The sequence below is a fragment of the Lemur catta genome, chromosome 3 (assembly GCF_020740605.2).
Source record: "Lemur catta isolate mLemCat1 chromosome 3, mLemCat1.pri, whole genome shotgun sequence".
In the NCBI taxonomy this organism is placed as follows: Eukaryota; Metazoa; Chordata; class Mammalia; order Primates; family Lemuridae; genus Lemur; species Lemur catta.
In genome coordinates this window covers 2,598,492-2,669,918 of record NC_059130.1, presented here as the reverse complement: position 1 = coordinate 2,669,918, position 71,427 = coordinate 2,598,492, and the positions used below count along the sequence as shown (strand labels likewise).

The 71,427-nt window shown below is 46.5% G+C and overlaps 1 protein-coding gene and 1 long non-coding RNA gene across 2 annotated transcripts; one reads left to right on the top strand and one right to left on the bottom strand.

Moving 5' to 3' along the window:
• Nucleotides 1-18,137: 18,137 nt before the first annotated feature.
• On the top strand, nt 18,138-57,427 carry LOC123634925. The gene is made up of 3 exons (XR_006734012.1): nt 18,138-19,610; nt 20,451-20,521; nt 56,115-57,427. It is a non-coding gene; the product is annotated as an uncharacterized LOC123634925 (long non-coding RNA).
• LRRC52 (leucine rich repeat containing 52) lies at nt 29,836-51,504 on the bottom strand. Its single transcript, XM_045546603.1, has 2 exons — nt 50,576-51,504; nt 29,836-30,424 (listed from the first exon to the last, which is right to left on the bottom strand). The coding sequence occupies exons 1-2, from the start codon at nt 51,195-51,197 to the stop codon at nt 30,099-30,101; spliced, it is 948 nt and encodes a 315-aa protein (XP_045402559.1). The 5' UTR covers nt 51,198-51,504; the 3' UTR covers nt 29,836-30,098.
• Nucleotides 57,428-71,427: the final 14,000 nt, after the last annotated feature.

Sequence of the window (71,427 nt, the reverse complement as noted above, 5' to 3'; positions counted from 1 at the left end):
TGCAGGATAAAAACTTCGGGATAATTAGTGAACAAATCGGTCACCCGTAAGGCACACAACCAGAGAAAATCAGGCTTCATTAGTTTCCTCATGATGTGAAACTCCTGGTTAATAATTACAGTTGTCTTAATTGAACCTCAGTTGGTAGTTTTCTGCCTATCAACTGAGCAGGAAGTAGATTTCAATTTCATGTCTGTGATAGTCTACTAATTAGTGTATGAAATGCTTTTATTTACAAAAGCCGGCTTGCATATCTTTAAACCAGAGCTATCAAATAGAAGTGTAGTGCTACCCATATGTGTAATTTAAAATTTTCTAGTAGTCTCATTTAAAAAATAAAAACAGATAAGATTAATTTTAATACTTTATTTAACCTAATGTATCCAAAATAGTATCATGTCACCATGTAATCAATGTAAAAATCATTAATGAGATATTTTACATTTTGATTTTTATATGAAGTCTTAGAAATGCAATGTGTATTAATATGTTACATGTACAGTGCGTATCAGTTTGAACTAGCCAAATTTCAAGTACTCAATAGCCATAGGTAGATAGTGGCTGTTGAACTGAACAGCACAACTTTAAATTGTTACAGTATCTATAGTTAGGCAGAGGATTTTAGAGGGGAGAGGGAAATGGAGTGGGAAGGAAAAAGAAAAAAGAAGAAAAAAAGAGCCCTTGCTGGATAAAGAGAATCAGCAGCACCAAATCTCCCAGAGCAGGCATCCCTCCGTTCACTGTTTATTGTTTTTAGAGACAAGGTCTTGCTCTTTTGCCCAGGCTGGAGTGCAGTGGCAGAATCCTAACTCACTGCAGTCTCTAACTCCTGTGCCTCAGCCTCCCAAGTAGCTGGGACTATAGGCATCTGCTACCACACCTGGCTGTTTTTGTCTCACTATGTTGCATGGGCTGGTCTGGAACTCCCAGCCTCAAGCGATCCTGCCCCTTCAGCCTCCCAAAGTGCTGGGGTTACAGGAGTGAGCCACCATGATGGGCTCTGTTTGCTGTTTAACACATTGGCTGCCATGCGAGTTGTATTTAACTCACTCTAGTTTTGACCCTGGGGCCACGTGAAGCATATATGAAATCTTGTTGATGTTCTTATTATTACAATTAATACTGACAATTTAATTCTAAAAGTGTGGGTTGAATGAATAGAAGTCAGTAAATCTCGTTTCTCTATTTATGTTTACCTTTAAATTACACTCAGAAGTTTTTATTCTGTTTTCATAACAAAACACTGTGGCCCCAAGGAAAAGTTTCTATTTTTTTTTTGTGTGTGGCAGTCAGTGTGTTAAACTTGAAACCTAAAGCACTGGATTCCTTTATTTAACAGCCCAGAAGGAGATCGTGATCAAAACAATCTTGGGTACTCAATGTCCGCCCTAAACAAATTTGAGAAGTGAGAAAAGGTGGTTTTGATTTGGTGGAATGAGAATGGACCTTGGGGACGGGACAGATAGAAGTTAGTTCAGAACAGCTCTGCTGTGTCGGAGCTGTGAGCTTACGCAGATCTGCAGCCCTGTTGACTGCACTGTAATAACGGGGACACAAGAGCTAGTCTGGCAGGGCGTTAGTGGGGACTAGGTGAGATTTCTCAGTGGATGTAGCTCGTTGAGTCAGTGTGTGGCGCGTGGGAGGCGCTCACGGTACCCGTGTGTCATCTTCCTCGTCATCTGTTTTCCTCATCAGGACACTTCACCCCCCCCCCCCCCCCCCCCACAGCCTTTCTCTCTCCCAGCTCTGCTCTGATTTCCTGCTACACATTCCCCGGTCTCTGCTGCAGCCCCGGCTCACAGGCACGCTTTGATGGTGACTGTATTATGAAAATAAAAAACCTACTGTTGAAGCACCAGTAATAATGGTAATAACAATTCAGTTCCTGTCCACTCCGAATCCACATGAAATGTTCCATCAAATCACTCCAAGCGTGGTGAAAAGACCAGCAGCACTTTTACTTTTGGCCGATGAGTGGCAGCATTGTCTAAGTCACGGTCTCTGAGCCGCTGGTCTGTCCGAGTTAGTTTCCTTCTTGGTGCTTTGCATTAAATAATGATCGGTGGTTCATTCTCTCGAGCTGAAGGAGAACTTTCCGTCAGAAAGTCCAGCGTGCCGGGCCGCAGTGTCAGCCCCCAGCACGCTGGAGGACACCCAGGGCGCAGCACTGCCATTCACTGGGACACCTGGGGAGACCGCCCAGGCCCAGAATCAAGGTGCTTCTTCAGAGGTCACCCACTGGGGGTGGGTAGGTTCCTGCCAGGGGCTTCGGAAAGTGATGACAGGAAACACTTTCCAGCAGGAGACCCCCACAGGTCAAGACGAGAGGGACAAGAGGGTAGAGAGAGGGATCCGAGGAGGCCGGATGACAACTGCAACAGCCCCTATAAGCAGAGACAGGCATCAAAGACGGGTCTTCTGTGGGTTCACTGTAGGAACTGGGAAGTGGCTTTCTTACTCTCACCCCCCAAGTCCCCAGCAACACCTGTCATCTTTGAATTAGAAGGATGTGTTCTGAAAAAAAATGCTCTGGTGTTTAAAATATTTTGTCACCTGGAATTCTACCCACCACCCCCTAACACCCAATACAATGATTGTTGGTATTCTGAATGATAATCTTTAGGAACCACCCTCACTCAACTATTTGAATGGAAGAGAATCTAACTATATTTGCAAACTTAAAGTTCTTTCAGGCTTTCCTTTAAATGTCCTGATTTTCATCAGGTGGGTCTGTTTGACTTGTTTGGCGTGGATCAAGGGATTAACCAGAGAACGTTAAGAGAATGCAGAAAAACACCAAGGACAGAATAAAAACTGCCCATTAGCTTTAGAAGATATATATCTTGAAGAATAGGATAGAAAACTATTGGTTATTGTTCCAGAGGCATAGAATTCTTATTATTTTTTTGAGACAAAGTCTCACTCTGTCTCCGGGGGTAGAGTGCAGTGGCCTCCTCATCATAGCTCACTGCAACCTCAAACTCCTGGGCTCAAGTGATCCTCCCGCCTCGGCCTCCCAGAGTGCTAGGATTACAGGCGTGAGCCCAGAGGCATGGATTTAAACCAGAAAAACTTTTGAATTGAAGTCAAGCTGAATGAATTCTGTAACTAACCATGCTAACAACAACAACAAAAAGAGCAGGAAAACTGTAGGATTATCTTGGTTTGTTTGATTTTTATGTACTGAAAATTTTAAGTATCTTAAATGCTTTGTTTTAAGTGCCTTGTGCTATGTATTGTGCTAGATGGAGGGTGGGGGAAGGGAGGGGAGCAATGAATAAGGCACGGTCCTTGCCTGTAAGTCCTTACAATTTGCTGGAGAAGAGAGATGAATAAATCAATAATTCCAATATGGCAAGTGCCACAGTAGGGGGATGCACTTTTTTATAATAATAGAGAGAAAGGCTTCTAACTGCCCACTGGCAGCCAAGAAATCTTCACAGGGACCTGACACAAGCTGAGTCTTAAAGGCAAATAGGAGTTATCCAAAGCGGGCGTGGGAAGTTGGAATAAGGATATTCCAGGCGGGGGAAAGAAATGTGCAGAGACATTTCTATCAGATTGCTTGGTTTTTGGGGGGAACAGCCAGGACACCAGTTTGCAGCTGACACAGAGTGTGTGAGCACATCGAGGCATGGGGCGAGGTGGGGAATGAGTCTGAACAGGGAAGCAGGAGTGAAAATGATGGGCCTTTTATGCCACGCCGGCAGTTTGGAATTGTATCTTATAGGATCTGATGACAGGTGCGTGTGGGGGTGAGGGAGTGGGAGAAATGTGGCTTCTGACTTGCATGGTAGGGTGAATGCTGGGAACACAGAGGGGCAGAGTTGTGCAGGTGAGAAGGACGATGAGTTTACTTTGGGACCTCGAGGGATCCTGCCCTGGTGGCAACTGACTTCAGAGAACTGGCCATCAAGAGAGACCTAGATTGCCAGTCCCAGATTTTGATTAGTAATAATTACCATTTACTGAGGACTTGCTAGGTGCCAGACTCTGCATTAATCCTCATGTTAGATCCGCTGAACAACTCCATAACCACACCTTACAGGTGAGAGTGATCTGGGCCCATGACTTGTCCAAAGTCACATGGCCGGCAAATGGGAGAGCTGAGGTGTGAACCCTGGCTGACGGCAGAGCCTGCTCTCTTAACCACCGCCTTCTACAGGAGCCTTCTGCACGGCAGGTGTACTTGAAGCAACAAGTATAAAGGAGACTCTCAGGGACAGGATGTAGAATGAGGAGAGTACATGAGTGAGGCCAGAGCTCTGGGGAATGAAGCCAGAACAGGAGCTCGTGGAGACTAGGAAAGAGCTGACACAGAGCAAGGAGGAAAACAAGGAAAGGGTACTTTCCAGAAACCCAAGAGGAGAATTTCCAGGAGGGAAAGGGTCACCAATGGCAAATACCACAAAGAGGTAAGGAAAGAAAAGGACCGAACGGTATCTTTGGCCTTCCCAAGATACCTCTATGTCTTTCTGGCACCAGCCCCACATTTCTAGCACCTGGCCAAACCTAAGTAAGCATTCGGGCATTCCACAGGCACCTTCACCTTCTAAGTTCCTTTTCTGTTGACAATGCTACTTTCTTCTCAGACAGACATCCACAATACACACTTCAGGATGATGTTTTTCCCCCTTGGAGACAGGATCTTGCTCTGATGCCCAGGCTAGAGTGCAGTGCCACGATCATAGCTCACTGCAACCTCAAACTCCTGGCTCAAGAGATCCTCCTGCCTCAGCCTCCCGTGTAGCTGGGACTACAGGTATGGGGCCACCATGCATGGCTAATTAAACATTTTTTTCATAGAGACAAGGCTCACTATGTTGCCCAGGCTGGTCTTGAACTCCTGGCCTCAAGTGATCCTCCTGCCTCGGCCATCCCAAAGTGCAGGGATTATAGGTGTGAGCCACCACGGTCGGCCCAGGATGATCTTTGATGTTGTTATTCTACACGACCACCAGTGAGCAAGTCCTGTTGACCCTAATTTGACAACCTTTTTGTCATCCACCTTCTTCTTCATGCCGTCTCTGATGCCACAGTTCTTTGCTTTTTACCTGCACCACCATGGTAGTTCTGTCCTGGTTTGTCTTCTTGCCTCTGGATGCATTATCCCCTAATCTACCTTGCCCAGTTGATCCTTCCGAAGCCTTACCACGCCACTCTCCAGCTCAGAAACTGTTTTCAGTAGCACTTCATTGTTTATGATATAAATTTCAAATTCCAAATTGAAGGCCGTCTGTGAAATAGCTCTAGCTTATTCTTTCCCCTTCCCCTCTATTACATGCCTTACAGCTTATTCTCCAGCCAGAAGGAAACAAATGTTTTGTTTCCTGTGTTTGCATCCTTAGATTCATTGCTTAGAACAACCCTTCCACTTGGATGCACTTTCCTTTCATCTTTCAGGTTCAAATCCTCCCTATCCTTCAAAGGTCATCTCAAATACTATATTCTCTGTGAAGTTTTTCTTGACCCCTTCCATCAGAAATAATTTCAGCCTTTCTGAACTCACATGACTTTGGCACTTTATCTATACCCCTCTTAGGGGGCAATTAATGCTTTCTACGTTTTTTAGGGAGGGTGGTATATATGTCTTGACTTGGTTTTTGAAGGCCAGGTATATTTTTAAAACTATTTTTCTATTCCTTATTTTGCTTGCCACATGGATGTTCTATTAATATATGTAGGTGTTTTGTCGAATATTTATTTATTGAATGAGTGGATGATCTGGCAAAGAGAGTAATTCAATGGATGGCTGATTTCACTGTCAGGATCTGTACAATCTCTGGATATTTCTTTTTAAATTATCTCTTAAGACAAATATGCCCTAGTACCCTGACCTTTCAGCTGGATGGTGAAGACCCATAGCTAAAATTTGAGAAAAGGTAATTTTAAGAAGTGTCAATGTCTGTGATAGAAGGGCTTAGGCAGGTATTTGGTTCCTATAGGAACTGTATTTTCCTCTTTTGGGGAAAAATATGCAATTATCTGCAGCATCTCAACATCCAGTCTTGTTATTCTTGAGATGCTTAATGTAGTCACCCTCTGCAGAGGCAACGTTTAGAATGTCCCTTTGAAGGTGGGTAGATACCAGGGTAAAAGGAAAAGGTGCTTGTCTTGGGGATGGAATCCTGGATCTCTTGGAAATATCTTCATGTTTGGTGACTGTATAATATTTCCAGGTTTTCCCTTGACTCACAGATAGAACCAGATTAGGGAATTAGAAGCCATAGCCAGGACACTGGACCCGGTTTGGTGGTGCCTGTCTGTCCTGCCTGTGCAATTCAATCCAGAGTGGAGTTTCCATGGCGGAGCCTTCTACCCTGCATGGTTCTCTTCGCCCTTCTCTGGCCTTTGAGGGCATTTTCTTCTCTAGCCACATATGGATGAGCTGCTTGTTAAGCAAAATGCAGGAGAACTCAAGGGAGGGATCAATGGAAAATGTCTTATGGTGTTACATTTCTTTGGGTTTCAACGTCAAGTTTAAAATTTATAATTTGAGCATGTGGGCAGTCGGAGTTCTTAGCTTCTCACCTGCTTAGACAGAACTAAATTGCTCCTTGGGAATAAAAAAAGACTGTTGAATTGCTCTCCTCGCCAGATCCTATACCAGGCAGATAATCAGCAACAAATTTAATTTCTCTTGGTCTTCCCTAATGAAGACAGCACATCCTTCCCAGCTGCTTCCCCCGCCCTTGCTTATCCATCTCCCTCCTCTGCTCAGTGGTGGGCTCGCCAGCAGGGGGTTGTGAGCCAAGGTAAATGCCGAGTCTCCATCAAAGGCCAGAGCACCTCCGATCCTGGGGCAGAGGAGGGTGGGAAGTGATACCCACCAACTGCTGCATTTCTCGAGCAGGTGCTGCAGGGACTGTCTGATTTCCCCCCCATCTGGCCCATGGGGAGCCATATCCCAAATGTGAAGCTCAAAGATTAAGAATGTCCTAGCTATGGGTGCCATCCTTCTGTTAGCTTGTGATTTCATCCTTTCTCTCTTTATGTCTCCTTTTGCCCAATCTCTGACTTGTTCACATTGACACCTTCTTACGTGGAATCTAAAGAGATTAATTTGGAATAATTTTCACTGCAAATTAGTGGATCCACACGTGCTTACTATTCCTTTATCTTCTATTTTAGAAGGAATGGTTTTGGTATTTTTGTGTAAGTACTCCTTAATTCTTTGTTCCTTTGGTCCTGAGTCCTATATGCTTTTCCTTTCTAATTTAGCCCCTTTTATTTTAGTCCCTGTCCTCTTTTAACCTGTGTCTGAAGCCTTTGCCTGCTGTTCATTAGAAATTTGGAGGTGGGGGGAGTGTCTTGATTTATAGAATAGAAAATTAGATGAGAGTCCTCCTTAAAAGGGGGGCTCAGGTCAGAAATATCTTTTTTTGTGCTATGGTCAGTAATTTTAGAAATTTTAAATGGAGGCTGGGGTTGAGAATTAGAAATTCAAACTTAGAGTTGATTGTCTACAGAGTCCGCATCCGATTTACTGGGTTCACCAAAATGGGTTCATAGAGTCAGGTGACTCACTAAACAAGCAAAGGTAACCAACCTTTTAGACTTTACCCACAATTGTGAAGAGTGACCAGCTAGGAAAACAAACTATATTATATCTCTAAATAGTTGATTAAACCCTCTAGAATGACACTGAATGATATCTATCTAGTATTCTAACCAATGTATAGAATTAAAGCCAGCAGGATTGGGAATCACATACATAGAGCACTTTATAGCTTGTTATTCCTTACGACAAAGCTTGTTTTTTTTTTTTTGCTTAATAATCATCATATCCTTGTGAAGAAGGTGTTACTGTTACCTTATCTTATAGGTAAAGGAACTGAGGCCAGAAAGTTTAGGTTAATTGCCCCCAAATCACACACAGTGACTGAGACAATCCAGGTCATCTGACTTCAGATCTCAGTCTATTTCCATATACTTAAGACTATAATTTGGTGAGCAGATATGACAAAGACAAAATAATTAACACATTTGCATTCAGAAACTTTCCTTTTCCCCTGCCTTCTAAAAGGAAGTGGGTTTTTTTTGATGAGCGGCTGCTTTTGCTCACTGGACTCTGATGATGAGAAGGGGGAACTGCAGGAGCCACACTGCTCAGGGCGGAGAAGTGCTGAAGGGAGGCAGGAGCATTTCAGAAAAGGCCGCAGGAAGGTGATGGCAGCAAATGCAGGCTGAGATTTCATAGTTTTGGGGCGTTTGGGAGAGCACGAGACATGAAATTGGTAGCACTTCTGTGTTGTATGACAGAAGCTTTATGAGGAAGGGGACGGGGTAAGATGGTCTTTTTTTATTATTTTTAAAAAATTTTTTATTTTTTGAGACAGAGTCTCACTCTGTCGCCCTTAGTAGAGTACAGTGGCATCATCAGAGCTCATTACAGTCTCAGACTCCTGGGTTCAAGCGATCCTCTTGCCCCAGCCTCCCAAGTGGATGGGACTACGGGCTTGTGCCACGATGCCCAGCTAATTTTTCTATTTTTAGTAGAGACGGGGTCTTACCCTTGCTCAGGCTGGTCTTGAACTCCTGAGCTCAAGCAATCCTCCTGCCTCGGCCTCCCAGAGTGCCAGGATTACAGGCGTGAGCCACCGCACCTGGCCCGGGAAAGAGTGTCTTAAGAAATTTTATTTTTATTATGAATGGAATGCTCCCTTGGTGCCTTTGAAAGAAATTGCGGCAAAGATTTCAGTTGCTTTTTCAGATCTCTTTGAAGGCTAATTTGTTCTTTCTTTAGGTTCAATGCCTCTCTGTGGCTGGTCCAGCTTTATGTGTGTTATATGGGCTCATTAACATAAAAGACGTTAGTTCAGATTTTCACTCTCTCGAGTATGGTTAGGTAGGGAAGGAGAGGTCAACACTGTGTTGAGTCCCACTCCACGATGCTGAAGAGGATTCTGAGAACTGGTAGAGGGAAAGTATCTCCCTTATTGCCTTAGCTCTGGTGGTGGGGGCCTCAGGCCTGAGCCAAAGGGTCTCAGGTTTGCATTCAGAGGGACCTCATCTCAGAAGTCCTTCTGTTCTCCTTAAACCCAGGAGATTCTTCTTGGTGCCAATCTGATCCTTCTATAATTGCATAATGACCAGGAATATCCTTTTATTCACAGGAAGAGAAAAAGCACAGCTATAAAGGGAGAAATTTTTTTGCATTTTTTTCCCATTTCGTAGCTTGTGATAAGCATGGTCTTGTGACTCGATTCCACTGGGGTAACAGTCTAGGCAGCAGTGCCAGCCATGGGTCATGAACTGGGTATGGAAATGTGCTGCCTTAGCTGAACCCTGACGTAGCCCCAGGGGAGATGCCACTGAGTCTCAGCCCAGTCGGGGCTGGGAATAGGAGAATCTGAGGGCAAAGGTAAACTCTGGCGTATGACGTGCCTGGACATCTGGGGACAACAGGTCTTTCTTGAGAATTTTTTTTTAATTTTTTAATTTCAGCATATTACAGGGGTACAAATGTTTAGATTACGTATACTGCCTTTGCCCCACCCGAGTCAGAGCTTCAAGCACGTCCATCCCCCAGACGGACGCACTGCACCCATTAGGTGTGTTTTATTTGCAGGCTTCAAGGCTCAGTTCAGGGGTAGGAAGCTGATTACTCATTAATTATATACCAATGTTTGGAATGGACTAATTAAACAGAGCATGAGCCTGTAGTTTGAATAGGAATGGAAACAAATACTTTTCTTTCCTGTCCCTTGAACTACTTCCTACGACAATGTGAAGTAACCGTGCTTGCAAAATGTTGTATTTTGTTCGTTCCAAAATACTGGTCAGTGCTTGATCGATACTGTAATTTAGGGGCATCTTTCCATAGCCGTACCCACTTTGGTTGCCTAGTGACTTGCAACTTCATTTACCCTAACGTGACTACTTTGAAAGGAACTGCTCTAATTTGGATGAATACCTTTGGTATGTGAGTTTTTAAAAAGTCATCCACACTATTTTATAGTTTCATCTTTCAGGTGTTCATTTTTGCGTTAAACATGACGCTTTGGGTTGTAAGCATCAGTTAAAGAGCCAAGTTGGTTTAGTCTACTTGGGCTCCATAACAAAATACCGTATACTGGGTGGCCTATAAACAACAGAAATTTATTTTTCCCGTTTCTGGATACTGGGAAGTCCAAGACAAAGGCAGTGTCAGATTCAGTGTCTGGTGAGGGCCCGTTTTATGGTTCATAGATGGTGCCGTTTCATTGTGTGCTCACGTGGTGGAGGGGGCCGGGTTCTCTCCTGGGCCTCTTTTATAAAAGCACTGATCTGTTCATGAGGGCCACACCCCGTGGTCACCTCCCACAGGTCCTGTCTCCTCACACCACCACCTCGAGGGTTAGGATTTCAACACAGAAATTTTGGGGGACATAAACATTCAGACCACAGCCAAGTCTAACTAAAGTAAAAATCGTAATTTAATGGTTCATGTGACTGAAAAGATCATGAATATGTTAGTAAGGCTTGATTGTATCTTGGGGGCCCATCTCTCTCCGCCTCCCAGCTCTGGCCTCCTGGTTGGCTACAATTTTTGTCTGATCGAGAAGAAAGCTGCCAGCACAGACCTAAAGAGACATGAGTAACTAGAGTGGCTTAAATAGTTCAGAATTAGTCTGAGAAGTCTTATGACTTCTCTGAGCCTTGGTTTTCTTATCCCTATAATGGGATAACAATACCTCATCCACAGAATATTACATGAATATTTGATGAGCTAATGAAAGGCTTGTGCCTTTGTGGTAAAGAACATGGGCTTTGGAGTCACTTCTGGTTCTATCACTTAGTAGGTTAGTATGGGCCGGGCACGGTGGCTCACACCTGGAATCCTGGCACTCTGGGAGACCCAGGTGGGAGGCTCGCTTGAGCTCAGGAGTTTGAGACCAGCCTGAGCAAGAGCGAGACCCTGTCTCTACTAAAAATAGAAAATTAGCCGGATGTTGTGGCATGTACCTGTCGTCCCAGCGACTGGGGAGGTGAGGCAAGAGGATCGCTTGAGCCCAGCAGTTTGAGGTTGCAATGAGGTATGATGATGGCACTATACTCTAGCCAGGGTGACAGAGCGAGACTTTGTCTCAGAAAAAAAAAAAACAAAAAACAAAAAGTTACTGTGTATGAGCATACTTATAATAGTTGATCATAGGTTGTCTGGGACTTAAGATACTAGAGTGTATGTAAAACCTCGAATAGGGTGTCTGGCATAGATTGCCGCTCAATAAATGGTAGCCCTTAATGGAGCAGAATTTTGAAAAGTGACCATTAATGGTTTGAATGAAGAGGCACAGGGCATGGCAGAAAAAGGGCAAGGGCCGTGCGATTCATAAAGGGGGCAGTTTGGGGTGGGGCAGCAAGGTAAGCTTGGGTAGCACCGAGGGGTAGAAATGTGGCTCTTACTCCTTCATCAGAACTGCGATAAAAATGCGAATGCCAAAAGGCAGTCTGGGGACGAGGCTGTCAGCGAACAGGAGGCCAGCACCTCGGGAGGATGGCTCTGGTTCCGTCAGGATGCCGTGCTTTTGGAAGTTTTCTTCAAGTCCCCCTCCAGTCCCCAGCGTAGTGTTCACTGCACTGACTTGAGCTGCCCCTGACGTCAGAGACGGTCTTACCGATACTCTTCATGGTGGCAGATCTTCCTGTTATGAGGTGACTTCTATAATCCAGAGCCAAATCTAACGAATGAGGTGGGGGATAAATGAGCTGAGTAATTCTGATTCAGATTAAAAAGGAAGACTTGAACTAGCGTGATTATGAGCATCGTAACACTTTAAAAAGCAGTTTTATACTTTTATATGTTACATATGGAATATATTAACGCAACAAATTACGAGTACTTGCCAAGTGCCGGGCATGATATTAAATGCTGGGCTTACCAAGATTCATAAGGATTGCTCTTTGGGGAGCCCACAGTCTGGGGGCGAGAGAGACCACATCAGTCACAATGTGTCTGTTCAGGTTCTGTGAGCTGTCACCGGCAGGGGGTAGGGGAGTGGGGCAGGGGGTGGTGTCTGGGAAGGTCCTAAGCTAGAAGTGATTCTTGAGTGGGAAGTTGAAGCATGAGTATGAATTTACAAGAATAAGGAGGGTGTAGAGGTGTGTGTGTGTTTGTGTGTGTGTAATTCGGATAGAGAGAAATGCTGTGCAAAGGCCTGGAGACCTTGGATGTCAGAAGAATGTTCTGAGGGATGAGTAAGATGAAATACTTAAGGGCAATTTCTCCCCATTAGTGAAGGGTAGGAGAGGCATTCAATTTCTGATGTCCAACCAGGATTAGAATTTGAAGAATTCTTTAAGATGCTATCTTTTTTTTTTTTTTTTTAAGAGATGAGATCTTGCTGTTGCCCGGGCTGGAGTGCAGTGATTATTCACAGGCACGATCGTAGCTCCCTGCAGCCTCGAACTCCTGGGCTCAAGAGATCCTTCTGCCTCAGCCTCCTGAGTGGCTGAGACGGCAGGTGTGCGCCACAGCACCTGGCTAAGATGTCCAGTCTTAGAAGTCAGCAAATAAAAGGCAGCTGAGAGAGAGCCATGCTTCCTGCCTGATTACCTGTCCCAGCAGCCCTGTGAGGATTTTACAGATGAGGAACCTGACACTGAGTTAAGTGATTTTTCTAAAGTCTCTGCTAGGAAGAAGCAGAACTGGGCTTTCAGTCAGAGTCTGCCTCACTCCAAAGCCCATGATATGCTGTGAACCTAATTGCATCTTTATCTGATGACTGGGGGCTTTGCCTCACCTCAGGGGTACTGTTCTGCACACGAGACTGTCCCACACAGTTTGGTAGCTGAAGATGCAGCAGCAGGTGCTGGGGTCTGAGGACAAGGACGGGCCACAGGCGTCCAGACCAGGGGTTCTCTGATTTCAGTGCCTAAGGATCCTCTGAGGAGCTTGTAACACTTTGGATTCCCGGGTCCCACCTCAGAGAGTCTGTCTTGTTATGAAGCACCCAGGCCGACTCTGATGCCAGTGGTACTCGGCTCACGCTCTGATTAGTAACACTCCAAATGAATCTCTTGTGTGCACTGGGTTCTCTCTCTCTCTCTCCCTCCCCACTTCCTTTCCTGCTTCCCTCCCGTCTCTCCCTCATTCCTTTCCTCCTTTCCTCTCTTCCTTTGGCTCTTTTTTCTTTCTGGGTGATTTGCTTAGTCTCAGACTGTAGTGTAGGGAAAAGCCAAAATAATTGAGGCTTCTATCAGCTGAGTTCCAAGGACTTGAGGAAATGGCTCACAAGTGCCGTTCACCGTGTGTGTGTGTGTGTGTGTGTGTGTGTGTGTGTGTGCCCGTCTCTCCAACAAGAGTGTGCATTCCTTGTGGGCGGGGCTCGTGTATTCCGTGTGCCTTTCATAGACGCTTCCATGGTTCTGCTCCTGGGATTAAAATGTGCACTGGGTATCTTGTACTTCTGATTACAACTAGGCGTCCTGAAAACTATAATTCAGCAAGGCAGGCAGGCTCAGCCATCTGCCTTAACTCTGTGCTGTCTCGTGGCTTCCCTGTGAGCTTCCCCCGCACGGCCTCTGCCCTTCCTAGCCCTCTGCCCTTCATGCCGTCCTGCAGGGTCATTGCTGGGCACACAGACTCACGCCTAGCGATTCTTTCCAGCTCCAGCTCTTGGCGTTTCTCACAGCCTCTGGTGAAACCTCCCCCCCTGGGAGTCTCCAGACCTGCGCTTTGCTGGTCACGCTCACCTATTTGACGCTTTTTTCATCTTGCATTTCTAAAAAAAGAAATCCTTTTTGGTTTGCTTTGGATTCCGCCGTTCTTCTTGCAATTGGCTTAATATCTGGTCGGAGCCGTGTGGGTGATCTGACCTTGTCCCAGTTTGGCAGTTTTCTCTCCTAGGCCCCCTGGTGAGAGGAGCCCGGCTTTCTCAGCAGCTGGATTCTTTGTACAACATCACCCAGGCGGGGAATTCCTTTCTTTCTCTCTGCCTTGGCCTGGCTACCCGGATTCTGGAGTCAGGTTACATGGGTTCGAATCCTGCTTGTCGATGTGAGCTTGGGCAAATTTTGTAATTTGGGCAATTTTTCCATTGTCCCCATTTACTCATGTGTAACATGAGGATTACAAGGTGGTTATGAGGCTTAAAGAAAAGGATGCTTAAAATGAGAGAGTGCCTGGTGTACCGAAAATGACTACTGCAATTATTGTTGTTGGGTGATTGTTTTTATTGTTTCTCCAATTCAAAATCTATTGGTCTTTCAAGGCCCAGCTAGAATGTGGCCTCACCCACAAAGCTTTTCCTGTCCACTCAAGCCGGCAGGGAACTGTGTCCTAAAGTCTCATGGTCACTGATTCTTGAGAGTCACGTTTGATTATTTCCTTTAATATTTAATATTGTGTTAGTATTGTACTAGGTGTTAATTGGTTTTATTCTTGGTCCCTGCTGTACAGGGAAGTCCTTGAATACCAAAAATAAAGGCTACTTTTTCTTTTTAATCTCTCTACTCCCCGCTATGTTATTAGCATTAGCTTTTCTTTTGGGTGTCACAATTAGGGACATAAAAATCAATACACTCAACATAAACTCATCTGGGTTAAACCAAGATAAATTGGCAGCATCTACACTGCAAATGGCATCCTGTTGTCTGACATTCAGCTGACTTTTTCCGGTTGCTGCTCTTACTAGATGAGGAAGAAGTCCTTGTTTAGGGAGTAATGTGTTTTAGGCTTCGACTGTGTCCCTGGTGGAAGATGGGTAGAGACACACATGTCCTTCCTCAGCCTCCTGGGATGCTACCGAGCCTTGGATGCTCAGTAGAATCTCCAGGGAAGCTAAAAAAATACTGATACGCAGGGCGCACATTCTGGGCCAGTTAAATCCAAATCTCTGTGGGTAATTCGAATTTACTAAAGAATACTCTACCTGATATAGTATTATTAAAAAGCTTACCAGATGGTTTAATTATACAACTGAGGTTGGAGAACCTTCCACTGTTCTAAAGTCAGTTTCTCCAGCCCCTGCACCTGATAAATGGGGCTTTAGTTTGAATTATCTGTATCCAGCCTGTTTTTCTGGGCGTGTTGGCTGCAACTGGCTTGCGGGAATTAGCGTTTCAGAGAGCATGGAAGTCTTAGGGGTCCAAACCATAACCGTGAAAGAGATAGTTTAGCATGTCGGAATGCCTTGCAGCCTTGCTCACTCAGTATACCTAGGAGTCGAAGTTTCCTTGCTCTAGGTTACGGTGCCATAGCAGAGAACTGACAGAGCTCCCCAAGGACCTAAAGTATTTATAACTCTTACAGTATTTCTGCAAGGTGAGCTTTGCTGCCAGAGGCCTGAGTTAGGGCCGCTAAGTCACTGGGCACAGGAGTCTGGCACAGCTGCTGCAGGCTGCTCAGGAAAATAGTTCTTAGCGCGGAGCTAGAGGGATTCAGGTGTCCTTCCCAGAGATCAGAAAGGAGCAAGGCTACTCAGGCTACTCCTCCTGGTTTGTGATATTTTGCAGATGAGTCAATTAAGACCTTTTATTAATAAAAGATAAATTTATTGAGGTATAATTGGCACACTGTAAACTTCGTCTGTTTTAAGTATACAATTCAATGAGTTTTAGTAAATTTACAGAGTTGTGCAGCCATTACCACAATCTAGTTTTAGAATATTTCCATCACCCCCAAAAGATCCCTTGTACCTATTTGCAGTAAGTTCCTGCTCCCAGTTCCAGATCCAGGCAACCAAGAGTCTGCATTCTCTTTCTCTAGTTTTGCCTTTTTTGGATATTTCATATAAACGGAGTCACGGCCAGGCGTGGTGGCTCATGCCTGTAATCCTACCACTCTGGGAGGCCGAGGCGGGTGGATCGCTCGAGGTCAGGAGTTCGAGACCAGCCTGAGCAAGAGTGAGACCCCGTCTCTACTAAAAATAGAAAGAAATTATCTGGCCAACTAAAATATATATAGAAAAAATTAGCCAGGCATGGTGGCTCATGCCTGTAGTCCCAGCTACTCGGGAGGCTGAGGCAGTAGGATCGCTTAAGCCCAGGAGTTTGAGGTTGCTGTGAGCTAGGCTGACGCCACGGCACTCACTCTAGCCTGGGCAACAAAGTGAGACTCTGTCTCAAAAAAAAAAAAATAAACGGAGTCACACAATATATAGTCTTTCATGTCTGGCTCCTTTAATATTTCTGAGGTTCATCCATGTTGTAGCATATATGAGTATATTGTCTCCCTTTTTTTTCTGAATTGTTCATTGTGTGGATATGCCTCTTTATATTTACTCATTTATCAGTTAATAGGCATTTGGATTGTTTCTACTTTTTGGCTGTTATGAATAATGCTGCCATAAACATTGTATAGAAGTTTTTGTGGAGACATATGTTATCATTTCTCTTGGGTAAGTAGCTAGGGGTAGACTCTTTGGGTCGTGCAGTAAGTTTATGTTTAACTTTTTAAGAAACTGCCAAATTGTTTTCCAAAGTGGCTATTCCATTTTATATTCCCCCCAATAATGCATGAAGGTTTCCAGTTTCTCCACATCCTCATCAGCTCTTGTTATTGTCTGTCTTTTTGATTCTGGTGGGTATGAAGTAGTATCTCATTTTTTTTAAACAAAAATAATGTTCATATTTTATTAAAAGAATGGGTGAATTTTCAAGAATGAAGTCTAAAGGATTGTCAGAGTAACAGATTTCTTTTTCATTTTTTAATTTTTTTAAATTTCAGCATATTACGGGGGTACAAATGTTTAGGTTATGTATATTGCCTTTGCCCCACCTGAGTCAGAGCTTCAAGCAGGTCCATCCCCCAGACAGTGTGCACCGCACCCATTAGGTGTGAATATACCCATCCCCTCCTCCGCCTCCCATCTGCCCGACACCTGATGAATGTTGCTACTATATGTGCACTTAGGTGTTGATCAATTAATACCAATTTGATGTTGAGTACATATGGTGCTTGTTTTTCTATTCTTGTGATACTTCACTTAGTAGAATGGGCTCCAGCTCTATCCAGGATAATACAAGAGGTGCTAGATCACCATTGTTTTTTGTGGTTGGGTAGAACTCCATGGTATACGTATACCACATTTTATTAATCCATTCATGTATTGATGGGCACTTGGGTTGTTCCCACATCTTTGCAATTGTGAATTGTGCTGCTATAAACATTGTAGTGCAGATGTCTTTTTTATAGAACGTCTTTCTTTCCTTTGGGTAGATGCCCAGTAATGGGATTGCTAGATTAAATGGTAGCTCTACTTGTAGCTCTTTGAGGTGTCTCCATATTACTTTCCACAGAGGTTGTACTAGTTTGCAGTCCCACCAACAGCATATGAGTGTTCCTATCTCTCTGCATCCATGCCAACGTTTATTGTTTTGGGACATTTTTTATAAAGGCCATTCTCACTGGAGATAAGTGATATTTCATTGTGGTTTTGATTTGCATTTCTCTGATGATTAGAGATGTTGAGCATTTTTTTTCGTATGTTTCTTGGCCATTAGTCTGTCTTCTTTTGAAAAGTTTCTGTTCATGTCCTTTGCCCACTTTTTGATAGGGTTGTTTGATTTTTTCTTGCTGATTTTCCTGAGTTCTATATAGGCTCTAGTTATCAGCCCTTTATCAGATGTGTAGCATGCGAATATTTTCTCCCATTCTGTAGGTTGTCTGTTTGCTCTTGTGATAGTTTCCTTGGCTGTGCAGAAGCTTTTTAATTTGATCAGGTCCCATTTATTTATTTTTGTTGTTGCTATGATTGCCTTTGGGGTCTCAGCAACAACGAAAATAAATAAATGGGACCTAATCAAATTAAAAAGCTTCTGCACAGCCAAGGAAACTATCACGGTTTTAATTTATATTTCCCTAATGATGAATAATGTGAGCATATTTTCATGTGCTTATTGGTCATTCATATGTCTTCTTTGGCTAAATGTCTCTTCAAATCTTTTTCCCATTTTCAAATTGGTTTGTTTGTCTTATTATTTAGTTGTAAGAATTCTTTACATATTCTAGATAAGTACCGTATTATTAATTGATATATGATTTGTACATACTTTCTCTGTGGCTCATTTTTTCACTTTCTTAATGGTGCCTTTTGAAACTCAAAAGTGTTTATCTTGAGAAAGCCCATTTATCAATTTTTTTCCTTTTTGAATCATGCTTTTAGTGTTATAGCTAAGAAATATTTGCCTACCTAAGATAAAAAGGATTTTTTTCCTAGATTTTAGAAGATTATAGATTTTCTTCTAAAACTTTTATTGTTTTAGCTCTTACCTTTAGATATATGATTAATTTGGAGTTAATTTTTCTGTATGGTGTGAGCAGGGATCTATACTCATCTTTTTGCATGTGGATACTCAATGGTTCCAATACCATTTTTTGAAAAGATTATACTTTCCCCTTTTAATTTCCTTGGTGCCTTTGTTGAAAATCAATTGACTATAAATATAAGGAGTTATTTCCGGACTCTCAATTTTGTTCCAATGATTAATATGTTTATCTTTGTGGTCAATATGCTGTCTTGGTTACAGGAGCTTTATGTTAAGTTTTACAATTAGGAAATTTTTTTTTTCCCCAAATTGTTTTGGTTGCTCTGGGTCCTTTGCATTTCCACGTAAATATTAGAATTAGCTTTTCAATTTCTGCAAAAAAGGCTGCTGGAATTTTTTTGTGTTGTTGAACCTATAGATCACTGTGGGGGAACTACTGACACCTCAACAATATTGAGCTTTCCAATCCATGAATATGAAATGTTTCTCTATTAGTTTAGGTCTTATTTAATTTTAGCAATGATTTGTGGGTTTTGGTGTACAAGTCTTACACTCAATACCTTCTTGAGGGTTTGTGTGATCCTGCCAGGGAGACGTTTCTTTTTCTCAGAGGTCTCACTGAAAGCAGTGGAGAGAGAGCAGGAGGCAGTGTGCCAAGTGGGGAAGGACCAGCTCTGAGCTGCGGCAAGCCACGCAACCTCTCGCTGAAATGAGTGTAATGCAAATTATTTTGCTTCAAGGTTGTGAGGATTGGAGGTAACGTGTGGAAGGGACTTAGAAGAATGTCCGTATGCAGGTGTTCACTATTTGGTGCCTGAGCTCGTTGGCACCTGTGATGGTGATTATACAGCGCTGTGCGTGCCAATAAAGGGGACGGGGCCACGGGGGGAGTTGCAGCTCTCGGGACCCTCATCCTGCCACGGAGTCTCTTTGCAGCTCAGAGTGGGGGCTAGTGATGCACAGTAGAGAAGTGCATATTCCGTCTCATCTGATCTCTGAACAACTCATTGAGTTACCTGTCATCATCCACAGTTTACACGAAGAAAACTGGTGTTCAGAGAAAGAGTCAAGTTCCTGGGGCCACAGAGCTGGTAAGAGGCAGAGAAGGATTTGAACCCAGACTTGTCTAAGTTCAAAGTTTATGCTTTTCTGCTAGTCCTCACCACACCATGACCCCACAAGGTCTCATAAGGGAACCTGCAGGCAGCAATACATTCTAAGCAAGGCACATAACTGACTCCTCAACGGGCAATGGACACTGATACGTGATTAGTATGTATTGCTTATCTTTTTTCTTTTCTTCAGGCTCTCTCATGAGGTTGCAGTATCTTGCTCATCTTTGTTTCTTATTGTGTTAAAGGTTTGATTTAGCCTCAAGATTCAGGAAGGCAGTTATGACTCCCATTACCAAGGACTAGGTGAGCAAACCAAGCTGGTTCGTGAGGGGTGGTGATCATCGTGAGCAGTTACAAAAAGTCACCTGGTTATAGAGATTGAGATACAATGCAACCTTTGTCTCCAACTTTTAGTGTGATCTGACTTGAGTACCAAATTTCAAGCTACAAGGCTTTCATTTTCTCAGCTGTGATAGTCTGTGAGAGGAAGGTGGAGCTGTGGCAATGTGCGATTTCAGATCCAGAGCTGCAAATATCCTCCTGCTAGTTGCCCTGGGCCTGCTCAACAGCGGCACAACCACCAATGTGTGTTACCACACTCCAGCACTGGGCCTAAGTTGGTGGTTCATCAGCCTTTTCTTGCTTCCATGTGGGAGACCTAGGTTTGACTTCCAGGAAATTCCTTAATATGGCAATACAGAGAATGCATGGGCTTTGGAATCAGATGAATTTTTGTTCCGTTTCCATTATTTGCTTGCTTTGTCATCCTGGGAAATGTATTTAACCTGTCTGAGCCTCTCAGTTTGCTCATGTAAATGCTGCAAATAATTGTCATGAGGATTAAAATGAGAAAATGTCTATAAATCACTTATTAGTGCCAGGTATATAAGATGATCTAGACAAATAGTACTCTTTTCTCCTTTCTACTGGAGTTTGAAATAACTAGATCTAGTTTTAAAGAAATCTCACTGTGGACAAGTGTATTGGTCAGCCTTTGCCATGGTAAGAAACAGCCCCCAAAGCTCTGCAGTTAAAAAATTACATATATTTATTTTTTGCTCATGTCTCATGAGGGCTGAATCGACTGTGGCTTTGCTGGGCTTTGCTGAGCTGGGTTCTGTTCTTTGTATCTCTGCATTCCAGGACCTGGGTTGAAGGAGGATGTTGTTCTCATGGTGGAAGGCAGAAACCTAAGAGAGCTGAAGCCAACCCATGTAAGTGTATTTGAAGTTTTTGCTTTGGCCATGACATATGTCACATTTGCTCATGTCCATTGTCATATGGCCAAGCACAAGTCCATTGGTGGGGAGGTACACTTTGCCTAAAGGGAAACATGGTAGGAGCTTTGTAAATAAATAATGCAATTTACCCTAACAAGTAAGAATTATAATAGAGGCAATTCCTGGTAATCCAAGGATTAATCATTGTAAACGTGGACTATTGAGCCTTTTCATTTTTATCTTTCCCTTTGGCTGTGGCAATTGGTCGGCTTTTTCAGTTTTTCTTATTTCAAGCAGAGCTGATGAAAGATAATTTGTCAATGTCTGAGAAAAGATGTCCTGTTTTTCTTCTAACCTCTTATTCTCAGCTACGTGTGATTCGTCCTTCCCTCGTTTAAACGTTGGCATTCCTAAGGCTTTCACGGACCCCTTTCTCTTCTTCTTCTACGCTCTTTTCTACGGGGATCTCATACAGAACCATGGCTTTAGTTAACTACTCTCTGAAGACTCTTATTTCAACATGCTCAGCTCAGGTGCCTCAGAGCCCCAGACCCACACAGCCAGCTGTCTGCCTGACGCCTGCACCATCGTGTCTGCATAAATCTCAGTGCAGGGAAACCCAGCTGTGGTCACTCTAAGTGTACCCTCAAGGACTAGACCATCAGCCAGTCGTACATGTCGAACACCTAGAATTCATCCTTGGTACCTTCCTCTCCCTCACTCTCCTGTCCAACCCACCTGCAGGGTCTCTTGCCTTTACCTCCTGTGGGTCTCTCTGGCCACTTCTCCGCATCCCTACTGCCACCACCAAGCCACGACCCTCTTTCACCTGGACCCTTGCAATATCCTTCAACTGTCTCCCTACGTATTTTCTTTTTCTTTTCTAATCTATTCTTTGCACTACAGCTATAGTCATAGTAATTTTTTTTTTTTTGAAAAAAACTCAAACTTGGTCATATCTCCTTTTGCCTTTAAATTCTTCAACGGCTTTCAGTAGCTTTTAGGATAAAGACCAAAATCCTTTTCATGGCCACAGGGCCATACTGATTTGGCTTTTTTCTGTCTCTCCCATTTTATCTTGCCCGACTCTTGTTGCCTGTATTGTAGCTACAGTGTCTCTCCTTTCACATCCTTGAATGTTCCATGATCCCACCTACCCTGAGGATTTCGCACACGCTCCCCTCTGTTTGGAATGTTCTTACCCTGCCCTCCATTCGTGAAATCTCAGCTTAGGTGTCTTCTTGTTGATGCACTCCTCAGCCTCTCCAGGCTGAGAGAGTTGTTTTCTCTTTTGTGGTCTAAAAAGAGTTTATGTGTGCAGCATGCATTTTATACTGTTATTATTTGCTTATGTGACTCTCTGCCTGTGTTGCGAGATCTTAGGGTAGGGTTCCATCTCATTCTCTAAATAATTTTGAAAAATTATTTTAGGCCAGGCATGGTGGCTCATGCCTATAATCCCAGCACTTTGGGAAGCCAAGGCAGGGGGATCGCTTGAGGCCAGGAGTTCAAGACCAGCCTGAGCACCATAGTGAGATCCCATCTCTACAAAAAAATAAAAAAAAATAGCCAGGCATGGTGGTGTGTGTCCCGAGTCCCAGCTACTCAAGACGCTGAGGCAGAAGAATTGCTTGAGCCCAGGAATGCAAGGGTACAGTGAGCTATGATTGTACTACTGCACTCCAGCCTGAGTGACAGAGTGAGACCCTGCCCCTTAAAAAAAATTTTGCTTGTGTAGGAGGCTGCAAAAAAAAAAAAAATTCTTTTGATCTTAAATAAAATTATGCCACAGCCCATTCTTCTGATCTTAAATAAAATTGTGCCAAAGCCCAGTTAGGGCTTAGAGAAACCAAAATTCTCTGCTTAAAGAGCTCTTTTGGGCTAAACCCCATAAACACAAACAAGCATATAAATTTAGAGGTAAGAAGGATATCAGAGCTCTTGTTCACAACCTTTATTTTTACTAACAAAGAAGTTGAATCCTAGAGAGATGAAACGATTCACTTAAGGATTTGCAGCTGGCAGGTGTCAAGCAAGAACAAAACACGAGTCTTCTGAAGGATGGGTTCTCGTGTGTGGGGTACTAACCTGGCTCATTCTCTCCCCAAAGCCACCATTTTTTTGAGGACTTACTTGGTGCCAGGGATTACATTAAGTCTTTTATATACAGAATCTCTAAATTTGAGAACTACAAGCTGAGTTTTACCGCCATTTTAACTTGAGGGAAAATAAGAATAACAGGTGATAATGGGTTCAAGCCTCGTGCAGCTCGTGAGGAAATGCCTCACGACGTCAATAATATTTATCTTTATAGCGAATTCCTTTTTACTTGTCGTCTGTTGGGTGGGGTGAGGGTTAAGACTAGATCAGCCTAAGGAGATTTTCGCTGGAGACTGGTAATCCCTGAGAGGCTTTCTTAGCAAGAGACTTGCAAGGTTTCAGTGCTTCAGCGTAAAGCGGTTGCGATCCGGGTTCCTGTGAGACTGCGATTCGGGGAGCTCTCGGGGGTGTCTCCTGTGTGTGCTGCGTCATGCCCAGCTTGGCGGTAAAGAAGAACTTACGAACAACCTTTGAGGGAGATCAGATCGAAGGAATGCACCAGTTCTAATCTATTTGCCGATTGGGAATGAGCCAAGAGTCACTTAAATGAGTCCAGGGAGTGCCATGCAAGTAGACCCTAAGTTATACACCTGAGTGTATCGTTCTTAAGTGTTTGTCTCTTGGCCTAAATAATTGGCCTGCTTAAGAAACCAACGAGTCCGCACCGTGTCATTGTCTGACTCTTGTCAAACGCTTGGCATTGCCTGGAGATGTCCCCACATTCTCAGAGGTTCCTCTGTGCTCTTCGGTTGTCTCCGAACTGTTGTTGCCAGAGCTGATTGCCAGTGTACGGTCTCTGCCATCTGGCTCCTGGCAAAGAACGGATAATCCTTTTAAAGTCTTAATAGTAGTAGATGATGTGTTTGGCCTTAATTTCTAACATTAGCTTTTAGATAGACTGTGTCAAATCCACAGGTTTTGAATTTGAACCCTAGAGATGGAGAGCAGTTAGTGGGAAACAGGAAAGAGCTGAGAAGAGGATCGTGTAAAACCAAATTTGGAAAAATGAATTTTGTTCATTTCCCCAACATGGAAGTCTTCTCTGTACTGTGAGGGAGAATAGGTTGGTAGAGAAAACGTGAAACTTGGCGTCAGGAAGGCCTGCATTGCTGAACATCTGTCTCAGCTCTGCCAGGTACTTGCGCGTGAAATAGGGCAGCCGCTAATCTTTTTAAGCCTTAGTTTTCTTATCCACACAATGGGGACAGTATTATCCTTCAAAGTTGTGGAACAGCTGTGTGAGTTGGAAATCACTCTAAAAATACCAGCTAGTGTTCTGTGTGGAGCCCAGTCCTGTCTTCTTCCGGTGGGCTCTGTGTCTGCGGAAATGTGGGGAGGTGGGCGGGTGGGCACCGAAGGGCTGCTGTGAGCCACCTCAGCCCCATCGCGACCTGGAAGTCTCAGAGACGGCTGCTGCGACGACGAGCGGAGGGTCCTTCCTGCAGCCAGGGCTCTGCCTGCTTCTTCAGGCAAAGAGAGAAACCCCACCAGACGGGTGCAGGGAGGGGGGACCAGACGGTGCTTCCCCGTCGTCCCCTTTGCGAACCCCAAGTGCAGAAGGCTGAACTACCCACACACACTCCGCAATTAATGGCGCATTGTCGTCATTGTTCCACACCAGGCTCTTCTCTCACTTTATTCAATCCCCTTTACTCCTAATTCCCTCTCACCATTTCCTACATACACAGTCCTATAATGGCTTTAAAAGTGTATTTAAAATACAGCCTCTTTTCTGGTAGTCTCTGCTCTAAGTCTTGGGAGACATCAGTGAACAAAACAGGCAAACACGCCTGTCCTGGGAGCTTGCATTCCAGTGGTGAAGGTGGGGGTGGGAAGACAGTACTTACCACCTTGTAGACAGGGTTTAGTTTATTTATTACATTTGATTATCATCTAAGTTAAAAATTGAGCAAGGTGAGGGGGATGGAGCATGTATGTGTGTAGGGGTTGTGATCCTAGGCAGAGGGGACAGCCGTGCAGGGCTCTGTGGCAGCAGCAGGCCGGTGCAGTTGGCAGCAGCAGGGAGGCCGGTGGGGCTGGGGCAGGTGAGCAGTGGGACAGTGAAGGAGATGCCATAGGAGAGGCAAAGGGGGTGGCAGGGGCAGGGGCGGAGGCACAGCATAGAGGGCCTTGCAGTGAAGACTGGCTTTTGTTGGGAGGGAAGGAGGGAGCCGTTTCAGGGCTTTGGATGTAATAAGGGGTTCTCATTGTATTTCTCCCTTTTCCGACTCAGCGTTGTGTTCATGCATGTTGCTGTATGTACATCTAGTCAGTTGTTTCTAACTGTTGTACAGCAATCCATAAATGTTCCCTAGCCACTCATCCAACTCCCTGGCACCACAAGTAATACTGCAGGGGCCGTCCTCATCTGTGGACTTGTGTGACCATTTCTGTGGGAACACCCAGGAGCCGGTGGACTTGCTGGGTGGCAGGGTAGACGCACCAGACATTACTCTCGAGGCTAGCTGTGCCCGTTTGGGTTTCCTGTGGCAGTCCACGAGGGTTCCTGCAGCCCAGCATCCCTGACTCAGCGTGACGTTATCCGGATTTCAAATTTTTGCCCATCTAATAGGTGTACAGTGACATCTATTGTCTTCATTTGCATTTCTCTGGTATTACTAATGAGTGTGAGTCCTCTTCATATGCTTGCTAGCTTTTTTCGTTTGTTTGTTTTTCTTCTATAAATTGCCTGTTCATACTCTTAACCAATTTTTCTATTGGAGTTCTGCATTTTTCTTTTTGACTTGCAGGAGCTCCTTGTATGTTCTGGATATTATTCATAGTTGTTTTCAGAAGGGTAGATTTAGAGGTGGCTTTTGAGGCAATCTAGTCCAACCAGCTCATTTTATAGTTGGGGAGGTTGAGACTCAAGCAACGAAGTCACACATAATGGAAAAGCTGACACTTGAAATCAGCACTTTCCCACCGTATCCTGTGAAGTGGGAAGCCTTGCACGGAGGCAGGAATGACAGGAAGAGGTGGGCAGGGGCTGTAGGACTTTGCTGGTAAGTCACTCCCTGCATTTCTTTGCAGACAGAGGGGCCACTTGACCTGTAGGCCAAGGCCAGCTCTGGACCCAAGAGTCCATGAGGTTCTATCTAGGTCTAGTGACCATTTCTTGCTCTTATTCACACTGTCACTACCTTATTTCAGGACTTTATCCTCTTGTTTAACCAGTTTTAGTGTGTCTGAAGTTCACCTAGACAACTTATTAAAATGCAGATTACTGCCCCACCCCCTCCTGAGGATTGGAAGGACTGAGAGATCCTTAGGGTCTTGATGCAGGTGGCTCACGGGCCTTATCTGGAGCAATACTGCACCAAACAGTGTCACCAGCTCCCTGACTGATCTTCTGTATAATTATTTCATTACATATTATAATGTGATAACAATAGAAATAAAGTGCACAATAAACATAATGTGCTTGAGTCATCCATAAACCATCCTCCACCCCTACCCCTGCCCAGGTCCGTGGAAAAATTGTCTTCCACGAAAACAGTCCCTGGTGCCAAAAAGGTTGGGGACCGCGGCTCTAGTCACCGCCATTTGTCTTCGGGCTGCCAAACAGAGCTGCCATTCCCCCAGCACGTCTCTCTTTGTCATACCTCCCTGTTCTAGCCTTTACTGTCCATCTGAAATGCTCCTTCCTGTGGAAAATTTCATGATTTTTTTTCAAGACCTAGATCAAGCACGGTCTCCCCTAGAAAACCTTCCCTGTTTTTCTGGGAATCAAGCTGGGGGCCTGGTGCCAATGGAGAGACACGGCAGGTGGGGTGACCGTCCCGCCCACTGGCCCCGCCCTCTGTGATTCCGCTGCACGTCCCCTGTATAAGGTGGGCGCAGACACGTCTTGGAGGAAGGCAGCACACTGTGGACCAGCCAGTCTTTTCTTTTCATAACACCTTCACTTTCATCAAGTGTGTGTGCACATAGTTTATTTGAAGAGTCTCAGTTGTACATTTGTTATCCTGGGTTCCCACGTTTTCCCCTCTTCAGAGGCAAACACTTGAAACTCTTTTCGCTGATGCTTTTGAGAGCTCTGAAAATATGCTGGTATTGCTACTATTTGATTTTTCAGCGAGAGAATGAGGGTTTGGCCCTCCCTCCTCCCCCTTCGCCCTCCACGCCTGCCCCTTCCCACTTCCCACATGCTGTTGCTTGGCCAGTTTTTGCATCCAGGATGCTGCGTGGTGATTCTCAAATCAGAAATTTGGGCATATTTCTTAACTCCTTCTTCTTTTTCCTACTCCTCCCTCCATTCATTCTTCCCCCACCTCCCATATCCAGTTACTCATGGAATTCTGCCAGCTCTACCACTGACACGACCTCTTAAATTCACACAGGTCTCTGTTCCCGCAGCCTCTGCCCTTGGTCTGTCCACTCCTCTCCCCCTGGGATACCGTGACACTGCTCCTCTCTGCGTTTCCTGTCACGCCTCCTCCTGCCTCCTCTTCGCCTTACAGCCAGAGCGAGCTTTCTGAAACACAGATCAATTTGATCATGTGATTCTCATGCTTAAAACTCTTAAGACTCAGGAGAAAATTCGAGTCTATTATCCTGGTGGGGTAGAGACAACGCGTTGTTTCCCATAGCATTTTGTCTTCCTGGCTCACAGAGTGCATTTCCTTGCAGTGAGATTGGGCCACGTGAAACGTGAATGCAAGTGACATGCGTCACGTCCAGGCAGTTATGAGCTATGTCCCTACTGCCTGTCTTTTCTCTTCTGGAGTGGATCTCTGAGGTCGTGCTCTAGGTGCTGGAGCTACAGGGTGGAGGAGGGCGGCCCTGCCCACCTCAGACTCTATATGAGAGACAAATGAGTCTTTGTGGTTACCAGCCAATGAAACTCTGGGGTTTTTCTGTTAATGCAGCACAGCCTATCCTAACCCTGACCAACACGAGGTGTGTATAAGGCCCTTCAGGGTCTGGCCTTGCTTCTAGCATTTCTCTGCTCTTCCTTCCCTTAGACCCTATATTATATCTGTGATGACAGGCAGGCTCTGCCCCACCTCCAGGCCTTTCTACATCGTAGTTCTTGTTGCTTAGAATGTCTTTTGTCAGTCACCTCCTCTTTACCACTCTGTCTGGTGAATCTCAGCGCACCCCCAGCTTAGATGTCTCCTCCCCTGGGAACCCGGTTCCAAGACACCCTACTTTGTGTGTCTGCCCTTCACTCACCACTCGCTGCTCTCTCCTGAAATTGCCGTTGACCTGTGTCTGCACCAGACTGAACCGAAAGCTCCCTGAGGATCGCGACTCTGCCCCGTCTGCTGTGGTCTTCCTAGGGCTGGTCAGAGCGGGTGCTCCGTCCGCGTTTGTGAAATGAGTTATTGTTGGATGATCCAGGCACAAACTCAGGGGAGAAGCTATTGTGAAAACTTGCAATTCAGATTTCTTCTGCCAAGGCTTTCTTGGTAATTTGAATTCCTGAGATATAGGATTGATCAGTGGTTTGGAGGAAACAGTCTACAGGCAGAACTGGTTTGACTTCTGACCTTCTAGCTGTGTAATGTTTAGCAAGTTACTTAACTTCTTAAGCCTGAATTTCATGATCTAATAGGAATAATAACAATAATAGTGCCCATCTCATAGGGTGGTTGTGATGGTTCAGTGAGTTGTATGTATATAAACACTTACAAAAATGCCTGGCTTATAGAAGTGCCCAATAAATGTTAGATATATTATTTTTTTATAAAAAAATCTTAAATGCAAATATGGTATCCTGAATTGAACAGAAAAAAGGGCACTGGGGGAAAACTAGTGAAATCCAAATACAGTCTGGAGTTTAGTTCATAGTATTCTAATATAAGTTTCTTAGCTTTGATAAACATACCTCTGTAATGTGAGATAACATTAGGGAAACTGGCTGAGGGGTATATGGGGACTCTGTGCTATCTTTGTAACTGTTCTGTAAGTCTAAAATTATTCCATAATAAAAAGTTTATTAAAAGAGATTCTTATTATAATCGATACTCATTTTATTCTCACAATATCTCGATATAAGTACTGTAATGATTGTCATTTACAGATGCAGAACTGAGGTACGCAGAAGTTAAATAACTTCCCGTGGCCTCCCTCAGTTCAGGGTAGCACAGTAGGAATGTGTGATGGGCTGGGATTTACGTAGACTGCGATCATAAACGTTTATCTGTGTAAGGCACCACCCCATGTGCTGTGTCAATAGAGAATATTGAAGGCAGGTGATCTCTGTCCTCAAGGTCGTTACAGGTAGGCAGCCCAAGGTCACGCAGTTGAGGACCACTGCACTAGACAAACTGGGGGGCAAGTGGTGCTTAGAGTCACGTGCAGTTCACAGTGGAGGTGCAGAGGTAAACACAGCTCTGGTTGCGTTTAGGGACAGCCAGCTTCAAGGGTGGGGGTTTTGGTCTGAGTCTTCATTTGATCTGGGTGGAGAGGAAGGAACACCTGGAATGGAATGGGTCTCGGGGCCTCTGCTGCACCTCCCCTCTCTGCTCCCTTTCCCTTCCTCGGACCAGCCACGAGAGCTGGGTCACACATGTGACAGCTGGCCCTTCCGTTTAGCACGTCATGAAAAACAGCCGCTCATTGCGCACGGAGCATGGGCCTTGGCACCAGGCAGCCCACAGTTCCGCACTGGCTCTGTGCTTGTCAATTATGTGATCTTGAGGTGGTGACTTTGCCTCCCTCAGCCTCAGCAACATGAGGGTAACCACGGCCACCTGACCCGGTTGTGGTCGGGGTTACCCCACTGAGGAAATGGGTGTCAAGCGAGGTGTGATGCTGGGCCCCTGGTAAGGACTCACTAAGTGGCGGCCACCTCTGCGTGCCTCACTCCTTCATTTTATTCAAGGCTTATAGGATGAACCTTTGGTTATGTTGCTAAATATTTCCCAGGGAGGCAGCTTCACACAAAGGAAAGAGCCCGGACTTTGGGAGACGGTGCTGCTTACCAGTCGGGGGACCTCGGTCGGTTGTTTAACCTGTCCAGGCCTCACACTTTCACTGTGAAATAATATCAACATGATAGGATTGTTGTGATAATTATGAGCTGGAGTATGAAGACGGTGCATGGACACAGTCCATTACTGTCCTTGTCATTGTGTCTTATATTTTTCTCTATTTGATTCATCTTAATCCTGACTTTCCCCCAAATTGTTTGATCCTTAAGGAAGATCTTAAATCTCGTATTTACTTTGGGGACATACTAGGTGCTCACTAAACATGAGTTGGCTTGCGTTTGGGGGGGCCTTCCCTGACATTTAGATGCATCCAACAGCTTTTCTAGATTTTGTTCTACCTCACTCAGCTGGAGCTCAAGGAATCGTCCTTGGGCTGGTGAAGTGGGAAGGGACCAACCTATAAAATGGCCACCAAATATTTTATTTATTTTGCTACTAGGCTTCTAAGACAGCTCTGAGGTGGTGGGACGGGGAGGCAGGCGAGAAAGCAGGGCGGCTGGGGAAGGCACGTGAGACCGTGTCTCTGGCAACTAAATGAGCTGAGGGAACTCCTGGCTCAGGTTAGCCCTGCTGCGAAAAAAAGTCCGCCTGTTGACGTCCACCCTGTGTCCGGCCTCGTCCTCGGCATCGTCCTCGCTGGCCTTGCGGCTGGCGTTCTGGTAGACCACGGCGCACATGCCCGTGAGCCAGGCGGCCACGGTTCCCGCAGCGAAGATGCAGAAGCCGATGAGCAGCAGGAAGATGTAGTCTTGGCGGTCCAGGTGCGTGATGCACATGTACCGCAGTGGGTTCCCCACCCGGGTGATGGGCCACCCCTGCAGCTCGGTGGGCTCCTCGCACGTGGCATTGAGATCGTCTGCGGAGAAAAACACAGTAGGCAGGGTGCTGAGACAGTGCAACTGCCGGGGTCCTAAGGCCAAGGGGGATCTGGAGGGGCTGTCTGGACCCCCAGTGCTCCACTTGTGGCCTGGGGGCCAGCAGCACCCGCGGCACCTGCGGCACCCGGACCTCGGTAGAAACGGAGAGGCTCAGGCCCCACCCACACCTCCCGATTCGGAATCTGTGTGTCCGCAAGATCTTCAGGGGGCTTGCTGCACATTAACGTTGGAGAAGTACCGTTCCCGGACTACTCCTTGTCCCCAGGCTTTGCTGCACTCAGGTTGTGGAAATGGGCTTTGCTTCTTAAGGGTCCTCGAGGAAGGAGAGGCCCCGCAGGGTCTGGGACTTTGTAAACTTGAGCAAGATTGCCGTGGGGTGTCGGCACCTCCCAGCCCTCCACCGATGCTCCTCATCCCCCCTCTCCTCTTGATGCCAACTTTCCGCTTCACCCAGTCCCTGTGTCTTCACCTGTGCCTGAGTTCAGCCAGGGATGCCACCCAAGAACAGCACACACCACTTGGCTCAACTCTCAGGAGAGAGGAGCTTCCCTGGAAATGTCTACTGTGTGTTCTTTGTCCATCCCCCTGTCCTCCCGGGAGAAGTTGGGGGGTATAGAGAAGAGTATAGAGAAGTTGGGGGGTATAGAGGAGAAGTTGCTCAGGGTATAGAGATTGCTGATGGGGGAAGCAGTTCCGCAGCTCCCTGGCTGATCACGTGATCTACATGTCTTCAGTCTTGGTTAGCAGCTGACTCGGCTCCCTGGCTACTTTCTGAGCACCTCCCTGTATCCAGCACCGTGGACTTCAGGACGTACCAGGAAGAGAAGTGGGCTCCAGAGCTACACAGGCCAGGGTTCCAACCCAGACTCTGTCACTTGCTAATTCTGTAAACTTCAGCAGGATACCCAAGTCTGTCTCTGAATCCCATTTCCTCATCTTCCCAGTGCAAAGAATGGTACCTCTTCACAGGGTAGTCAAGACGACTGACCCAGGTGAGAAGGCAGCAGACTCCTCAGGGCTCCACCTCCAGCCCTGCATTTTTCTAACTCCATATGCTCTGCCATGCTGATGCTGAGGCGCCCATACGTGGTGCCAGGATGAATGTATCCAGCATGCGTTAGATCAGTGAGCTCCAGCTCAGGGCTGAGATAACCACACTCAAAAGCACAATAGCAGCTCATGTTTGCTAAGCTCTTGCTATGTGCTAAGTGACTTGCAAATGTTGTCTCCTTGATGCACATAAGACTATTATCCTTGTTTTACAAATAAGGAAACCGAGACTCAGGAGGTTTCATAACTTGAATGTTCTAGATAACCTACAGGATCAGAAGACAGAAATCCAGGAATGAGCTGTCTGAGCTTGTTTTGCAGAAGTGGGAAATGCAAACAGAAGCTATTATGGAGAGAAGCTTCTTCTAAACTTGAGGGAGGGCAGAAATCTCCTGACTGTGGGAAAGCACCGGTGCCCTTGGTGACCCAGGAAGTTAGGGAGGTCAGGTTCGGTCAGGGAAATCCTGATGAGAGCCAGAAGCCGCATTAGGAAAGAGAGTGCGGGAGTGAGTTGCCTGGGGAGGATGCAGTAGGGTTGGGTGGCTGGAAGGGGCTGTCCTCTGCACCTGGGCACCATTGCTGGCACCTTGCTCTGCGTCAGCGCACCTGTAGTGAACTCATTTTGCTACTTGCAGCAAGATAGCCGGAAGGGTGTAACGCTGTTTAGGACTCACTCTCGGAGACAGCTGTAGATACAGAAGGTGAAGCCAGCACAGGGGCTGTGTCCTATCCACTGTTTGCAAAGACTACAGAGGAGAGGAGAGGAAGAGGCCTCTCTCTACACTGCAGGTGACCCGCAGAGCAACGCTGCCCACTTGAAAGCTCTCAAGGAAAAGGGATTGGGGACGTGAAGAGGAAGGATCGCAGTTATACCTCCAGACCGCCTTCCAGTCAGCCTGGCTCCGTGACCCCTGGGGCTTTGTCTAGGAAGCCTAAGCGTGGGGGCTTGGGAGGAGCAGGGGCAGCTCCCGAGAACTGTTCAGGAATTCTCTCTGGGGGGCTCGGGTCACTTGCCCAGACCGCCAGAGACCCAGGAATATACAAAGAATATACAAAGAAGATGTATTTGAGAAAGGAATGTATTTGAGGGTCTGGGGTGTGTCTAGGGAGGTTTATCTCATTCTATTTTTAAAAAGGTTGGGCTTTTAAATTGGGGTTGTGCGGCAGAGGTGAGACTAAACATTGCACACACATTTCCCCATTTTGGAGCATTAGCCTTGAAAGGAGCAATTAGGCAGTGATTTGCATGCATTGTCAGGCTGCTGCTAAGCGAGGGAGGCGGGTGGCTCTGCCGGGAGGGAGGCCTGGGCTTTTCTGCTGCGGCGTTCTCTGCCTTCCCCCAGTCCCTGCCGCCGCCAGGGTGGGGGCTGTCCTCTCCCAGCCTCCCCGTCTCCACTGCTTCCATGTGTCCCGGCTCTGGTCCATTCCACACACTCCTGCCGGATTGCCTTCCCCAAGCACAGCTCTTCCCAGGCACACTCCCGCTCAAAATCCTCCTCCAACCCCGCCGTGGGCCTCAGAATCATGTCCAGACCACCTTGCCTGGCATTCAGAGCCCCTCGGCATCTGCCCCCTCTCCGCTTCCTACCTTACTTTTTAGCACTGCTGGCCGCCCCCTTTGCTCCAAATTAAATTACACATTATTCCTTGATGACATCCCTCCCTTGCCCTCATCTGTAGCTAGCTTTGTTGTATTGCACTTTTTCATCAGTTGTCTTATCCCCTAGGTTTGGCATGATCAAGTTCTTACCGGGCCTGGCGCGGTGGCTCATGCCTGTAATCCTAGCACTCTGGGAGGCCAAGGTGGGAGGATCGCTTGAGGTCAGGAGTTCAAGACCAGCCTGAGCAAGAGCAAGACCCTGTCTCTACTAAAAATAGAAAAAATCAGCAGGGCATGGTTGTGTGTGCCTGTAGTCCCAGCTACTCTGGAGGCTGAGGCAGGAAGATTGCTTGAGCCCAGGAGTTTGAGGTTGCTGTGAGCTAGGCTGACTCCACAGCACTCTAGCCCGGGCAACAGAACAAGACTCTGTCTCAAAAAAAAAAAAAGTTCTTTGCATCCTTCAAGATCTAGCCTAAATGTGTCCTCCCCAAGGAGACCTTCCCCCACCACGCCATCCGCACAGCTCAGAGGATATGTGATTGCTCCCACTCCTGAAGTCATCCCTAGCATTTGCCTGTATCGCTCTTAATGCATGTATCACATTCTACCTTGCCATGAGGGTTATTCACACGGGCATTTTCTCTTCCCTACTAGATGGACTTTTAGCTCTTGAAGGCATATGCCATGTCTGATCATTATTGTTCTTGTTAATAAGAGCTATCATTCATTGACTTAATTGAATAATTTGTTAGTATTGGGGAATTTTCTAATAATATTTTTTTATTATTGGATTCTAGTTTAATTCTACTATGGTTAGAAACACTTTCTGTAATTTTGTTACAACATGGATGAGAAAAAAAAGGATTCTTGGCCTGGGTTACTGTCTGTAGAGTTTGCACTTTCTCCCCTTGTCTGTGTGGGTTTTCTCCTGGTTTCCTCCAGTTTCCTCCCACATCCCAAAGATGAGCATATTAGGTGCAGTGGCAGGTCTAAACCGCCTTTCCCCCTGAGCTGCTGGGTTAGGCTCTGGCCACACGTGACTCTGAACTGGGACAATTGGGTGCATAATTACTTTACTTGTTTTTGTTAATCTTTCTTAAATGTATGTATAGCTCACACTTATTTCAATGATTAATAAGTGTTTTGAGTCTTTATGTAGAAGTTTGGTGATTGTTTTTGTAACCAGAAATATGCAGTAGGAACTTAACTCTTGTTTATATCAATTAGCTTATGGTAAAATTAGTGTCATTGTATGTTGTTTTGCTTGACGTTGCAGTTTCCAAGAATTTATCAGTGACGTTAAGTGAGGACTTACTATATTCTGTCTTTGTTGAGGACATTGTTCTATGCATGTCGATTAGGCTGTGGTGGAGTACAGATCTTCTGTGCCCTATTGACTTTGTATCTATAAACATTGCTTGTCTCTCAGTTACTATTAGTCTAATAGTTGTCTGTTAGATACTGTGATAAGTATGTAAAATCGCCAGTTATTACTATGTATTTGTCTACTCCATATAGTTTTGCCAAGTTTTGTTTTACAAACTTTAAAGCTATGTTATTAGATGCATACAAAGTTACAACTGTTCTATCTCCCTGGTAGACTTACCCTTCTGTCATTGAACAATATCTCTCATTATCTCTAGTAAATACTTCTTGCCTTAAAGTCCACTTTGTTTGACATTAGCATGGCTGTATTGAAATTCTTTTGGTTAGTGTTTGTGTTGTGTATCTTTTTCCATCTTTTTACTTTTAATCTTTCTACATTCCTCTATTTAAGGTATAATATTGTAGCTGGGTTTTGTTTTTCATCCAAACTTTGTCTTTTAATCAACCCATAGGTATTTAATATAATTACTGATATATCTGGACTTATGTTTCGAATTTTACCATTTGTTTTTCATTTGTCCCACTATTTCATGTCCCTTATCTTATCCTTTGTTGCCTTCTTTTTTGTCATTTCACTTCCTTTTCTTTTGCTTGTCAGTCATACATTCTTTTTCTATTCTGGTATGATGACTTTAAAGATTTTATTTCCATCTACTGACTCTAAAGCACCCGATATATCCTAGATGTTTTAAAAAATTGATTTAGAGCTTAATTTAAGCTCTACTCTTGACCACCTCACCGGGTAGTTTTAGTTATTCCTATGCTATGGAATGAATAAACTATGTATCAATTCTTCCCCATCTGGTTTTCTTGATCTCCTTGCCTCTCACACAGGGGCTGCCAGGTACAGTTGTGCATGCTGTGCCCTGCACAAATCTAGGAGGCTCCTTTCACATCATAGACGGATGATTCAGCGCCACGCTGTCATTTTCCTCAGCCCCCCTCCAGCGGGCCTGGGGCATTTGCCCCAGTTAAAGCACCCAGGTACAATTACAGATGTCATTAATGTTTAACTTCCCCTCACAAATAGTTCCTAAGGAAACATAAACCACCACTATGTTTATTTCTGTATACAGCTTATTGTTCACAGGCAGGAAACCTGTCTGCCAGGACCAGATGCCTGAGGAATTAGAGTTTCTGGGGCTCAGAACTATACTAGTTGGTGTGGAAGTCCAGGAGGCCTCCCTTTCGGAAATCAGCTTTGAACTCCCTGGTTATAGGAGGAATCGTTCCCTCTCTTGTCCTGCAGAAGGGACCACAGATCTGCCCAGGGATCTGCTATAGGTTCCCAGGGCCTGGTGCCCCAGGGGAGCCAGACCCTGTGTAGACTGCTCGGAGCCTCCTGCAGCAGCACTAGCTCAGGAACCATCTGGGCTAACTGGAGGGATGAGCGTCTAGGTGGTGGCAATAGAAGGCAAGAGGATGGAATTTGACAACAACCCCCCACCCCATTAAACTACAATTACGTCTTGGAGAGTGGACACCAGTTTCTATCAGCTTAAGCACTTTGTCAGTTTCTACCCTGGACCCAGAGAAATGCCTAATTCCCCATTTCTCCTTCCTAGGCCCCAGCTTGCCTGAACATCAATAGATGTACAGTGCTTTGTCTTCTTTTTAATTTTTTCTCCAGCTAAATTATGTATTTCTCAAGGAAATGGATTTGCCACCTATTCATTAGTCTGCCTCCACCCACTAGGTCAGAAATGCCGTGAGGATATGAATTTTTATCTGTTTTGCTCACTTTTGTGCCCTCAACACCTATAATGATGCCTAACACATACTAGAATCAGGGTATGTTTGTTGAATGAATTAAATGTTATTTGTTATTACTACCCTGTGGGGTGACTGTCACTGACATGACACTCTGCTGGAGGAAAGGGAACCTGGGTGGTAGAATATGGGATCATGGGTGGGTCAGCCAAGCTCTGACCACCTTGGATTGCTACACTAGGTGAGCATCAATCCCTGCCTACCCTGTGGGAGTCGGGGAGGACTTGGTGAGCTAAGGGGTGTGAAGCGCCCCCAGAGGCAAGAATGGATGGTGTCTAGGACCAAATGGAGGAGTAAGCCTAGAACTGGGAAGGGCACCTCCTCTGTCCTCTGAGACTGCAGAGAAGGAAACAAGGGTAAGAGTGTGAGGCTGAAAGTGCTGTAGACATGACATCAAGAGGTAGTTATTTCTAGAGATCACTTTAGGTAGTATGGACATTTAACTAGAAAAAGTAATTCTATGCTTTGTATGGAACCAGAGAAAACCTCGTATAGCCAAAGCAATCTTAAGCAAAAAGAACAAACTGGGAGGTATCAGTCTACCAGACTTCAAGCTGTACTACACGGCTATAGTAACTAAACAGCATGATACTGGCACAAGAACAGAGATGTAGACCTTTGGAACAGGACTGAGAATCCAGAGATGAAACCATCCGCATATGGTAATCTAATCTTTGACAAAGCAGACAAAAATACACACTGGGGAAAAGAATCTCTTTTCAATAAATGGTGCTGGGAAAACTGGATAACTACATGTAGAAGATTGAAACTGGATCCCCACCTCTCACCTCTTATAAAAATCAATTCACGATGGATAACAGACTTAAACCTAAGGCATGAAACCTTAAGAATCTTAGAAGAAAATGTAGGGAAGACCCTTTCAGACATAGGCCTAGGCAAAGAATTTTTGAAGAAGACCCCCAAAGCAATCACAGCAGCAATAAAAATAAATAAATGAGACCTGATCAAATTAAAAAGCTTTTGCACTGCCAAGGAAACTATCATAGACAGCCTACAGAATGGGAAAAAATATTTGCTACCTATATATCCGATAAAGGGCTGATAACAAGAATCTATCTAGAACTCAAAATAATCAACAAGAAAAAAATCAAACAACCCTATGAGCAAATGCGCAAGGGACATGAACAGAAACTTTTCAAAGGAAGACAGAATAATGGCCAGTAAACATATAAAAAAAATGCTCAACATCTCTAATCATTAGGGAAATGCAAATCAAAACCACAATGAGATATCACCTAACCCCAGTGAGATTGGCCTTTATCAAAAAATCCCAAAATAAAACAAATGCTGGTGAGGATGTACAGAGATGGGAACACTCTTACACTGCTGGTGGGACTGCAAACTAGTGCAACCTCTGTGGAAAAGAATTTGGAGATACCTCAAAGAGCTAAAAATAGAAATACCATTCAATCCAGCAATAGCACTATTAGGCATCTACCCCAAAGAACAAAAGACATTCTATAATAAAGACATCTGCACTCAAATGTTTATGGCAGCACAATTCACTATTGCAAGATTGTGGAAACAACCCAAGTGCCTGTCAATCCATGAGTGGATTAATAAAATTTGGTATATGTATACAATGGAATATTACTCAATTATAAGAAACGATGGTGATCTAGCACCTCTGATGTTCTCCTGGATAGAACTTGAGCCCATCCTTTGAAGTGAGGTATCACAAGAATGGAAGAACAGGCTCCATATGTACTCGCCATCAAATTGGCACTAACTGATCAACACTATGGTGCTCACATGGTAGTAATATTCTTCGGGGATTAGGGGCTTGGGGGTAGGTAAACTCACAACTAATGTATGCAGTGAGTGTTGTAGGGGGGAAAGGGCATGCCTCAAATCATGGTTTGGGTGTGGCAAAGACATAACATGTAACCAAAATGTTTGTACCCCATAATATCCTGAAATAAAAAATAAAAAATAAAAATAAATAAATAAAGAAGCTTCGCCTATATAAAAAGGTAGTTATCATCATTCCCCAATTATTATCTGAGAACTATTTAAGAGCAGAGACCCTTTTTGTTCACCTTTGTATCCCTAGTGTCTGGCACACAGTAGATGCTCAATAAATGTCTGTTGAATTACATACATGAAAGAATGGCTGGATTATTGGTCTGATCGCCTGTAGTACTTCTTAAACTCTCATGTCTTTGACCTGCTATTTAGGACAAGTTCCACAGTTGGAATTTGCAGGGATTGCTATTCTATTCTGATGTACTATGGATGGCCCAGAGGAGATGATTTCCTAGAAGGGAACCTAGATTGGGCAGGATAGCAGCTCAAAAACACCAAAGCCAATGGCCAGGAAGGTCCCCTTCGCTGGGGATCCAATGAGCATTTTGAGGCTTGACACTGGCTTCTGCCTTTGCCTTGTAGAGCCCCATCTCCTCCCTGCCCCACTGTCTTCCCATCACGGCACAAGCCAGTGCTCAGCAGACTACAGCCCATGGGCCAGATCCAGCCTGCTACCTATTTTTGTAAATTAAGTTTCACTGGAACACAGCTATGCCTATCCTTTTACATATTTTCTAATGCTGCTTTTACGCTAAAGACAGAGTTGAGTAGTTGCAACAGAGAACCCCAAAGCCTAGAATATTTACTATTGCCCTTTTACCGAAAGCAGGTGCTGACTTCTGGTCTAAACCATCCCTGGCATCTTGAAACCTTAAGGATCTGGATGATTTGGGCTTGTACAAAGTACAACTATTATCTGGCGTTCACAATTTTCTCCCGTTGGATAGACAGTCCGTAGATTTTTAAAGGTTAAATGTGATTCATAGACTCTTGGAACACAGAGAAGAGACCTTGAAGTTCAGCAAGTTCAACCCGATTATTTTTGTACTTCAAAGGTGTTTTAGGTTCCTGGACTGGGCTTGTGTGTGACTGTTGCACGTGGGTGTGATTTAGAGGCAGAGAGGCCCCTTTTCCTCATAATTCCTTCTCTTGTGCTTGTCAGTACCCAGAATTCTGTCAGCAGGAGGTAAAACCTTTTATTTCACCAAGCAAATAAGACTTAAAGTATAAGGTCTTCTAAGAAAAGAAGCAAGCGACTTAATCCCTTCCTAGGGGCAACCCCTGCTGCCCCCTTTCCTGAGTAGGGTTTGGTGGGAAGAGGGAGCCAGCGCATGGCAGGGCCGGGGATGGTACCAGCTGGTTCTTGGCAGCTAAAGGCAAGCTCTGGTCTCTTCTCAGTTTGGCCTAGAGCTGGGCCTGCTTACTGTTGTAACTACCCATCTGCTCAGAAAAATCTAGATGGTTGGACGATTGTCCTCGTGGATAGCAAGCCACTTGTAAACCCTCAGTAGCTAACGGGCACCAGCATTCGCCAGGCAGAATCCTGGGAGTCCTCCTTGCGTCCTTTCTCACATCTCATATCCAACCACGGCGAATCCCGGCAGTCCTGCCTTCCAAATGTGTCCCCGTTCTCACCTCTTCTCATCCCCTGGACCACTGCGCCCATCCTGGCCACCATCCTCCCTTGCCCGAGTTGGCCTCTGACGCCGTGTCCTTGCAGTCTCTTCTCCACACAGGGGTGGGGCCGTCTGTGAGCACGACCAGTCGCTGCCCTGCTCAAAGCCTTCCGTGACCTCCCACCGCACTGGCCCATCGGGCCTATGTGCTCTGACCCATTTTCTATCTCGTTTCTTCGCTTTCTCTTCTTCCTTCACTCTGTTCCAGCCATATTCACCTTCTAGTATGTCACACTCATTCCACGCCAGGGCCTTTGCTCTGCCCTCTTTGCTCTGCCGTATGGCCACAGCTTATCCCTCACTTACTCAGTTCTCCACCTAGGCCCACCCGACCTAAGGGTTCTGCCTTGTTCTCAACCCCAGGCACACTCTTCCCTCTCCTCCTTATTTTCCTTTACAGCACTTGTCATTATTTGACACCATGTCCTGTGTTTATTTATTTATTGTCTTCCTCTCCCACTAGAATGCAAGTTCCATGCGGGCATATTTGTTTCTGTCCACAGCAGTATGCCCAGTGCCTGGCCGAGGCCCTGGCACCTAGCAACTCAGGGGACAAATGCACTCAGGTGCCAGGCTGCGCTCCTTACCCTTCTGTAAACGTCAAATCAGGATAACAGTGTCTGTACCTCACCTCAGCCAAATGCTGTGGCCAAGGCATCTTGGCTGTTAGAAGAAAACACATTGAAAATTACAAGGGGTTGTCTAACATGACTTTAATTCTAGTCTGAACTATGTTTTATTTGGATGTATCAGATGTGTTAGTTATTCCTTTATCTGGGTTAAGGGGAAGGCCAGATCTACCACTGTGGGATCAAAAAAGATACCATTGCATATGGGCCAGGCATTGGGTTAGGTGCTTTTTATATAATGTTGTCATTCTGAAAGCTTTAACAAGCCTCCCTGCCCCCCAAAAGCTCTGTCACTCCTGAGTTGGACTTCCTGTGGGTCGTGTGCCCCAGCAGAAGGGCAGGCTCTGCTCCCCCTGTTTATTTCTACAAGCCCACACTGCTCTCCCCTCCTCTGCACGGCATGTGGCACTCAGGGTCACCACCGGGCAATAGGCTGCTCATTTTCCTTAAGAATTATAACAACGATAGCTAGCATTAGTTGAACACTAACTACGTGCAGTTCTAAAGTCTTCCTGTGGGTTATTTCATTTAATCATCACAAGTCAAGGAAACAGGGACTATTTTGGCTCCATTTTGCAGATGAGAACCTGGGTGGCATGGAGATTGTTGCCCACGGTCAAGTAGTTGGCAGGTGACAGAGGCAGATCAAAAACAAGTGGTCTAGGCCAGGTGCAGTGGCTCATGCCTGTAATCCCAGCACTCCGGGAGGCCGAGGCGGGGTGGATCATTTGAGCTCAGGAGTTTGAGACCAGCCTGAGCAAGAGCGAGACCCCGTCTCTACTAGAAATAGAAAGAAATTAGCTGGACAACAACAAATATATAGAAAAAATTAGCCGGGCATGGTGGAGCAGCTACTCGAGAGGCTGAGGCAGGAGGATCGCTTGAGCCCAGGAGTTTGAGGTTGCTGTGAGCTAGGCTGACGCCACGGCACTCACTCTAGTCCGGGCAACAGAGTGAGACTCTGTCTCAAAAAAAAAAAAAAAAAAAAAGACAAACAGGTGGTCTGAATCCAGAGCCCAGCTGAGTGTTGCCTGCTCAACTAGGAAGTGACCATGTCAAGGACAAAAGGCTATCTTACAATCACCCAATTGGGCTGCTGTTATGGAAGCGTCATAGAAAACGTCATGTGAAACCGTCCTTTGTAAAGTCATTCTTTGTCTTTTACCTCCCTGGAAGAGAAATAGAGGCCCTCAGGTGGGCCCCTCAATTGCACTCATCCTCATCCGCGCTTCCCTCACTCCCCTCTCTGCGGCTCCAGGGGACAGGTGCCACCCCCTTCAAGGCTTGTCCTCCAGTGGGTTCTGGTGGCCGAATGCTCCTGCCACCTCGGGCTTCCCCCCATAGGTTGTTCCCCCTCGCCTGCGTCTTTGCCCTTTCTCTTTGCACTCACTCCTTCCCATTAGCAGATAACACACGAGTGGATCTCTTTTCTCCTAAAAACACTCCTGTGAGAGTAGCTTATGTCACCTTCTCTCCTCCCTCTCTTCTCTGATGTTCGGTGCATAACCTGTCGCTGCCACTCCCCCCACGCCACTGACCTGTCCGGGACACCAGGGATGTCTTGGTGGCTAAATCCATTGGGTTTTCAGTCCTCATCTGGCTGCTCCCACTTTCTGGAAGCCGTTAGCTCCCATGAGTTTCCCTTTTCTCACTCGTTGCTCTGGCTGCTCTGCCAGCGTCCTTCACGGTGGCTCCTCCCACCGTGGCCGTGGCTATGCTGCATCCCCAAAGCCTCTGTGCTTGACCGTGTCGTCCTCTCATTCTCAACTCTCTTCCCTGGCAGGTCTCGCCTGCTGTTTGGGCTCAGTGACAGCTAGTGAGCTGATACGCGTGCGTTTATGCCCGGTTCTCTGTTCCGAATTTCAGGCCAGAACCCGCACATGCTTGGTGATTCACAGGGACCTCCCCCTCCACAAGCCCCACGGGGGACTCGGCTTCCCCCGCAACTTCCTCAGCGCCCTTCCCCCAAGAGCGTGTGTCTCAGCAAAGCCCCCACACTTGGCCAAGCCAAAGCCTTGGGAGCTATCGTTGATTTTTCCTTTATTTTATTTTCCATATCTCATTCATTCATTCACTAAATACTAATCGAGCATTTTCTCTGTCAGGACTTGTGCTAGTTTCTGAAGATTCAGACATGCCGTCATGGTGCTTCCAGTCTATCAGGGAAAACAAATGTTAAACTAATACAGATTTATTAATTACTTAGAATTGTGCCAGAAGTTATAAAGGGAGTTGTGTAGGGAACTACGAGAAGGTCTGGTTCTGTCCGAAGTCCTGTTGTCTCTGCCTTTGAAGGTCCCTTCCCACCTGTCTCCACCTCTCCGTCCGCACTGCTGCCGTGGGCTGCCGGGCCCTCCCGCCTACAGGCATTTCAGCGTGCCCACAGGGGTGCCCGCACGGGCCCCTTCCTGGCCCCCCCTCCAGCTTGCTCCCAGAGCTTCTCAGGACACATTGCATGTTCCCCAGAAAAATCACTCAAGGCCCTTCATGGCTAGACCCCATTCTTCCTTCTAGCCACACCCCCTCTCTGCTGGATTGCCTCCAGATTGGAGAGCTCTTCACCTCTAAAGACGAGGAAACCGAGCTTGGCTGTTTTGGCCAGGTGTGCACTGCTGTTTTCCAGAGGCCTGAGTGATGTCGGGTGACCTGAGGGGCCAGACCTGAGATCTGGTGTTTCTGAGCTTGAAGGAACCTCAGACACCTACTCTCAGGGGTTTCGACTGCCAGCCGGCCCGAGTTAGGGAGTGTCAGAATCACCACTGTGCTCACCCCTTCCATCCCTTCTTGCATGTTCTGGGTGGCTCAGGGATCACTGACTCGGTTGCACCTCCTGAGGCCCCCTCCTTGCCCTCAGGAGGCTGTGCCTCCAGCTGTCTGTAGGCCAGGGAGTTTGTCACAAGGCGGCGCAGCCGTGCCGGCAGGGCAGTCGACAGCCTTGGGCCCGCCTGCTGCCCACGTGTTCTCTGGCTTTGGCCTCTGGTCTTTAGTTCAATTTCCCTGATGGAGGAGATGGGCTCGGGCGCATAGTGGAATGATGTGAGGACCTGCATTCATTCTGGAAATCTAAGTTTTGGCACAGTTGCAGATGACTTTGTACTCGGTGGGTTGAAATGGGGCCATTATCCTATTACAGCAGCTCTGAATACAGGATGAAATAGCCTCGTAATGAAGCTGAGATGTTCTCTGCTCAGAATGTCCTCAAAATGATTTGGACTTGCAGCAGCACATGACTGGACCCAGCTGCGCCCGGCAGATGGCCCTGAGTGGCTCTGTCCACCCGCTCTGTGGCCCCCTCGCTCCAGCTCCTCTTTGCTGTGTGGGCCCCACCATCGGGCTCGCTCGGACTGCCTGAGGACTGTAATTTAAGAGCCGACCCGGAGGGACCCTCTGTCCTCAAACTGCACCACTCCTGCCCTTGGTCGCCTGTCATTTTCTGAATTCTCACTGTTTCTTGTTGTTGCCTGTCAAACTTCAAATGTCCCTTGAGGAAGACAGGCAAGTCAATTTATTTGCCAATTGGAGCAGCCGCTGAAGGTCCAGAACACAGGCCATTGTCCTGCAGTCTCTGAAAAGTGGCCTTAGGTCCACCTGCACGGGGAGCTCACTGAATAGGACCTCAGGACCGTGGTGCAGTGACTGAGAACTGTGGTTGGAGCAGGTCGGGCCGGGAGGAAAGTCTGGGGCCCTGCGTTCCCCGAGGGGGGAGGCGTTTTTCTAGTCGAGTTGAAGGTGCTTAGACAGGAGGTGGGAGAGTGCAGGAGTTAGCAGCCGTCTGCACCCTAATTGTACTTCCTAATTATGCGGATGTACCCGCGTCCCTGGGAACACTGGCATCTCAGCACTGTCCGTCTCGCGCCTGCTTACCTGGGACTCTGCCTGCCAACCGCCCTCCTCTCACATCCCGCGTCTCGTCTTTCTATTTAGGGCCACAGACCGCCAGCTGGAAGGGACCTCTGAGAGTATCTAATCCTACCCCCTTATTTGAAAGACAAGAAAAGTGAGACTCAGGGAGGGAGAGTGACTGTCCCCACATCACACAGTGACATTGCAGGGACCAGGACAGGACTTCCTGGCTTTCATTCTAGTTTCTGTCTCTTGTAGCCCTAGGTTATCCATTAAAACAGAAATTATGGCTTCTTTCTCTGTGATAAAACCACCCCAGCACTGTAATATGATGTTGGGCACACAGTGAGCACACAATGCATGTTTCAGAGTTGAATGGACTGTGTGGTGTGCTTGATGGTAAGGAAATATCGTGCCATGGGGGAAAGCATTGAACTTGGATGTCAGGGTATCTCTGCGCTGGGCTTGGCTCCTACAGCCACTTCCCTGCCAGGGGGCTGGATTCTAAATTGCCAGCTTAAGCAGCCTGTGTTACAAAGTGTCCTGACCATTATAATAGTCACTAGCCTCGTGTGGCTATTTAAATGAATTGAAACAAAATAAAATAAAAAATTCATTCCTAAGCCAATTTTAAAAGCTCAATAGCCACATGTCGCTAGTGGCTACAGAAAACCACATTTATAGACCACGTCCACCACTGCAGACACTTCTGTTGGACAGTGCTGGATCAGACTCTGGGCGTGCAGAGGAAGGGGATGAAGGAAGCCAGATTCCTTATGTCCAGGAGCTTAGAGCTGAGTGAGTTTTTGAGAGCATCCTGAGAGGCATTCGTCCCTGTCCTCCTGGGGAAATCAAATACCCTGGGAAGAACTCAGCTGCCACCCTCACCTTCAGATAGTACTCATGACTAGAAAATTAGAGTTCTGGCCGGGAGTTAGTCCTCCTACTTTATAACTGGGCCAAAAAGGAAATGGAATGTGTGCGTCTGTTTTAACTCTGTATTGGTCAGGGCTCACTAGGGCACCCTGGCAATGGACACGTTACAGCATACCTCCGTCTCTGCTGTAACTTTTGTGTTTGGAAAGTGACTGCGAATTCTTTGAGGACTGAATACTTTTCAGTACATCTGGCGAGTATGCCATTGGGGAGTTTCTTTTGATTCAGACCTTTGATAATAGAACCAAATCTCTTGCCAGTTTGGGAAGTTTTGTTATTCCCGTCCAGTGTAGCCTTGTGATGAAATACGATGAAACACTCGGCCTCCTCTCTCGTCCCTCTCTAAGGGGTGACCTTGGCCAAAACGTGACATGGTGGAAGGACATATTATTGTCCTTCTCATTTCTTTTTTTGTTTTAATACCTCTATATTTTCTTCCTGGACCTCTATTTTTTTGGGTTTCCCCATTGTTACAGAATTAATCTTAGCTAATCGGATTTCCCAAGAATTCACTCCTCCTCTGGTACGAGACTGTTAAAGGCTTAGGGACATTCATATTATTCTTCCCAGGAACTTGTGTAGTTTTTCAGGGCCTCTTCAAGGCCGTGACACTTTTTTGGGACCCAAAGGGGTGACTCTCTAGTGGCTAATTGCAGCTCGGTGGTGGGCAGCGAACGGGGAGAGACTGGGGCATCGGCATCACTCAGCGCTTTCAAATCACAGTTCACACCCCGTAGGTGACTTCTTTCTCCCAAGGCCGTGGCTGCCCCACGGTTGGACTGACTTCCTTGCCCTGTCCCTAGAAGGCTGTTGTGCACCCACACCTGCCTCTGCACGTGCAACTCGCCTTCAGGTAGAGCTTCGGTTCCGATGCCAGTGACTCAGGGACAGCCGCCTTGCTGCCGCCGGTCCAGCCCCGAGTCTTACGGCCCAGGCTGAGACCGAGCCTTGATTCGGGCAGCTGCCTTTACTCTCTGGGGCCTGAACCCCTGTGTTCCTAACTTACAATAATCCCAGACTCCCTCTAGGACCCCCCTTGTCCCATTCCCTCAGGGGTTAGGGTCCTAGGACCCACTGCCCCACCTTTCCACATCCAACCTGCGTTTCCGCCGGTGTCTCCAGTCAAGCCTCCGAGACAGCGGGCACTGTCCTCTAAAGCCACACGTGCTGAACCTTGCTGAAGCCCACTGCTTGCCCGGGGACCACCCGACTGCCGCCTGCTGCTTTACTCTGTTGGGATCCTGTATCTTTCCGACATCTACCAACCATTTGTTTATTGAGTGCTTATGGCGCGTCAAGCTTAATGCTAATGGCAGTTCCTGAATGTTCTCGTTTCATTTTATGACAGCCCTAGGAACGTTGGTTCTATTATTATCCCTGCCTTAAAGAGGAGGAAATTGAAGTTCAGAGAGGTTAAGTAATTTGTCTGATATCATACAGAGAGCAAGCGACAGGGCTGAGAGTGTAACTCGAGTCTGTCTCACGCCGGAACCTGAGCTCCTCACACGGAGGGGCTGCGCAGTGGCTGCCCCTCCTCACCTGTAGGGCAGAGGCTGTCCCAAGTGCCTGCCACCCTGGTAGGCACATGCTGGCCTCTTTTGTCCTGCCCTGTTTAGTCCTGCTGTGCCTGACTGGAATGCGGCACACACGTGGCACACACCCGGCACACACGTGGCACACACGGGCATACATGTGGCACACATGTGGCACACACGAGCACACATGTGGCACACACGGCACACACGGCACACACGTGGCACACACGTGGCGCACACATGGCACACATGTGGCACACATGACACATGGCACACACGTGGCACACACGTGGGACACACGTGGCACACGTGTGGCACAGATGACCCAGAGTCACGTGAGCCTCCTCACACAGCCCCAGGCTTCTTGGTCAGTCACCTTCATGAGCACTTGGCTGGCACACAGTAGGCCCTCAGTCAGTATTGAAATAGAAGAGTGGATGAACTGAGGGGTAGCATGCAGGCCCCTTACATCACTGCCCTGCTTTTCAAGGGACATACGTGCTGGCATTCCATTGTCATACTGCCTTTAATATTGCACCACAGCAAAAAGTTCCCAGTGCTAAGCGAGGTCCAGTACCTCTTTGGGTCTAAAATGAACCTGTCTGTAATTGGATTCTGCTTCACAAATGACCAGGTTAGTCAGCTTATTTCATAGAAATCCTTCCTGTATCCCGAAATGTGGGCACACGGAGAGAGATGAGTGGGCTCCATTCTAAGACAAGTCAAAGATCGCCATGTTGATGGCAAATATGGTAGAAATATGTGGGCTTAAGGTTGAGAGCTCACTAAGTGTTTATCAATAGCAAAGGTGCTTCCACTCAGCAGAGACTGAATCATCACATGAGAGTCACATGAAATAAATATCTTCGCTTATGTTGAGGTCTGGCTAAGGGGCAAGAGAAGCATCTAGTGAATTTTACCCTGTGTGTGTTCAACTTTATGTGACTGACTGTGTGTGTCTGTGCATGTGTGGGTATGAATCTGTAGTACATTTATGTGTATGTAATATTTGGGTGGGTACGTGAGTAGGCATGTATGTGTATGCATACAGTACATATGTGTGGGTATACCTTTGTGTTTGTATATGTGTGTGTTCGTATGTGTGTTTGTATGCATGTTCGTAATTGTATGTATGTATGGGAGGGGAGAACCAGACTGAATAAGGCCCGGATGAGAACAACACTAAGATTAGCTTCATCCTTTGGACTTTGGATAGATTAGGATGAAACCTGGGTTTGCAAGGGAAATGCAGGTATATCATAATGGATTTATGATGCTTAGCATTATTAGCCAATGAAAATGACCATGGGTGAGTTCTAAGTGGTAGCCAGATAGGAAATAAAGCTGAAGTTTAGATGCTGTGGCTGTATGTTTATAACACAGCTTAGATTTATAACTAAACTCACTTATAGGATGACAGTTGTTCTGTAATTTGAGGATTTAAGAGACAGTACAGTCTCACAGAAAAAGAAGCAAATTTAAAATCAAGAGGTTCAAATCCTTTTCTTGCCATTTACTAGTGTGTGATTGTGGGCAAATCAGCCCATTTTCTTATCCAAGGATGGGGTTAGAAATACCAATCCGAGCCTTTTGCACAGGCTGAGAGCAAAAAATGTAAGGGTTGGTGTGACACTCCAAGAAAAAGAGACAGCCTATGTGAAACAGCTCCCCCGGCTGCTAAGCTCTGTGTGAGTATAAATTACTCTGATGTCCAGTGTTGGGCTTGCTCATGGTTTTAAGAGACAATAGTGAACTGGAGCGATGAGGCTGTCTTTCTGCATGAAGTGGCCTGGAGGGTCCTCCGGGCCATCGCATGGCAGAGGGAGAGGAGCACAGATCCGCAGGCCTGGGTGCATGCGTGGGGTCCCCTGCCAGTAGGTGAAAGCTTTGTCTACCTCACAAGACAGACTATTCACCCACGAGGTGCTTATGAGCTTGGCAAGATAGATACTCCCTTTGCATGTCTTTGAAAACACGCAGCGGGACAGACTTGGTTATAACTCTATTCAGTCCTGGGTTGAACTGAAGAATCCAGGCGTCCCAGGTGGTCGGCCTGCAAACCGAGAGGGCACAAGTGTGCAAGCAACATCCGATGACGGGAGATTGACCGAGCGGTGAGCTGGTGGGCTTAGGGCTGGGACAGAAGCCAAGCTACTTCACTCCTCAGCTGGGGCGGGAGGTCCCTCGTGGCGACCTGGTGGGCTGTACGCGAGGAAGACGTGGATGTGGGGGGGAGGGAGCGAGAGAGGACAACGCCCTCCCACAGGCCGGTTACAAGGACATTGACCGGGGAGAATCCCGTTTAGGAACCACAGTTCATGCAAGAGGATGGTTAATATTTGACCTTCTCTTAGAGAGCTTTCTAGAAACCCTCACAGCACCAGTTATGGAGAAAAGAAGACATTATCTCTGGCTCCTGGAGAAGGTGGTACAGAGGAAGGCGGTCGACCCAAGGTAACGGCCCCCGTCTGCTTTTACGTTGGTCCTGTTAAGAAGGCAGTGTGACAACATTATCTCTGATGGATTCTAACAACTCAGGCTGAAGTCTCTGGCAGCAGGGCCCGGTGCCTCAGCGCAAGACTGGAGCAGGCATGTCGCTCGGGGGGCTCCAGGGCCCCCTTCAGTGCTGCGCCCCGGGAGCCCCCTGCCTCGCCCTGGTGGCCCTGCCTGGACTTCTCAAGACAGCCCCCCGAGAGGCCAGGAGGGCACACTATTACTTGCTGTCACCAGTCAGCACCCTCTCCCCCACGTCCCCGTGAAGTCTGTCTTTCTGGCTAGGAGTATTCCTAGGATACTGCCACGTGGGCAGGACGTCGTAGTGAAAGCTTCGGCAGGACTTTTGTGAAGCTGAGAAAACACTGTCAAAGGCAGACCCGGGGAAGGGAGACAAGGCCTGGTTTTGACAGGGCTTCGTTTTCTATCCAAAGTCCAATTTTGCCAGATTATATCAGTGGCTCTAGGCTTCCTGGGAGGAGTTTTCACTTCTGAAGCTCCAACTTCTCCAGGGGAAAGTCCTGTTGGTGGAGAGGGAGACTTGGAGGATAAGGACAGGACAGTGAAGGTGGAGAGGGGATGAGGCACAGGGGCTGTGGCAGAGGGCTTGGGGACAGTGGTAGAGTGGTAGCAACTGGCTTGGAAATCTCCCAGGTAAGACTGGAGAATCTGCCTGTGAGATCGGAATCTCCCTGCTGGACACAGGGAGGAGCCCTGGGACCCGTTCTCCACGGATTCGTGCCGCTTTCTCCTTCCGTGTGTGGTCAGCGCCTTGGAAACAAAGCAGCTGTCCCAAGGCTTTTTTTCTCCCTCCTTCCTTCCTCCCTCTCACATCCCACATCCCCTCCTCCTCCTCCTCTGAACCTTCCCTTCTGTGTGTCACACTCCCATGGAATCCTCAACTGCCTGTGACCACACTGACTTTAAGATCCTAGAAAAATTCAGGCACTGAATTAAACACATAAAAACAGTTTACCAGCAGAATACAGTGTTCCTCTCTTTGTTACTTTGCAATGATAGCACTTTATCATTTCCACACACATCACTTTGACACGACAACTCTGTATGTTGGGTAACATTATTGTCCCCACTTTATGGATCAGGAAACTGAGGCTTAGAGAAATGGTAACTTATTCCAAGGGCAGCCAGCTAGTAAGTGCTGACTGTGGGGCCAGAACCCGGCTCTTGGGATTCCTATTTAAGAGCTGTTTCCAACAAGCCTCACTGCCCCTCCGAGGATGGGCCCTGCAGAGTAGTGAGGGTGCTTTCACTCGGCTTCACCCGGCCCTTCCTCCTCTCCCGACCACCTCTGACCTCACCTTTTCTGGAACCAAGTCCTCCCACTCCACCACATCCGCGTCCCCGCACCCAGTCGCGCCCTCACCTGAGAGTTCCATGTGGGACACTATCAAGAAGATGGCGAAGTCCATGAAAGAGCAGTTGCATTTCCAGGGGTTTCCACTCAGATACAAGGTCTCCAGTACTGCGAGGTGGTGGAAGGCGGCCCGGTCCAAGGTCCGCAGGCCGGTGTTTCTGAGGTCCAGGTGTCTCAGCGAGGTGGTGTTGGCAAAGGTGAACTTGTGCAGAGATAACAGGTGCGGGTTGTTGGCAATGTTCAGCTGCACCAGGTTGCTGAGCACCGAGAAACTGAATGGGGAGATGGAGGTTAGGTTGTTGGAGCTGAGGTCAAGGTAGATGAGTTTGAAGACCCCGATGAAGGTGTAATCCATCACCTCTCGAATTCGGTTGTTGTGACAGTCCAAGTAAACAAGGTCACTGAGGAGTCCTAGGTGCATTGCTGGCAAACTAGTGATTCTGTTACCGTCCAGGAGCAGCCTCCGGGTGTTCAGGGGGACGTCAGGGGGGTACTCGGTTAGCTGCCTCCCCGTGCAGATCACTTCTTGGGCTTGACACAGGCAGTTGTTCGGACACTGTGACCCCGAGACCAGCCCCATGCCCAAGGAAAAGAGTAACCACCTGGGGCCAGGGCCCGAAGCAAAGGACATAGTAAGGAGCCACAGCTACCCTCCGTCCACTTTCCTGCGGTTGGGCGCTGTCCCTCGGATCCGAAGGCGGCCGGTGGGGGAGGGCAGGGCGGGGGAGGGGCACTGGAAAGAACCGTAACACTCTAGCTTTGTGCAAAGCAATTTTCCATTACGGGAGAACCGAACAGAAATTGAAACGCGAGGCCCGATGCCCCGCTGCCCGGCTTGGTGGCTCTGCGCTCGCTCGCTCCGGGACTGCTGCTGGAAGCTGGCCCACTTGGCCGCTGTGAAAGGTCTCACCCTTCCCCTGCGTCTGTGAGCGAAGGGGAGCCAGGGGACAGCCACGTGACAGTGAGGTCGCCAGTCGACACCTTTGTGATGTCAGCAGCTCCAGGACACTGCCCGGCTGCGGGGAAGACAGAGACTCCCTGTCCCTCCTGCCAGGTGGGGCGGGCGTTCTGTGTGTCGCAGTGAGCAGCTGTCCCCGGGGGGTCAGGGCTTGGTGGGAGGGGGCCTGCAGCGTGTGGGGGGGGACAGGCACAGGCACACTCTGTGTGTGCGTGTGGCCCGTGCGTGCCTGGGCTGTCTGTCCCAGCGCCCCACCAAGGGACAGGAGAGGATCAGGCAGGACCCCCTAACCTGCGGGCCAGAGGGGGAAGGTGGCAAGTCTGCAGTTCAACCTCCTTCTTTACTGATGGGCAGAGGGACTTTCTTGAGGTCAGTTCTTTTCTCGGGGACTGAATTTGGGTGGGTGTCGTTTGTTTGGTATTGTCAGGAGAAGATGGGACAGGGGGCGTTCCTTTGAAATGAGGCACAGGGAATTCTTCCGACAAGGTGGCGCTCTGTTAAAGTGTTATTCCCAGGCTGCATACGTCCCTGTCTGCGTTTGGAATATGTCTGTGTATTTTAAAAAAAAAACTTTTTGAACAAGTATAAGCTGCTCCCCTTCAAACAAAACCCCAATGTATGTCTAAAGAAATCCGAGTGCAATGATATGAGCTATTTTTTACTTGTATTCCTCTAGGACTTTTAACATAGTGAGAGCTTCTCTGGTGCCTCTCGTGTGAGTTTATGTTCGTTAACTCCTTGACAGGTGATGGGAGTCTGGGAGGGAGGGCGAGTCGGAGAACCTGGCAGCTTAAGCGTCGGGATGTATCGCAGCCTCCAAGGAGGAAGGCACGCTGGGCAGAAATGAAGACAAAGCATCTCAGGAGTTGAAATTTATATTTTTGGTAAAATAGGGTTTCATTTTTTAAAACATTCATATATAACTTAGTCATGAATATTAATAACATAATGAAACCCATACTTAGCACAGGGCCTGGCACCTGGTATGTCATAAATATTTGTTAAATGAATGATGCGTGCATGTCTCTGATGGTTTGCCTCCTTTTCTTGCTTTTCTGCCAAGAGAGAAATTAATAAACTCGAGTGGATTTGTGGCTAGTTAGCTAATGCTTGCTTGTGTTTACTTACTCAGCATTCCTTGGGTGACTGGCTGTGAATTAATATGATGACTTAGGAGTGTTTACCAAATTGAAAGTGACCTTATTTAAGTAGAAATTTCAAACACTTAAAGTAATGACCCAAATGATAGTTGTACTAATTGAGGCATGATTTAATCGATAGGGGAGCCACCCTTTCCTCATAATTAAACAAAGTCTGTTAGAAAACAAATTCCTTCCTAGAACTTACATGATTGCCTGGGAGAGGAATTCGGCACATAAAATTTATAGAAAAGAATTAATATCCAAAGCGATCTTTTGCTCTGGGAGCTGCAGCGAGGGCGTGTTTGGTTGGCGGGGTGTGGTGGGGATGCCGTGTTTGTTGTCCGTTTCCTTCCAATGAGATATTGATTCTCCTGCCAAATCTCATGCAGTGATTTTGTTAACTTTCCACCTTTTCCATCACTTTTCCTTTTTCTGACTCTTCTTTCCTCCAAGTTGTCCCGTTTAATTTCCAGCCTCCTTATCGAGACGAACTTTCTGAAGATAGTAGCCCCAGGCTTGGGCTTACTTGTTTGGCCGTGTGATCACCAGTGTCTCTCTTAGATAAGAAAAAGCCTTAGATAAACCTATCGTACTAAAGGTTATTGGTTGGCACCAGGCTCCTGTATCTCACTCTCTAGAGCATTATCACTTTGACAAGGCATCGCGAATGGTAACCACATGATGTTGTTTGAGGTAGCTGTGTATTTGTTTTGGACTTGAAGTCTGAACAATCACAGGCTGGTTTCAGCGTTGCCAGGTTAGACCAGAGCCCTAAAATGTGTTCCTTATTTTGAGTCTGAACAGATATCTGTTACATAGAGAATGAGTAGACTAGACAAGGGGAAGAGAGAGTGCAGCATTGTCTAAATAACCTGATTTCAGAATCTGAAAACATTTTTTTTTCAAAGAACATCTTGTGAGACTATTATATCAGAGACGAGCTGCTTTGGGAAGTTCTAGACTAGGCTGTTTGCCCTTGGTTGAGGTGTTTAACCTTTCTGGGCTTTATCTTTCTCATTTACATATTGGGGGAGATGGAGTAGATAATTTCCAACTCTCCTTAGGACTTTTAAATTCCTTCCTAATGGAAAGATTTCAGGCACTACTGAGAAAACAAGTAGAGAAAGTATTCTGGGGCCCAGAGGAGAGCCTTCCTGCTCCTTCTAATCACACCGTCCAACTGCCCCTGCTGGTCAGGTGGCTGTAAAGATGGAATTTGCTCTCCCCAGTGAGCTGTTCATGAAGCTTCAGTGGCAGCCAGGTTGCCCTTCGTGAGTGTGGCTGTTTTATGAGCCAAACTCTGCCCGTTTGGGTGGTCAGTGTGCCCATCCTGCCAGGAGGACAGGTGTAGTGTCCAGTGAGCACAGAGAGAGGCCCCTCCTACCGTAGCACCACTCCAGTGGAATCGGTCTTGGACAGGCTCCTGTTCCCAGCCGCATGTGATGGACGCCTTCCCAGCAGCGAGCCCTCCCAGGTGAGCATGCTCCGGACAGCTCTCTGGGGATCCAAAGTGTGTGGTGGCTCTGTGACCTCCTAGGGCTTTGATTTTGTTTTTGTAAAACAAGACAAGGTGCTCTCTATGGGCCTCCCCGGTTTTAAAATTCTATTAAAATTCTGTTGTGAGCTAAGCATGGTGGTGCACACCTGTAGTCTTAGCTACTCAGGAGTCTCAGGTGAGAAGATGGACTTAAGCCCAGGAGTTTGAGGCTGCAGTGAGCTATGATGGTGCCACTGCACTGCAGCCTGGGGGACAGAGCAAGACGAGAGAGAGAGAGAGAGAGAGAGAGAGAGAGAGAAAGGAAGAAAGAAAGGAAGGCAGGAAAGATTGATTCAGCTGTGAAGGGAAAGGACAGATACTTAAAGCCGTAAGGGCCAAGTGACAGGACAGAGAGTCAGGCAATGACAAAGCAGTCCATAAACATTAGCTAGTATAATAAATAGTCCACTCAGCTGCCCGGGTGCAAGTGCTTGGGAATTTCATTTTGGCATGCTTTTATTTGCTCAGGAGAAAAATAACAAAGAAATGAATGTGCCGTTTTATTCAGTTAGAACTGCTAATATGCTCAACTCGGGACTTCCGTGGGGTTAGCAACCTAGGGGCACACAAGTCAGTACTTCGTTCTGCTTCCTGGGTAGGGAGTGGAGTGGATTCAAGTCTAAAGAATGTCATGGTGTCAAGGACTTTGGTGTAGGAGCTGCTTGTGGTATCTAATTCACTCCGGACTTTGGACACTGCCTGAGCCTCTTTAGCAAAGTCATCTCTGAGCCAGTGGGGCTTGGGGGCAAGCCCCATGGGAAGCAGATGGAAATGAAAAAGAAGTTCAGCTTGAAAGAGGAAAAAGAAAGGCTCCAAAACATGCCGGGAGCGCTGAGGCTTAAGGGCCAAGTATGTATCTATCTATCTGTCTATATATGAGCCTTGGGTCTGTTTTTAATACCAGCTGGTATAAACTATTTTTGTCTTTTTCCTTCAGGCTGCCTGAGTCCCCACTCAGGAGATTGGACCCTTACAAATTGAAGCCAGAGGAAATCACTCCAATTTGTTGCACCCCCCAGGGATGTCTTTGTTTTCAGGCTTCATCTACATTATACAATTCTATAGCGTTCGTTATCCAGAGGAATTCAAGGAGAAGCCTAGAAATTGCAAACCATTTTTAGGGGAGAAAGTGGATCATGTTTTCAGCTTATAACAAATCTATGTACTATCGCCCGTGGCTAGGCGTGTGCGTAGCAGTCATTATGCTTGAAACTCGATTTGTGACTTTGCCAATAATGGAAGCTGTCTAAGTTCATTGATTTGGGAGAACAGGGACCCTCTTTACAGGCGGCTTGTAGATTGTGGAGTGAGGGACTGTGGTGAGTATGAGCTTTGAAATAAGAAGATTCCTCACTGAGTGACTTTGGCCAAGCTCCTGTGCTTCTGTGGCCATTAGCTTCCTCTTCGGTGAGATAGGGATGATGAACATTGTTGCAGAGGTCGCCTGTGATTTAAGGCAACACAATAACCACCATTTACTATGTCCCCGGTGTCAGGCGTGAGATCCCCCCAGCAGCCCCATGAGTCATGTGGCCTGACCCCTATCTTATGGGTGAAGAAACACAAGCCCTAAGAGGTGCCACTTGCTCAATGTCACGGAGCTGGTGAGAGATGAAGGCTAGGTTGGCCCAGGAAGTTTTACTCCTGAGCACAAGCCCTGGATTCCGAGCTGTACCCACCCCCCACTATGTGCAAGTGCCGCAAAATGCTCATGACTGCTTTTATCAGCTCCCTGGAATACGCTGTCCCTTCCTGACACCGAATAGTACCTTGACTTCCAACCACTGTTGGTAAGGTGATTTATTTATGCCTTGGGCTTCCTTGCCTTTCAGAAGGCTTACGATGCGTTTTAGGTTTTAAGTTCTCATGTTAACCTTTGAGATTATTCAGTCTGTTGTTTCCCTTTTGCAGGTGAAGCAGCGCAAAGGAAACGTGACTTGCCCAAGCTCACTTGGAAGATGTGAGTGTCAGAGTCAGCTCCAGGGGACCCATCGGTGCCCAGGGTGACTGAGACTCCCTATACAGCCACTCCTGGAGCGAGGAGTTCCTTCCAGGATGATCTGGAACACGCTGTGTCCACGGCACACTAGTGCATGCATAGCGAAGCCCTGGTGGTGCGTGAGCCTGCTCTGGGGGAATCTCTCCGGAACCCGGGGGGAAACCCACTCGGTGACCCCATCCCTGGCCTGCTCTTCAGAGCAATATTTGAAACTAAAATTCTAATGCAGTGAAAGCTTTGAGTGGTCCCTAGGGTGGGATCTGTCCCTCACATTGGCACGTGAGGTCACAGCTCAGAGGAAGGACGGAGGGAAATCGAGTCCTGTCTGTCCTTGGCATTCTCGTGGAAAGAGTTTCAAGAAAATATGGGATGTGGAAGGTGAGAACTTGGAATACAAGCACCGCAGACAGACGCCAGGGGTTTCTCCGCTTGATGCTGTGTAGACGGGCAGCTTGGCCTGGGGTCTGGAGGCGGAGAAGGGAGCGTTAGCCCTGCCCGAGGCTGGGGAGATCGTCTCTAAGGCTCAGAGTTTCCTAATGTTTTTGGAAGGCTGTTCCTTTTCTGCACGGGTGGCTATCAGAGAGAGAAAGGGACGACGGGGCTATCTCATCACCGTGTGCCTGCAAGGACAAAAGGACACATGGAGTGGGACGGAGGGGGTTCCCAGGACGAAGGCTGGCTCTGCCGCGGGCCTTGAAAGGAGCGTCAGCGGTTCCCCCTGGAGCTCCCGAATCCGCGCCCACAGGTGGGCCCTTGCTGGCCTTCATTTCCTGCCCAGACGGAAAACGTCGCCGCTGAGGCCTGAGCACAGTTCCAGTGACACCAGCCTGGAGGGAAGCAGTAGCCGAGTGCCTGGTCCCCACTGGGGTCAGAGCTTCGCCTCTGTTGGCAGGCGTGCCCTCCGCCGGAGCTCTTCTCCCTGGGACCCCGGATGGGAGGCGTGGGGCGGGCACACACCCGCCTTTAGAGGAGTCTAAATATCAGAGGCGGGATTGCTGACCTGTCACAGGGCGACAGCGTGGCTAACCCATCCTGCCCGTGTGCAGTCCTGGTCCCCCGGTCTCGCTGCCTCCCTTGGCCACTCGCCGTCAGCCCTGTCTTCCCGGCTGGGAGCCACGCCGGGCTCTCTTGGAGACAGGTGCTTGTGCTGTTGCCCTGGTAACAGAACTATTAAACCAAGCCCCAGCCTCGGGAGTACTTGTGCCTGGTGAGGTAACGTCTGTCACATCCAGCCTCTCTTTTCATTCCCACTCCCACTCCCTGCTTCAGGCCCCTCACACCTAGACGGATGCCCCGTCTCCTCCCTGGCCCCTGTGCCTCCCGCCCTCCCTCCCCGCCCAGCAACGCCCTCCCTCAGCCCAGCCTCTGCTCCTCCGCCAGCTTCCCCCCCGCCTGGCATTCACGCTCCCCACGATTGCCCCGAACCACCATCCTCCACCACACCGGGCTTAGCGAGTGGCCTGTCGGTCGGGGGCAACGTCGTGTAATGTTTAAGCACGTGGGTTTTAGACTCGGACAGTCTATAAAATCTTAGCGCTCTCACTCAATAGCTGTATGAGCTTAGGAAAGTTTCTTAACCCCGCTAAGTCACACCTCCCCCAAATGCAAAATGGAGATAATGTTAGTATCGTCCTCCTAAGGGTGTTGTTTTTTTTTTCTGCCCAATTGAAGAAGGTCATTTTCTAAAGTGCTTGGGTTAGCATCTTCGAACATAGAAATGCACCAAAAATGTTAGCTGTGATGGTGACGATGGCCGAGCAAGGTAGAAGGGTGACCGGGATGAGAAATGGAGCTGAGAATGGCTCCTGATTTGGGTGAGTGGGTGAACATCGTGCAGATAGAGAAATCAGGCGCGGAAGAAACGGGTTTCGGGAACAGATAATGATTTAGTTTTGGGGCTTATTGAGTTTGACGTGTCATAGCTCACTGTTATTGATGCTCACGGAGTGCCAGGCACTATAAGCACTTTGCACCTGTTATCTCTTACATAATTCTCACAACTGCCTCTTCACTAGGGGTTATTATCCCATGACAAGGGGGAGCAACTTGCCTGCAGTTACTGAGAAGCTGGGATTTGAACTCAGGACTTGGTGTCTCCCGAGGTGGCATGCTTTACCACCACACACACTGCCTCCTACACATCTTTGCTGTAGCTACTGAAGCAATCTTTTCTCTGTGTTTCTAGTATTGAGATGGTCTTTGGGGGAACATAATAGTCTGCTTGGCTTCCTAGGTCATGCCTAGGTCATGTTCTGTCCCCTCATCTGGGGTCCCCCGGTGTAACTTTGGCCCCCAGACACTGAGATTTCTTAGGTAACATGTGCGCTCCCGAGCTTGTGCTCAGAGTCAGCGGCTCAGTCCTCACCTTTCACCTTGGTTCTGTTGCCTCCGTTTAAATCCCGCCCGGATGGGATCTTTGGTCTTAAAATGACTTAGTGTCTTGGAGCCTCAGTTTCCTCCTCGGAACAATGTATGCAGTTACAGAATCGTAGTAAGTATCAACACATAGAGAGAGTTCGCTGAGGAGTGGGGCCATTTCTGATTCCTCTGAGCATCTGCAGTGCCTGGGCCGGTGCTGGGCATGTATCGGGTGTTCTCTGGTCATTGAATGGATATTTGACCAACTGAACGCATGTGCTGGTGTGTAGCATGTAGGTTTGCCCCTTTTGTTTAACTCTCTTGGATCTGTTACCTTTTTTCTATTGCCCTGTTGTCTTGGGCGATTACCAAAATTTATTGTGTTTTGGGGACGACTTTTTAAAACTGTCTGGAGTCGCGTACACCACGGTGGTGAAACTAGCTTATAAACACTGGTGCCGGTGGTGGGCACATGCCTACATGTATGTGGGGCACGGAGTGGGGTGTGGGCTGGATCGTTTCCTCCACAGGCTTTCTTCGTAATGGAGAAAGATGCTCTAAGAACCGAAGGGACATGAATTTACCTGTGGTTAATAGAACCCAGAGTACCGTAAGTTGTCTCTTAACAGGATTTTTCTGTTCTTTTAATAACAATGTTTCAACATGGCAACTTTCTAAATATGTTTTTCCCCCCATCATTCCAGGTACTTAAACTTTCAATAACCTGCATGTGGATTTCAATGCTATTTAATTAGGCTCTAAGTCTATAAAAATGCACATTTGATACTCAGAGTAAACCCTTGCCTGCTCCCTCTGACGATAAACAGGTGAGATATCTTCTTGAGCTCAGAGTTCTGAGATAATTAAGATTAGTTGCTATAGAGAAGGACAGAGAGAGAGAGAGACACATTAAAATGTATCATACTTTGTGTGTTTAGGAAATTCATTTAATGAAATATTCAGAGCCATCAAATCTACCCAGACCCAGATACCTATTAATCTGTTGGCTACTCAGGCTCTAAAGGGATCTTTATTTATTTTATTTTTTTCCTTTCCTTTTTTTTCCCCTTTCATTTTCCTTGTTCTCCAACTTGGAGAGGGGGATCTTTATTTGTCAGAAAAGCTTTCTGATTGCTCCACTCCTGCACTCAGAACTTTAAATGGCTCAGCATTGTCCTGTGCACAGGTGATGTTAACGTGTGATGTTCTAGGCCTTTTGGGGTCTGACCCCCACCTTCCTTGCCGAGCTCATTTGTTACCTGCTCACCGCATGGGTGCTTGTGGGCTCCTGTTGGCACTCACTCACGCTACCTTGAGCACCTCTGTGTTATTTACCCCTTGGAGTTCTCTTTCTCACACTCTGTTGGCTTTGGAAGTTCCTGCTCACTTCTCAGGACCCAGTTTAAATTCCATATCTAGTTCAAATGCCAGGCCTCCTCGGATTCCTCTAGAGAGCGTTCCCCTAAGCTTTCTTAGACTTTGCACTTTCACAGCAATTCTCGTCACAATGTACCATAATTATAAATTTCTCCCACTAGACTGTGAGCTCCTTGGGGCCCAGAGATCTTGTCTTATTTACTTGTCTATTCATAGAATGCCTGGCTCATTGTAGGTCCTGAAGCACTCTTGTTGAAGGAAATTAAGTTAATGACATCGTATTGTCAGTTGCCAGTTAGTAGTATGTGTTACAATGTCATAAAGGTTTTTTAGGGGCATGAATTACCTGACTCTGATCTCATCTGTGGCCATATATATAAAAGTCCCACAATTTCCTATTGAAGGAGGATTTTCTTCATGTGCCTGGCAGCAGTAGCATGAAGATAAATCTAGGGCTTATTGCCACCCCTTTGCTAGTAGAAAGCTCACAGTTAGGGTCTACAGAAGAATCACTTCCTTCACGATGCCCTTAGTATCCTCTAAGTGCTGAGTACTCAGTCATTAGCGGTCATGTAACTTAGTAGTTAAAACCACTAAGTTTAGAGGCAGGTGAACCTCACTTCTCAGCTGTGTGACTGGCAACTTTCTGAACATCTCTTCAGTTTTATTACCTGTAAAATGGGGATAATCATAATTTATTACTAAGGTTGCTTTGAGCATTAAGCAAGATATTCAGGGGACTTGCTTAAAAGAGTGCTTAGGGCTAGGTGTGGTGGCTCACACCCGTAATCCCAGCACTCTGGGAGGCTGAGGCAGGAGATTTGCTTGAGGTCAGGAGTTTGAGACCAGCTTGGTAAACATAGCAAGACCCTGTCTCTCAAAAAAATAGAAAAATTAGCCAGGCATGGTGGCACATGCCTGTAGTCCCAACTACTTGGGAGATTGAGGCAGGACCGCTTGAGCCCGGGAGTCTGAGGCTGCAGTGAGGTATGATGATGCTGCCACTGCACTCTAGCCTGGGCAACACAGAGCAAGACCCTATCTCAAAAACAAAACAAAACAAAACAAAAAAACACCTGGCATATAGAAAAGTGTTCAATAAAAACAGCAGCTATTACTTTCATTTGATTTTATAATGATTGAGTTATTAATAAAATATATAATAGTAATCCAAAATAATATAACGAAGTCCATTTGCCCAAAGAAATAGCAATTGCAATAATACGTTCTAATTTGCTGATGAGTTAGAATATGGTGTGCTATTAATAACTGAGCACAGCCAGAGGGTAGAGCCAGTCCCAGAAGAATCCCAAAGGCGCTGCCTGGCTCAGGTCATCCCGCAGAGGGAGCGGCTCAGGTATCTGTGGCTCTAAGCACGGCACTACCAACTGGTGGGGTTCCCGGGCCCCGTGTTCAAGGCTGTGGGTGCTCAGGTCCCTCCATGTGGATGAGGCTGGGGCACAGCTGTTGGGTATAGACCATCAGAGCCACTGCACACAGCATACATGTGGCGGGCAGTCTCTGCACACGGCACCGCGTTGCATGAGACCCCCATCCCCTGCACTGAATAGAGAACTCCTGACAATGCGCTTCCTCGGGGGCGTTACAGGAGGACAACTCCTAAAACTGCCTCTTGATTCTCTTCCGATCAGACCTGTCATCCCCAAATACTATCTCCCATTCCGACTAGGAAAGGGGAGTGTGTGGACATAATCTTTGCTGAATAAATCCATTAAACATTGATTCTCCTGTCCCAGGTGTCGTCTTAAACATTCCTCTGTGTGATCACGCATCGCCACAGAGAAGAATCGCTTTACTTGATCATTTGATCTCTGCTATTATAATTTCCAATCCCCCTCCATTTTTTTTTTTAAAGGTAAGAGGTTTTTGTAGTCGATCTAAAATACACCTGCTTCCGATTCAGGAGCGTGAGAGGGAAATCATGGGTGTATTGAGGTCTGCAAAGGAGGTCTGGGGAGATCACTAGGGTGTCCCTAAAGTCCCGGGCGTGCTCATGAGCTTGCCGCGAGCACGTGTCAAACCCGAGAGAGACCAGTGTCACTTCAGAGGCCCCAGAAACTGCTCAGGTCATGAACTCTTTCTCCTCCCTCTCCCCTCGCTTCAGCTCCCACTGAAAGCCAAGCACAGAGCTGGGGGGAAGGCTAACTGGGTTGGATTTAGGATTGGGATGAGAGATCTAGTTGGAAAGAGCCCAGAACTGGGAATCTGGGGGCCTGAATTTTAGTCCTGGTACTTTCATAAACTCACTGTACAACCTGGACAAGTGCTTCGCTCTCTAGGCTTCTGTTTTGTCATCTGCGAGACAAGACAGCAATGTCTTTGGGTCCCGGGTTCTGTGGGGCCAGGACAGGGACCCGCAGTGTGTGTGGGGGGAAGCCCCTTCACCTCCTGCCAAAAGGCACATGCCAGCTGCCCTTTAAAGATGGTCTTGTCCAAGTTATTGAGACTGGTACACACTGGAATTGGCCGCCTGGAGGTCTGGAACGGCAGGAGCCCCTAGGAGAGCAGGGGACCCTGTAACCTGGGAACAGCAAAGCTCCCAGCTTCCCTGAGAGGGGAGCGGAGAAGGGCCCCCATCCCCGGAGCCCATGACAGTAGCATAGTTATATGACCCCACGAGGAGGAAAGGAGAAACCAAACTCTGGCCTTTGGTCTTGGTGGTGGAAAACTTCCCTCTTGCAAAAGAGAAAAGAAAAACAGAACCTACAAGATGTGGTGGTCTCCACTCAGTGAAACCAGCGTGAACTGGAAACGCTTAAGAACCCTGGTGGGCAACCGAGGACGCTGGGGGGTTTTATCAATCAGGCAAATGGGCCAATTAGACTAACACATGTGATCGGACAAGAAGGGGATTTTAAAAATTGAAAATATATTTTATTCCCATGGAGATAATTCAAACAGTATACAACATTATCACTGAAAAATACGGTTCTCTTTTACTGGCACCCCTTAGACTCCATTCCCAGTTGCAACCACCTTTCACATTTTCTTGTGTCTTCTTCCAAAAATAGTCTAGGCATCACCTGCACTTTGCATTTTTATGTAACAATATATCTTGGAGATTATTCTCTAACAGCACATATATTCGTTAATCAGACCCCTCATCGCAGCCACAGGGCCTCATGGGCTCTGTCCCCTGCCTGCCCCAGCTGCACCGGCCTCCCCGTTTTCCTCCACGCACAAAGCACACCCACCCTGGGGCCTTTGTCCGCACTGTTCCCTCCACCCAGAAGTCTCGTCCAGCCTGCCCTTGGCATGTGTCACTCCTCTCCTCCATGTCACCTCACCCTCCCTGGTCATCTCATCTAAAAGAGCTCCCATCTCTCCTGTCCTCCAGCGGCTTTTATTTCCCTCACCGCACTCACCACCACCTGACATTGCATTACATAATTATCACTCGCTTGTTTATTTTCTGGCATTGCTGCTAGAATGTTAAGAAGGGCCGAGATCTTGTCTTGCTTTTTTCGGTTGCTGTATTCTCGGGGCCTAGAACAGTCAGTGCCTGGCCCTTAATGGGCACTCAAGTATTAATGAATGCAATATTCAGAAAGCATGGCATGCTTAGTGTAGAGGGCATGGCTTAGGTTAGCACTGGAGATAGGAGTATCATCAGATAATATTTTAAACCCTGGAATTGAACGTAGAGAGAGGATAGAGAGAGAAGGCCAGAGACTTATTCCTGGGTCCCTTTGACATTTAGAAGTTGGGCGGAGGAAGGAGGGCCAAAAGAGGAGGCCGAGCTGGGACAGCCATGTGGGAGGAGGAAAGTGGAAGAATGTGGCATCCTAGGAAGCCCAGCCTGGAGGGTGCTGGCTAAACCCCCTGATTCTTTGTTAATGTCTGCATGGTATTCCGTTGCCCTGCCGCGCCGTAGCTTATTGAATTAGCCCTCTCTCCGTTGGTGTTGGGATTGTTGCCCGTCTCCTGCTGGGAAGCAGTGCTGTGGTGAAGGCCGTTGTCTTTCTCAGTAGTTCTGGGCGAGGCGATCACAGGGACCTGCTTAAAGATCTCTGTTTCCCACACTAGCAGAGTGAGTTCATGCATTATTTAGATGCGGCACGGCGATAACACGGGCTTGCTGAGAGCAGTTCTGCATATAGAAGTGCATATGCAGAATCAGAGGCTGAGGGCAGGAAAGCCCTTCTGAAACCACTCGTCCCAGCCACTGCTTCCAACAGGCAAGAAAACAAATTGTCCAAAGTCATCTGACACCTCGAATCCAGCCGGTGTCAGAACACAAGTCTCTTGACTCTCCGCCCGCCCTTGGCAGAACTCCACATCGCATACGAGGACGTTTCTGATGATCAGCTTCCCCACATTGGCTAAGCCACAGGGTATGGATATGTCCTGATTGGAAGCAGTGGGGTATAGACGAATGAGCAAAGATTTGAGGCCAGACCTGTTCTTACCAGATGTGTGGCAACGTACTTGATTCTGAACCTTTTTTTTTTTTTAGAGTGGTGATAGATAATACCATGATCACAGATGACGTAACGTTGTAAAATCCCTACGCCCGCCCTACATGTAGCAGGCTGTAGGTGTGAACCCCCCTTCTCTGCCCACCCCGGCTCCTTCTCTTCCTTCCAACCACGAAAGAGAAGTTGGAAACTTTCTCATAAACTTTGAAGGAAATGAGGACCTGAGAAAGCCAACCTAAGACAGCATTCTGTGTGTGTATGTGTGTGTCATTTAAAGCTTTTTCTTGTTCTGGAAAGAATGTCCTAACACAGTGTCTCTAGGCAGATGCTAAATATATTAGAATCATGACTCTCAAAAGAATGTGTGAGGATGGGAGTAAGAGAGACCAGGGAAGCCAGACATCCCTGGAAAGTCCTCGTTTTAAAATAAAAAAATCCTGTTGTTCTGAGTGTAACACAATTTCTGATTATTATGCTTTTTACAGAAACGTGGAAAATATAGAAAAGTATAAAGAAAATAAAAATAATGCATCTTGGCATTCCCGGTATTTTTCCTGTGTGGATACAGTTACGGGCCACTCAGGTCTCCCTTCCAGGGACACCCGGACTCCAGCTGTTGGTTCCTTCCAGGCTGGCTTCGGGATCTGAATCGAGGTCCCACTGTTCTAGTGGCCGCCCCAGCCGGTGACTGAGCAAGGTTGTGCCGTAAGAGCCTGGGCATTGCCCCCCGTGTAGGACTCCTCTAAAGGGCAGTCCTCACTGCCTCGCCCCCCGTCGAACTACTACTGCGTTGTAGTTTGCCTGCCGTCCTGCTGTTTCTCCTTGTCTTTTACAGGTGTTACTCCCTAATAAAGCTTTTTCCATTCCTAACCTCTTCTTACTGTCTGTGTCCTAGACAACCCACCTGTTCATGCGTATAGTTATATAATCAAGATCGTATCATATAAATACAGCGTGTGAGTATGTATATATATTTGCCCTTTCGTTAAAATTCTTTATATGCATCATTTTGAAAAAATTGCTTAGCATTTTATATTACACATAATGTAGTATATTATTTAGATATAATAGGATATTGAATTGCGCAAATGAATTACCATTTAAATATTACTGATGAACATTAACATACATAAATCTTTAAGAATATCTCCGATTTTTCCCGTGTGATGGATTCCCAGAGTGATGGAATTACTCGATCAACGTGTGTCGATATTTTTCAGGCTCTTGGCAGGTAGTTACCAGCTGCTCTGGGAGGGCTACATCCGTCTACACTTGCATCAGTGTAATGGTGGCGCCACGTCACCGTCACTTGCCTTGTATGTTACTGTTACAATTAAATTGATAGGCGAAAACAATGTTTCTTTGTTTTATTTTTCACGTCTTTGATTCTTACTAAAGTTGAACCTTAAAGATATGTTTATTAGATAATTATGTTTACTTTCCTACAAGTTGTCTACTCATTTTTTATGTATGTCAATTTCTTTTAAAGCGATTTTAAAAATATATTTGCATGAGATCTATAGTTGAGAAGGCACTCCTTTTTCAGGCAATTTTCTCTCAAACTGTTGGCTTTCTATTTGGTTTTGTGACATATAAATGTTTTACACTTTTATGTAGACTGATCTATTACATTTTTTTCTTTGGGGGTTTTTTCCATTGTTTTTTATGTGTAAAAAAATATCTTTCTTCATCCAGAAATCAGGAAAGTTTAGTACAGAAATCAGGAAAATATTTATCTATGTTTTCTCCTTTGTTAATAGCTTTGTTTTTTATGTTTAACCATTTAATCCATCTGAGATTTATTTTGTTTTATGGTGTCAGGTGCAGGATCTACACGGAATTATTCCCAAATAGTTTTCCTGGCACCATATATTGCTTGACCAAAGGCAAGCTACTTAACCTCTTTTAACTTCCATTTCCGTATTACGAGAGGATAATGTAAATGCTACTTCACAGGGTTATGCTGAAAAAAAAATGAGATCATGGATCTGAAAGTATTTCATAAATGCTGTAGAAATGTTGATGCTTAACAGTTGTTACTGTCAGCATGGCCTAAGTGAGAAACAGTGTGTGAATAAATGCTTGTTTGACATAGTCCTGTTTTAATTCACTGAAGGAAACAACCCCAAACTAGGCTAGTCTGCTGGATCCCGACAAACTCAAGACTTCTTGGACAGAAAGAAAGCATTTGTGATACCACAAATAAGTTAAAATATAGGCTATTTGTAGTAAGTGCAGTTCAAGGGCACATATGTTTAGAGGTGAGCCGTCAAGTAGACTGCAAAGCCTTCGTTGGGGTTGGGGTGGAGACCAGGGAAAGTGGCCAAAGCCTTTCATAAGGAGACAGGGTCTGAGGAAGGGAAGGACTTAGTCATTCTTCTCTGCAGTCATAAGGGAGCACAGACAGGGTGGGATTTCAGGAATTATTTAAACGATAGAAGACATATGGCTTGACATGGTGAGACGGAGGGTTTTTCAGGCAGCCTGTGCTGTTTGGAGCCTGCCCAGAGGCTGGACCAAGTCACCTAAGAAGGGTGAGTTGGACTTCACTATCTTGGTGCGGCCATGATTTCAACTCTTCATTTAGACAAGAAGAGAGACGTCTTGTTTCTCTTCAGGGGGAGATGGGAGGTAGAGCCAACTTTTAACCACCGAGGGACAAATAGCTGAAGGGCTAACGCTATAAAGAAGGCACTCAAAATTTAACTAGTTTACCTCCAAAGCCAAATTATTTACTGACTTGTCTTTCTTCTCTTTTTAAAGCTAGCAGCATGATTACAATGTGTTTATCAAGGAAGGGCTACAGAAGGTCTGAAGTTTGATGGAACCCCTAAATGAATACTGCCTCTAAGAAATGACAAAAGAGTAGATAATTGCGGGAGAAGAAAAATAAGATGAAAATATGTTCTTCGAAGTTAAGAATTCAATCTCGTCCATTTCTGGGTGATTTAGGGAGTTTAGTACAGAGATTAGCACGTAGTGGGCGTACACTTTATACTGGTTGGTGGAAAGAGATAAGGCACAGACTGAAAAAACAGCCTTTAGTTAGCCAGGAGTTAACAGGGTGCTGAAGAGTAGTTGGTGATGGCTGAGTTGTAATACTGCACATTCCCTGCTTAAGTGCACATTTCTTGTTCAGGAAAAAGATCTGATGGGGCCTCTTAGAAGTAGGTGACTTGGGTGGTGCTTTTTATTAGGGGAAAAATATAGAAAATTTGGTCTGGCTTTGGAACCTAATTTTCCATTATTCTTCATCACAGGGACTTCACCCTAGCCCAGCAAGTCTACCCACTATTCTCCAAATCTAAGTAGACTGAGCAGTTCCTGCCTTGTGCCTTGGCTTATGCTGTTCCTTGCAAGAGTTGCGCCTGCTCCTCGCCCCTCAGTTGAGTTGCTGCTCTCACTCAAGATCCAGCGCTTGCTGCTTTTGCAAAATTGCCCTAAGAACGCTTCCAGCTTCCTCCTTTTCCAGTAATCTCTGCTCACCTGAATTCTTCCTCTAGCTATTATAGTCTGTGTGGCTTACTTGGCACTCATATACTGCGATGTAAAGTTAGTTTGTGTTGCGTATATATGTATTTAAATCTCTAACAAGGTAATGTATTTCCTATGGTCTGAGACCTCGTTTTATATTTCCTTACTACCACCCCCTCCCCACCATGGTGCTCAGTACAAATCTGGCCCCGTGCCAGGTGCCCAAAGATTATTTGATAGATTGTTTGACCATTTCAGAAGATTCCACGAAGCTCATCTTCAGGTAAATCGTGGCATCTTATTCTCTTTGTGAGGCTAACGAGGTAGGAACAAAAGCCATACTCTATTTAAGCTTAGCATGTTGGCGGCGCTCCTGCTGTGAGGGTGGTTAACACCAGTGCTCCTCCTCTGGAATTCTACTGGCAAAGCTGGGACGTGGATGTAGAGTCAACTGAGGCGTGGCTTGTCCTCTTTGCACAGGCTAAGTGTGGGAGATACTAGGACACCAGTGACTGCAAGACTGTGTGGCAACTATTATGATGGAGGCATGTAAAAGAGGCTGTGGGAGTCCAGAGGAAGAGCATCGAAAGGAGGCTGGGTTAGGTAGTCAGGGAAGACTTCCTGGAAGAGGTAGTGCTTGACATGAATTTAGACTTAGAACAAAGGGAGGAAAAGCTTTTGTTGACCCATCACAGCCTGAGTCAGGAAAGAGTGTTTGGGGAACTTTAGAAGGGAAACTTTTCTAAGACAAAGTTATTTTCCAGAGAAGCAGCATTGGGAAATCAGGGAGGTTTAATTACAACTGCCTCACGAGCAGGATTTGAAAAGGAGTGGGAGGCTCGTGGAAACCTTAATTGCTGAGAAAAGTTAAGAGGAGAAATATGACAGAAGTAATGGGTCTGTATGTGTGTCATGTCTGATTTGTCATTTTTCTAGACAGGCACTCTGCCTCCTGCCTTCTTCTGGGTTAGAGGAAAAAAACGATCCTTCAGCAGCTAAGGTGAAGACACCATTCAGGATGCCGAAGTGGGACCTGGAATACTCCTTATTCCTTTTAAGGAAGAAAGGTCCGTCTTGGGTTACCTCACTGTTAAGAATAATAATAAGCATTTGTTCAGTAATAACAATGTGTGAGGTGCCTGAAAAGAGCCCTGCGTGAGGCTAAATGATTTCTTCCTTCCTTTAGAAAATAAAAACCAGCTTGCTTGGTTTCTCATCCAATTTATTCCTGTGGCTTCCCATTTCTTTGGAAACCCAGGAGGATGCTTTTTTTATGAGCTGTTGTAGACTAGCCCTCCTATATTCAGAGAGGATGTCCTTGTGTGCATTAAGCTGGATCTTTAAGATTAATGTGATATGCAGGAAAATGTGATAAATGATGTAGCATTAGCAGTTTTGGGCTTGTCAAAGTGGCTGCATGTCGAAGGCATCTGGGAAAATTGCAGATTGCAGCATGCAGGATCAGAGCAGAACTGACAGATGCCAACACAGAGAAGTGGACAATTGAGAAAGATGGAACTGGACCCAACCTCCTGGGCTGTCTGCACAGGGATTACGAGAGAGAGGGCAGGGTTTAGGGATGACGTCTTCTATAGCTGTGAGAGCACAGAGGTGCTAGAAGGAGCAAGTCTGTTGGTACAGACAGAAGGGAATCAATGTTGGCCGGGCGCGGTGGCTCACGCCTGTAATCCTAGCACTCTGGGAGCCCGAGGCCTGTGGATTGTTTGAGCTCTGGAGTTCAAGACCAGCCTGAACAAGAGTGAGACCCCATCTCTACTAAAAAAAAAAAAAAAAAAATAGAAAGAAATTAGCTGGACAACTAAAAATATATAGAAAATATTAGCCGGGCATGGTGGTGCATGCCTGTAGTCCCAGCTAGCTACTTGGGAGGCTGAGGCAGGAGGATTGCTTGAGCCCAGGAGTTTGAGGTTGCTGTGAGCTAGGCTGATGCCACGGCACTCACTCTAGCCCGGGCAACAGAGAGAGACTCTGTCTCAAAAAAAAAAAAAAAAAATGGCATCAACATTGATGAGCAAAGAGGAGCTTTCATGCACAGGTAGAATGATAAGACTAGACCGTCTCCAGGGTCCTGTCCATCTCAGACTAATTCCATACTCTCTGAAACATGATTTAATAAGATTTTTCCATAGGCTCTAATATCTCATCTACCAAGGGAGTCCTTAAATATATATCTATATATATGTCCCCCACCTCTGATTTTAATAGTTTATGTTTGCATTGTACTTTAAAGTTTTTGGGAGTCTAATCTCCCAGGCTATTGGTTATCTGTTGTCAAAATAATGCAGTGTACCAGACAACCATGACATCTCAGTGGCATATAACAATATGTGTTTATTGCTTACATGTCCAGAGCTTTGCAGGTGGCTCTGCTGATCTTGGCTAGGCTTGTTTACATATTTAGCAGTTGGTGGCTGTCAGTTGATCTGGGATGGCCTTAGCTGAGATGACTTGAGTGACTCAGCTCTGATCCATGTGTCTCTTATCTTCCACGAAGCTAAGCCAGGCATTTCTCATGGTGATGGAAAAGGTAATATAAAAGGCACAAGAGAGCAAACAACACCTGCAAGGCCTTATATAATGGCCAAAGCAAGTCACGTGGCTGAATTCAGTGTCAAGGTATAGGGAAATATATTCTACTCCTTTTGCTGGAGGAGTTTCAGTCACCTGGAAAAGGGTATAGAGGAAGAGAAGATAATTGGTACAATTATAGCAGCCTAACACACAGATATTGCCTCATTTAATCCTCATAATCCTTGAAGGTTGATATTATCCTGCCTTTTGCAGATGACAAAAATGGACGCCAAAGTGGTAGGAAAATTTTCTAAGGCTGCATGGCTGTTAGTAGCATTTCAGAAAGAATACTGGTCTTCCTATTACAAATGCAATGAACTTTCCATGGTACCATTCCATGCTTAATTAAAAGCATGAATCCCAGGAATTTTGTCAGGATCTCCCTAGAGGTAGACTGGTAAGATCAAGTGTGTGGCTCTCCATATTGTGCGAGTTGGAGAATACATGAACTTTTAGTTACCTTTTCTTAACCTGTTTATAAAATTCCCAGCAGTCCTATAAAATATAATATTTTCACATAATGTGATTCCAAGGGATTCACTAGTAATCTAAAAGTTAAGTTAGGCCGGGCGCGGTGGCTCACGCCTGTAATCCTAGCACTCTGGGAGGCCGAGGCGGGTGGATCGCTCGAGGTCAGGAGTTTGAGACCAGCCTGAGCAAGAGCGAGACCCCATCTCTACTAAAAATAGAAAGAAATTATCTGGCCAACTAAAAATATATATAGAAAAAAGTTAGCCGGGCATGGTGGCGCATGCCTGTAGTCCCAGCTACTCGGGAGGCTGAGGCAGTGGGATCGCTTAAGCCCAGGAGTTTGAGGTTGCTGTGAGCTAGGCTGATGCCACGGCACTCACTCTAGCCCAGGCAACAGAGCGAGACTCTGTCTCAAAAAAAAAACAAAAAACAAAAAACAATAAAAGTTAAGTTACTTTTAACTAGGTAGTTACTTAGTGCATTTGTCAGGGTAGGCTAGCTGCTGTAACTAAGT

Bases quoted from the DNA above. Each gene is read 5' to 3' on its own strand.
- LRRC52 (XM_045546603.1), bottom strand. From the start codon at position 51,197: ATGTCCTTTGCTTCGGGCCCTGGCCCCAGGTGGTTACTCTTTTCCTTG. The intron at 30,425-50,575 runs GTGAGGGCGCGA...TTTTCTCCGCAG, and splicing joins GTCCCACATGGAACTCTCAG to ACGATCTCAATGCCACGTGC.